At 48.2% G+C, this 72,089-nt stretch overlaps 2 protein-coding genes across 2 annotated transcripts; both read left to right on the top strand.

The window, feature by feature from the left end:
- Positions 1-32,327: 32,327 nt before the first annotated feature.
- On the top strand, positions 32,328-52,069 carry LOC141212376 (uncharacterized). Its single transcript, XM_073664926.1, has 7 exons — positions 32,328-32,444; positions 44,833-44,960; positions 45,280-45,459; positions 45,998-46,121; positions 49,995-50,092; positions 50,172-50,250; positions 51,798-52,069. Exons 1-7 carry the CDS (start codon positions 32,363-32,365, stop codon positions 51,944-51,946), a joined length of 840 nt encoding a protein of 279 aa, XP_073521027.1. The 5' UTR covers positions 32,328-32,362; the 3' UTR covers positions 51,947-52,069.
- LOC141212373 (uncharacterized) lies at positions 52,018-58,242 on the top strand. Its single transcript, XM_073664925.1, has 2 exons — positions 52,018-52,134; positions 56,317-58,242. The coding sequence occupies exons 1-2, from the start codon at positions 52,068-52,070 to the stop codon at positions 57,771-57,773; spliced, it is 1,524 nt and encodes a 507-aa protein (XP_073521026.1). The 5' UTR covers positions 52,018-52,067; the 3' UTR covers positions 57,774-58,242.
- The last annotated feature ends 13,847 nt before the right edge of the window (positions 58,243-72,089 follow it).

The raw sequence follows: 72,089 nt of genomic DNA, 5'->3' as shown, positions 1-72,089 counted from the left end.
CTGAATGGTCACCATACAGGCACATGCCCGCTGTATGTTGTGTGTGCACAGCTGAATGGTCACCATACAGGCACATGCCCGCTGTATGTTGTGTGTGCACAGCTGAATGGTCACCATACAGGCACATGCCCGCTGTATGTTGTGTGTGCACAGCTGAATGGTCACCATACCGGCACATGCCCGCTGTATGTTGTGTGTGCACAGCTGAATGGTCACCATACAGGCACATGCCCGCTGTATGTTGCGTGTGCACAGCTGAATGGTCACCATACCGGCACATGCCCGCTGTATGTTGCGTGCGCACAGCTGAATGGTCACCATACAGGCACATGCCCGCTGTATGTTGCGTGCGCACAGCTGAATGGTCACCATACCGGCACATGCCCGCTGTATGTTGTGTGTGCACAGCTGAATGGTCACCATACAGGCACATGCCCGCTGTATGTTGCATGCGCACAGCTGAATGGTCACCATACAGGCACATGCCCGCTGTATGTTGCGTGTGCACAGCTGAATGGTCACCATACAGGCACATGCCCGCTGTATGTTGCGTGTGCACAGCTGAATGGTCACCATACAGGCACATGCCCGCTGTATGTTGTGTGCGCACAGCTGAATGGTCACCATACAGGCACATGCCCGCTGTATGTTGTGTGCGCACAGCTGAATGGTCACCATACCGGCACATGCCCGCTGTATGTTGTGTGTGCACAGCTGAATGGTCACCATACAGGCACATGCCCGCTGTATGTTGTGTGCGCACAGCTGAATGGTCACCATACAGGCACATGCCCGCTGTATGTTGTGTGTGCACAGCTGAATGGTCACCATACAGGCACATGCCCGCTGTATGTTGCGTGCGCACAGCTGAATGGTCACCATACAGGCACATGCCCGCTGTATGTTGCGTGCGCACAGCTGAATGGTCACCATACAGGTACATGCCCGCTGTATGTTGTGTGCGCACAGCTGAATGGTCACCATACAGGCACATGCCCGCTGTATGTTGCGTGTGCACAGCTGAATGGTCACCATACAGGCACATGCCCACTGTATGTTGTGTGTGCACAGCTGAATGGTCACCATACAGGCACATGCCCGCTGTATGTTGTGTGCGCACAGCTGAATGGTCACCATACAGGCACATGCCCGCTGTATGTTGTGTGCGAACAGCTGAATGGTCACCATACAGGCACATGCCCGCTGTATGTTGCGTGCGCACAGCTGAATGGTCACCATACAGGTACATGCCCGCTGTATGCTGCGTGCGCACAGCTGAATGGTCACCATACAGGCACATGCCCGCTGTATGTTGCGTGTGCACAGCTGAATGGTCACCATACAGGCACATGCCCGCTGTATGTTGCGTGTGCACAGCTGAATGGTCACCATACAGGCACATGCCCGCTGTATGTTGTGTGCGCACAGCTGAATGGCCACCATACAGGCACATGCCCGCTGTATGTTGCGTGTGCACAGCTGAATGGTCACCATACAGGCACATGCCCGCTGTATGTTGCGTGTGCACAGCTGAATGGTCACCATACAGGCACATGCCCGCTGTATGTTGTGTGCGCACAGCTGAATGGTCACCATACAAGCACATGCCCGCTGTATGTTGCGTGCGCACAGCTGAATGGTCACCATACAGGCACATGCCCGCTGTATGTTGCGTGTGCACAGCTGAATGGTCACCATACAGGCACATGCCCGCTGTATGTTGCGTGTCAACAGCTGAATGGTCACCATACAGGCACATGCCCACTGTATGTTGCGTGTGCACAGCTGAATGGTCACCATACAGGCACATGCCCGCTGTATGTTGCGTGTGCTCAGCTGAATGGTCACCATACAGGCACATGCCCGCTGTATGTTGCGTGTGAAGTGGTCTCCACTCCTGAGCCAACTCCACACACGTGGACCCTGCTGTGGACGTACTGGTACTGTATGTTCATCTGTGCCAAGGGATTCATATATTTCTAATTGATTTTATGTATGTGCCCGGGGACAGGAACACCCTGGCACCGGCTGTTTTAAAAAAGGCACGGAACAAATGCATTCATATTAAAGCCATTTTTACATGCAGAAAAAGTTGCAATTTGTACAAAATTATATTACTATGCAACATTTGACCCACTGGATGTCAGCTCTTTCTGGCCACTAAGAGGGTAAGAGGGAGAACTTTTTTTCTGGTGGATTGGAAGGGATTTGGCCCAGAGGAGAGAACTTGGGAACCCAGGGAGAACATCCACGCCCCGCTTCTCCTTGAAAAATTCCTTTCTAGCCTTAAAAAGGGGGGGCGTAAAGGGGGGGATACTGTAACATCGGGGTCTCTGCCTTCTTCCAGGCAGACGCCGTCCCTCTCACCTCCTCGCTCCCCGCTCTCCTTCCTAGCCTGCTGTCGGCGCGCGCAGCCCTGTAGCTTCGGCGTCTCTGCCTCCTGCCGGGCAGAGACGCCGTCCCTCTCACCACGCTCCCCGCTCTGCTTCTCAGCCTGCCCTTAAAGGGGCCGTGCGCACCGTCCTAAGAAGTCCCCGGCCAATAGCCGAGGGTCCTCCCATATATAGAGCACCTCCTCCAAAATGGAGGTGCCCGAGCAAAGTTGTAGCAGTTTCTGATCTCTGCTTCAGCCCTTAGGTCCCGCTGCTTGCCTGACTCCTCGTCCTGTCTGCCAGCCTGTTATCTGCCCGTTACCTGCCGAGCCTGTCAACCTGCTCACCTGGAGCGCTCACTTGTTACCTGCCTGTTACCTGCCCTGTCTGCCAGTCCGCTCACCTGGGAGCATCCGCCTGTTTCCTGCCCTGTCTGCCAGTCCGCTCACCTGGGAGCATCTGCCTGTTACCTGCCCTGTCTGCCAGTCCGCTCACCTGGGAGCATCCGCCTGTTTCCTGCCCTGTCTGCCAGTCCGCTCACCTGGGAGCATCCGCCTGTTACCTGCCCAGTCTGTCAGTCCACTCACCTGGGAGCATCCGTCTGTTACCTGCAGAGTCCGTCAGCCCGCTCACCTGGGAGCGCTCACCTGTTACCTGCCTGTTTCCTGCCTTGTCGGTCTGCCCACTCACCTGGGAGCGCCCGCCTGTTTCCTGCCAGCCTGCCTGGAGGCTCTGCCGTCACTTGCTATGGCCACCTGCCTGGTAAAACTAGAGACTACCACCTGTCAGCCACCAGAGACTTCTGCCTGCTTGCCGTGTCCATCCGACATACCGGTCAGTCCCAGCCATCTGACCCGTTGGAGCCACCTGCTCTCTTACAAGGTCGTCCCCAGAGTAGCACCTGGTCCCTCAGCCCGGATCCTCCCTGGTCACGGTGTCGTTAGCCGCCGTGCGACCAGGGTCGGATCGGGTTGATACTTAGTCACGCCCCTCTGGGTCCCTCCTTGCACCTCGGCACAGAGGTTCCACCACCCGAATCCGTAACACCAGTAACCGGCTTCTTATACACATCATAGTGTCTAATGCACAGCGGAGACCCCCAGCCCCAAATGGACATGTGCAAGTATGTCTACATTACCCCTATGGATGATCATATGTCCACAACAAAAAGCATCCGTGCAATAGAAGAATGAAGTGTCTGCATCTATAATGTGTATATTATGTATAATTACTATAAAAGAGGAAAAAACACAATTCAGTGAATGGATACAAGGTCTGAAGGAAGATTCATATCACTGGGGAATCTGGAGTCCAATTCCAGAATCCACAAGGCTTCTCGGGGGTGTACTTTTTATACCAATCTCCCCCCTTAGCTGGTCTGGTGACATATTCAATACCCACAACTGTAAAGGGATTAATCCCTATTGTGTTGTATGAGATGTTGTGATGCTGCAGATGTATTACGTGTTGTGGGGCCAAGAACGTCCCTAACGTGTCCCCCAATGCGGTGACGTAAGGGTCTGACCGTGCCCCCCACATATTGCAGCAGACAAGCTTCACATTGTATGGTGTCAATGACGTGTGGAGCTACAACTAATGAGATGTCGGATATTATAGGGTTTATTATGGTTAGTAGATGCAGACATTTTTGCTTTGTGCACAGACTTGCACAAACCACATTTATTTCTCCCACATTCAATGAAACCTTTGGTGTTTGTCCTCCACGTGTCAGTTGTCTTTCTTGTTGCTGGATCCTTGTCGGTGTATAACATAGGTAAATGTTTTCTGGTAATATTCACTATATTATAGGAATCTTCTCTGCAGCCAGTATTGAATGTAACTCTAGACTGATGGATGTTTCCTTCTTTGTGCGTTTTCGGTAATGTATGAAATATTGGACATTGTGGGTGATTTTCCTTTAATCGTTCTATTTGTTTGGGATTAAGTACAGCCGATACCAAACCCTCCTCCAAAAGACAATGTAAGGGGGTATTGTATGAATTAGTAGGATCTCCATCTAGAGTGCGGCATATATTAGTATCGTCGTCCATGTTCATAACCTCCGGCTCATATAACCCACTATTAGAGATGAGCGAATGTTTCAATATTCGGTTCGGATTACATTTGCCAAATCTGCAATATTCACAGATTTATTCGTTGAATATTCTCTGAAAATTACCGAACGCCATAGGATTCAATGGGGGGCAAAAACAAACGCATATACAACACCTCCAAACGGGCCTAAAAGCTTCCAAAACACAACAAATTAGGGGTAGACACCAAGAAAGTGCCATCAATTGTCCCAGAGTACAAGTACTATAATTATTATTATTACAGCAACATTTATTCCGTGGCACTTTACATGTGAAAAGGGGTCACCGACTGGTAAAAGAGGATAGAGGACCCTGCCTGCGAGGGCACACAAACAATCTAAAAGGGATTGGTGAGGATACAGTAGGACGGGGGTACAGCTAGTCGTGCAGCGGTATGGTGGAGCGGTGGTTACTGCAGATTGTACGCATGTCAGAAGAAGTGGGTCTTCAGCTTGCTTTTCAAGGTTTCCAAGTTGGCGACAGTCTGATGTGTTGGGGTACAGAGTTACACAGTGAGATGCACGGCACAAATCTGCTGAGAGCCTAAATCACGGTAAGCTTCCAAGAGCTCACAACTGAGCAGATTAACCCCTGCACCGATTAATATGAAGGTGAAAGGCTTCTAATGAGTGCAGGAGTGGGAGGAACCAGACGCTGCGGTCTTCTGGCTCCTCTCCGTCACGGTAAACCCGTGACACCTTGAAAGCTTCAACACAATGTTCACAAGGTAGACAGCCACTACAGCCAAACCAGCAAATGGAGTCCCAACCAATAATGTTCACATTTAAAAAAATTAGGGCCTGACACCACCATTTCCATGGCCAACAGATTGGAGATGGTGGAGTTCAATCTCTTAGCTTTGTCATGTGTAGGAGGAAACAATCTTTTACGTGACCACAACTAAGGGACCGAGGGTTGGCTGCCGTGCTGAGAGAGGGTGGAGTACGGTGAACCGGACAAACTGCAGGACCGTGAGTGAGGTACAGGCGGAGATGCTACGATGGATTGATAAAGTTGTGGTCTGCTTATTCTGTTAGATCGGTCAAAACCAGCAGGCATGTCTACTTCCGTTACAGCTGACGGGCTCTCACTCAGCCTGACTGGGGCGGGTAAAGAACCAGAGATTCTGCGGTGGGAGACCTGCGTGACAATACTTTGCACGGTAACAGAAGAGGAGGAGGAAGCAGCAGATGTGGTTAATGGGGTGGATGATGGTTGTTGAGGCCGGCATTTTATCGCAGTGAGATTGCCAGAGTAACGCATGTTGATTGGGCATGTGAAGGTTCATGCATGTACTAGTAAAATTATTGCACTTTTTCACTCTACCGAGTTTTTTCTTGCAAAGTTGCCAGATAATGGGAGTTGGCTCATCCCTTGCAGTGTCAAAAAAGGCCCAGGCAAGGCTACCCTTGCCACCCCTGCGAGCTGCAGACCCGCGAATGGTTCTGGTCACTGCCACAGTTGTGGGAAAGGATGCAGTGCTCTTCACAGTTGCATCACTCCGTGTCTGCGCCGGAGGAAGCAACGTAACCTCCTCTTCTTCCTCCACCTCCTCAGATGAGCTACTCAGCTGCATGCCTCTGGGTTCACACCAAGTGGGATACACAACCTCATCATCATCTAATGTGTTATCCCTCCTCCTCTTTTTGCCCTGACAGCACAGTACAGTCCGCGTGACCCTAGGGTATCTGAGTCTCATCAGGATCACCTCCACCCTTCCCCCCCGGGAGTAAACGTCTGGTGATGAGGGTCAGGAAGTTGCTCGGACCCAAGTTGTTTTTTTTCCCTGTATGGAGAACAATATTTGCCCCAAAGAATTTTAAGCTGAGATGTAGCCTGCTTTATATACCAATTTTGAGTTTATCTTGTCTGAGTACCCCTGTGTGGAGTACAACATCTGCAACCAAAAATTTATTTCACTAGGATATAACTATTGTAATGGAGACCAAAACCTCTTGCACTACAGCCAACCCAACAGATGGAGACCCAATCAGGATTCTCCACATTTCCAAAAATTATTGGCAGATACCAGCGAAGTGGCATCAATTTCACTAGAGTAAAAATTGTATAATGGAGACCGAAACCTATTCCATTACAGCCAACCCAATAGATAGAGACCCAATCAGGAGTGTTCACATTTCTCTAAATTAGGGTCTAACACCAAGGAAATGGCATCAATTTCACGAGAGTAGAAGTAGCATAATGGGGACCGACAACTCTCCCACTACAACCAACCGATGGAGAGACCCAATCAGGATTCTCCAGATTTCCAAAAATGTGAACATGCCGTGTTATCGCTTTTATGAATAACACTTATAAGGCTAATAATAAAATATTACATTATCAAAGATATATAGGTAGTGTGAGGCAGTGACCGGGATCATATACGAGGGACATTATATATCCCCCAGAATGTGTACAGAGACCTATTAAATCCATTGGAGTGCATTGCAGTCACACACACAGCTGCGGCTGCAATGCAGGAATGAAGGTGAGCAATCACCTGGTCAGACTACCTGGCTAAGGCAGATTAAGTAAAACCCAGCAGGGCCTTCATTTCTTGGAGGAGGTCACAGGAGGCAGTGGGGCGGCCTCCTCCCTCCAACCCGGGTTTTCCAGTGGCTCTTGCCACAGGTCCTTTAAAATCCCTGCACTAAGGATTAGTGTTGTTCTATGTTGGAACCTGCTAGGAGCATAGCAGGGAAGCTCAGCAGGACTGAGGGTGGCTGAACCCCTGCCTGGGAAAGCTCTGCACCTGTCAGGCTCTGAGCGGCCCGGCCGTTGTCCCCAGTAACCGTTGTTTATGGACTCATGTTAACCCGGCTGCGAACCGGAGGACTTTCTGTTTACCCGTGAGTTGCTGAATAAAAGCTATTATGTTGGACTTGCTTGGGTCACTGCCTCAGTTACTGCACGGTGTGAACACCGCCGCCTTACAGTAGATTCAATTGTCTAAAATAATAATCAAAGCAAAGTATAAATATTTACCATAACAATTCCTCCCTTTTAATTATTTACAGACAGTTTATCCATCAGCTACTTCCCCGTGCTATGGGAGCCTGGAGGGGATGAGTCCCGTTCACCGTCAGATATCTTGTTTGTAAATCTCGTCATATATGTTTTCTGGAGGAGCACTGTGATATTTTGCAGATGTGATAACTGACGGTCTATGATGTCTGATCTTGTGCATCTCTCTGCATAGCATCGTCATAACAAATGTACCAGTTCTAGCAGTTACATACACTAGTAATACCAACATTTATGTAATGAAAAGGGTAAATGAATATACTCTTATTCCCTATCCCCATTTCCACTATATGAGGTCTACCATTCGGTCTGGGGCGATTGTCTGCAGCTTGTTTATATAGGGAATGTTTGAGGACAGAATTTATATCTAGGTCACCATGCAGAAGTATGAAGGTGGCAGGTGTAAGGCGTGCTAAGGTGCAGGTTCCCTGTGCACCTGGGAGAAGCCATTTATAGGCCTGATGACCACATACTAGATATAAATCATTGGCAATATGCAGGGTATGATGTCAGTGAGTCTCCCAAGACAACGTATACGAGTCAAAAGTCCTTGCATCGGAGGTTTGCCATCATGAAGTTCGGTTGTTTTGGAAACCAACCTCATTTCTTTGGCAAGTATTCAAATGGGTCAAGTTGTTGACAAGTCTGTGCAGGATCTGTAAACCACATTTCGCTATTGTATCGCTATACTGGTATGTATGGCCCCCCTCATCCCTCTTCCCGGTATGCTTGGAACCATTGATCCCCAACACGCTGCACACAAAAAAATAAACAATTATACTCACCTCCTCTCTCCTCCAGCGCTGCGTCCTGCTCTGTTGCTGACAGGTATCTCACTGTGTGAGGCGCGCATGGCGTAACTGCCAAGCGCCCTCACACTGAGATGCTGTGCCGGAATAGTCACTGCGCCCCACGCCGGGACTGTGCGTGGGGAGCAGCGACCATTCACTATCAACGGCGCACACACTGTACCCGCAGCATAGCTCCTGCTGCCAATTTGTGGTCTGTGTGCCGCTATTAAAGACCATACAAATTCATATTCACTACAACCCATGGGAATATTTTTTTTACTGTGCATACAGCTGAATTTCACCCACCAAAAAAATGACAAAGTGGGCTACTATAGCTTGCACTGTCACATTAGCAAATGAAAAAAAAAGTTTTGTTGTGCTCTGCACTGAGAATCTCTGCAGAGTCTGCATACAGCTGAATTTCAACCCCACAAAATCAAAAGGTGGGCTGCAATGGCTTGCTTGCTTTATCACATTAGCAAGTGAAAAAATAGATTGAAGGGATACTGGTGCATATAGCACAATACAAGCCGTGCACAACGCTGTTCTGTGGCACGGGCCCTGCTGATTCTGTCTGAATCTCAGTAATTGCACAATAAAAATAAAAATGTGCTGCAAGGTCGATTTCACAGGTACACAGCAGAGGACTTATCTACACTATCTGACTTCCAAACAAGCGCCCATCTATCTAGGTAATATCTCTCATTTGGAGCAGCGTCTATCACCGGCAGTGTGACATGCATAAAATGGCGCTGGGGGAACATGACCGCTCTTTATATAGAGGACATGTGATTTCAGCAGCCAATGGCAGAAGCCCTTGTGTCTAGACAGTGTGGATGCTTCCTTCGCTCTGATTGGCTAGCCGCGCTTTCCTCACTTAAAGTTACAGGAAAAAAAAAATTACAAGCGCGCCGCTGATCTGACCTGTTCTGAGCTCTCCCCAGCCCCTCCACTCATCTAGCACGTCCCCCTGCTCATCGTACACCGGCACTATGCTAGATAAACTGTTAAAAACGCTGTAGTTGCCCCGCAATCACGTTCCCGAACTTCTTTGCCGAACGTTGCCGATTTTCCCGAATTTAAGTAAAAATGTTCGCCTTTCCGATCACGAATCCGAATGTGCCACATTTGTGCCAAATTTAACTTTTGAGATCGGATTTCGAACATATTCACTCATCACTTTAAGTGCTTCTGGTAAGTCAGACTAAAAGTGCCCATACCCTTTAGGTCCCCTCCACCGGATACACTTAAACACGTACACCCATTAAAATCTATGGGGCTGAGCACATGTCCGTGTGACCCACCTGTGGACATGTCAGTTTTTTTTCGGCAGCACAGACGTCAATACGTGCTGCACACAGATGACAAAGTGTGACATCCATGTGCCGTCCGTGTGACACATACTGGAATAGAGTGCAGAATAGAAATGACAAATGTTTAGCTGTTAGATGTACAAAGATCGAGATAGATGAAAGATATCGGTGAGATATATAATTAGTGCCGTGTGTGTAGTTTACTGTACTTATATTTAGCTAAAAAATAAATGAAAAAAGCAACGTGGGGTCCCCCTTATTTTTGATAACCAGCAAAGGTAAAGCAGACAGCTGCTGGCTGATATTATCAGGCTGGGAAGGTCCTCAGTTGTTGAGCCCTTTCCAGCCTAAAAATACCAGCCCTCAGCTGCCTCAGAATTTGTGCATCTAATGTTATTAATAAAGACTTCCCCACACTATAGTTCACCAATTTATTGAACAAAAAAAAATCCTATGCAGGTCCGCAGGAATCCATCGAATCCGATATAGTCCAGAAATGGAAACCTGAAAAACATAAAACTAGAGAAATAAATATAAGAGACAGTCCCTCGCTCACCAATTTATTACCAAACATTTTCCCACAGAGCTCGGATGTCGTCCACGCTCCCCTAAACTGGCTCTGGCGTCTGTGAATAGACATAAAGTGAGTGAATGGTCACGTGCCTCTGATGTCGCGGGACACGCTGGGTAGAGCGTGCCCTGGTGACGTTGGCGGTGGCGCCGGCCGTAAAGCCCAATGGCTGAAATTGGCAGCGGCATGGGGGGGATTAACCGGAGGAGACCCTAGGGATTTGGTGTCTGACTCCGCCCACCTCCCTATATAAAAGTGCACTTATGCTCAGAACACTGCTCAAGGAGTCTGCCATAATGTCAGACATGGAGCAGCAGCAGCTGACACCACAGCCACAGTCGCTACCAACCTCATCACCACCTCCATCTGCTGCTCGCCGGTCCAGAGGGTCCAGCGGTAAAAGCAGCAGCTGTCCCAGTCAGAGAAGTAAAGCTTCTCAGAACTCCACGGTCTCCAGGAAGGGTGCATCGCGTATCCTGAAACAGTCTTCAATTCCGGTATCCGCAAAGGCGGGGTGACTGATCATCGTGAATGTCACTATATATATTTGCTAATGGGCCTCCTGTTGTGTGTTTAATCACCAGGAGGAGCCCAGGAAAGTTACCGACGAGAAGCGGAACAAGGAATGTGCAATATGCAAATGACTGACAGAAGGAGCTCTGCTCGGACTGCATTCAGAGAACCATTTGTGAGGGTACACCGGATTTTGCTGCTAGTCTCAGGTCTGTCATCAGATCAGAGGTAGATGGTTCCCTTAAAACAATTTTAAGGAAAAGATGGAAGGTCATATCCGATTCTTCTTCTGGTTCTGATTCTTCCGTGTTGTTAGAGGGACAGTGTTGTAGTGAAGCTTCATCCTCATCCTCCTCAGACAGTGACGGGGGGAGACCATGCTTTCCTATAGAAGACACCAATAAATTGATAAAAGTCATCAGAACCACTGTGGGGTTAAAGGAGGATAAATCCGTAAAGTCCATAGAAGACATTATGTTTCGAGTGTTAGAAGAGAAGGAAAAATGCACCTTTCCGGTAAATGCCAAGGTCCAGGCACTTATTAATAGAGAATGGAGGAAGCCGGAGAAAGTAGGGGCCTTGCCTTCATCCTCAAAAAGGAAATATCCCTTTGAGTTTAAGGACTCTGAAAATTGCGACAAGGTGCCAAAAATTGATGGTGCTGTATCTAGGTCATCTAAGAGATCAGCACTCCCCTTTGAGGACTCAGTGGTGCTTAGAGACCCCTTGGATAAGTAGGCAGATACTTTCCTAAAACATACTTGGGAATCAGCAGCAGGTGGCCTAAAACCAGCTATTGCAGGAACATGTACTGCCTGTTCCCTGATAGTCTGGTTGCAGCAGTTGGAATAAGACAAAAAACCTCAAGAGACAAAATTCTAGCCAACCTGCCCATTACATGGTGCGACAGCCTTCCAGGCAGATATTTCTGCAGATTCTGTTAATCTCGCAGCTAGGTCACCCGTTCTGTCAAACGCGGCGAGGCGAGCTGTGTTGCCCAAGGGATGTCCTGGAGACTTACAATCAAAGTCTAGGCTGTCTTCCATACCTTGTGGTGGTCAATTTCTCTTTGGGAAGAAGTTGGAAGACGTCCTTGAGAAGGCGAGCGACAAAAAAGGAAGATTCCCTGGGTTTTCAGCAAACGCCAGGAGAACCTATTTTCAGAAGGGGAAATTTAATAGAGGTCGCCCCTCAGGGGAGAAAAGGAAATGGGATTTCAAGAACAGAAAAGAGTCCGAATATATGTTCGGTGGTACCTCCTCCACCTCCAAAAAGCCTACACAATGACGCCAGGCCACATTTTGTCCAGGCCTGGAAAAACATCTCCTCCAGTTCCTGGGTCCTCAACATATTAAGGGATGGACTGAAGAATCAATTCCTTCAACAACCACGGCAAATATTTGCGGTGACCCCGTTAAGGAAGTTCCCGGACGAACAGCTGGTTCTGGAATCAGAGATCCTTACCCTTTTGGAGAAGCAAGTGGTATGCGAAGCTACGGTCAGTCAGAAAGGAAGGGGATTTTATTCCCCTCTCTTTCTAATAAAAAAAACCGGACGGTTCTTTCAGGACTATTATAAATTTAAAAGGCCTCAACCGTTTCATAAACAACCATACAATCAAGATGGAATCGGTAAATTCAGCAATAAAGCTTCTGTTTCAAAATTGTTTTATGGCAGTGATAGATCTGAAAGACGCGTATAATCACGTCCCCATTCACCCAAATGACCAACAGTATCTAAGGGTTGCGCTTTACATCCAAGGAAGGTGCAGGAACTTCCAGTACCGAGCTCTCCTCTTTGGGTTGTCGATTGCCCCAAGGGTGTTCACCAAACTAATAGCCGAAGTAACGGCCTTTCTTCGCATTTAAAACACAGTCATAATACCAGATCTGGACGACTTCCTTATAGTAGGGAATTCAGAGAGCCATTGTGTTTCTCAGCTGAAAGAAGTCATGATGACCTTGCAGAACCTGGTCTGGATGGTGAACACCCAAAAATCAAGACTAGAACCCACTGGACCCCTAAAGTTAAATTTGACCTGTCCGTCCACCACAAGAGGGAGTTTCTTGTATGTAAGGAGAGATGTACCTTTCCTTCTAAATACCCTTTTAAAATTTTTATGCTGACAAGATTTCCCACTGAAGTGCTCTTGTGTGAAATTGAGCCCACTTGACTGCCAGAACGCACAATGTTAGAGTACCTAGCAGGGACAGTGCTTTCATCAAGGACATATCTGGGGTCGGTATAGCTGCCAAGTCCAACTTTGTGACTTTGTCTATCTTGCTGTCGGGTAGAAGACAAGTCTGACACTCGGAGTTTAGAAAAAACCCTAGAAAGGTCTGGACCCTTGTTGGACACAACAGTGCAAAACATCACGATCGATGCGAGCAATTCAGGGTGGGGGGCACACCTGGGAAACCACATAATTCAGGGCTCTTGGTCAGTCCTAGAGGAAAAAGGGTCGTCAAACTTAAAAGAGCTATGGGCAGTGAGGAACGCTTTGAGGGCTTCCTCCCTTTACTCCGGGGCAGTCATGTTCGGGAAATGTCGGACAACAGAACCACCGTGGCTTACATAAACCACCAGGGGAGAACAAGATCTCATTCCCTTCTGGAAGCAGCAAGCAGACCTTTTCAAGTAGCGGAGCAAAATCTCCCATCTCTTTCAGCACTACACATACAGTGCTGGCCAAAAGTATTGGCACCCCTGCAATTCTGTCAGATAATACTCAGTTTCTTCCTGAAAATGATTGCAATCACAAATTCTTTGGTATTATTCTCTTCATTTAATTTGCTTGCAAGGAAAAAACACAAAAGAGAATGAAGCAAAAATCAAATCATTGATCATTTCACACAAAACTCCAAAAATGAGCCAGACAGTGGCCGGCACTGTACGTGGCATAGAAAATACAAGAGCAGACTTCCTAAGCCACAACAATTTAAGACAGGGGGAATGGGCCCTGAACCCTAGTATTCCGGCAGATAGTACAGCTATGGGGTCAGCCAGAAATAGATTTATTCGCCGACAAAAACAACATAAAGGTGGAGAAATTCTGCTCACTAGATCCAAGGGGAAACCCATTGGTGATAGACACCCTCCAAATCTCCTGGGGTTTCAAGTTGGCCTACGCCTTCCATCCAATTGCTAAGATACCTCTTGTAGTGAGGAAGATCAGGAAGGATCGAGCAAGAGTGATTCTCATTGCCCCCTTTTGGCCGAAGAGACCATGGTTCTCCCTCCTGAGAATGATGTCCCTATCAGACCCATGGATCCTTATGGAAATCCCGGACCTTCTGGCACAGGGACCAATATTCCACTCTCAAGTAAAGGGTTTCCACCTTGCAGCGTGGAATTTGAGAGGGCAATATTGAGGGGTAGAGGTTTTTCGTCAGTATTAGTTTCTACTCTGTTGAGGAGTAGGAAGCCCATAACCACCAAAATCTATGGTAGAACATGGAGGAAATTTTTAGATTTCCTAGGGAAGCCGTTAAGCCAAAAACCTCCAATTAATTCCATCCTGGAGTTCTTACAAAAGGGGTTTGAGTTGGGTCTAGCTACCAGTATGCTCAAAGTCTAGGTTTCAGCCCTAGGAGCGTTGTATAACTGCAAACTCGTAGCCAATAAATGGATTGCAAGGTTCATTCAATCTTATGATAGATCTAGGCCGGTCTCAATACCCAAAGTTCCCCCATGGAACCTGAATTTGGTCCTTGAAGCTCTGAGGAACCTTTTGAACCAATCCAGGAGATATCTGCAAAATACATTACTCTCAAAACAATTCTTTTGGTGGCTTTAACATCTTCCCGTAGAGTAAGCGATTTACAAGCCCGATCCATAAATTCTCCATATACACAAATATTTCACGATAGAGGAGTATTGAGGCCTGACCCAGCTTACCTCCCTAAGGTAGTGCTCAAATTTCATAGATCTCAGGAAATTGTTCTGCCCTCCTTTTGTGATAACCCAAAGACCCTAGGGGATCAAAAGTTTCATAACCTTGATGTTAGAAGGGCCCTATTACAATATATACATGTAACTAGCCAGTGGAGGTGCGGCCAATCCCTGTTTGTAGCTTTCCAGGGGAGTAGGAAGGGTTACGGGGTGACCAAAGGGACTATAGCCAGATGGATTAGGGAGGCCACTTCCTTAGCCTATTCGGCCAGTGACACCCCGATCCCTGACGGCATCAAGGCTCACTCCACCAGAGCCATCGCTACCTCTTGGGCGGAGAAGACAGAGGTATCGATAGATCAAATCTGTAAGGCCGCTACCTGATCGTCACCATCTACCTTCTTCAAACACTATCGGTTGGCTCTATCCTACCTTACTGACTTAACCTTTGGTAGAAGGGTGCTGCAAGCGGTGGTCCCTCCCTAATAATAAAATAATAATTTTTATAGCGCCAACATATTCCGCAGCAGTTTACAATTTTAGGGGGGGGGGGGGGTTTTGAACAGACAAAAAGACATTACCAAATAAGCGTAACTCAGATATTAACAGTAGTGAGGGACCTGCTTGCAAGCTTACAGTCTATGAGGAAATAGAGGGGGGGGGGGACACAAAATGTAAAACGTACAAATGTATAATACAGCCATAATATGCTAAATAGGGTAAGTACAAAGCACTACATGAACTGGTCGCCATCCAGTATGTGTACAGTACAGACAGAGGCTATTCAGGCATGGATGGGATGAACATGAGTTTGAAGAGAATTTTGATATGGGCCAAACTGGGACAGTTAGACAAGTGTGTTAAGGCGATACGCCAGCCTAACGAAATGGGTTTTTAGGGCACGCTTAAAGCTGTGGGTATTGGGAATTAATCGAATTGTCCTGGGTAGTGCATTCCAAAGAATTGGCGCAGCACGTGAGAAATCTTGGAGATGGGAGTGGGAGGTTCGGATTAAGGAGGATTTTAGCTTGAATTCATTAGCAGAACGGAGGGCACGTGTAGGGTGGTAGACTGAGATGAGGGAGGAGATGTAGAGTGATGCTGAATCGTGGAGAGCTTTGTGGGTAAGAGTGATAAGTTTATATTGAACTCTGAATTGGAGGGGCAACCAGTGCAATGACTGGCACAGGGAAGAGGCATCGGTGTAGCGGTTGGCGAGGAATATGATCCTGGCTGCTGCATTCAGGATGGATTGGAAAGAAGGAGACCGATTAGTAAAGAGTTGCAATAGTTCAGACGAGAATGAATAAGAGCTACAGTAAGAGTTTTTTCTAAGTCAAAGGGAAGAAAAGTTCTGATTCTAGAGATGTCTTTGAGGTGTAGATGACACGAGAGCGCGAGTGATTTTATGTGAGGAGTGAAGGAAAGATCTGAATAGAGTATGACCCCAAGACAGCGGGCTTGTTGCTGGAGAGTAATGGTGGAGCCACAAACGGGAATGGCGTTTTTTTCACCAAAATTCTCTCAGGTGTGCCATCATGGGTGAAGGGAAAACACCAAGGTTACTTACCGGTAGCCGGTTTTTCCAGAACCCATGACAGCATCCATATATTCCCCTCCTTCTTTCTTTCTCACCATATGGTTGTGCACGTTTGTTGGGTGTTATATAATGTGGTGTTGGATTTTGTGTATAACTCTTTCTATGAAGGTCCTCTCAATGCACTGTAACCAACTGATTCGGGGGAGAGGAGCCGCCCCTTTTATTTCAGATGGTTTCCTGTCCTTGTTGGGCGGATCCTCTCTCTCTCTCGTGTGCCGTCATGGGTTCTGGTAAAACTGACTACCGGTAAGTAACCTTGGTGTTTCTTCTTCAGCTGCCCCTGATTCCAGGGTAAGTTTTCACATCCGCAGCTCGTCTCCACACACATCCCTTTTCTTCGGTCTTCTGCAGCACATGCCGACACTGCCCGTAAAAATAAGGGTCATTATAATGCCGCCTGAATAAAAATAGCTGCCCCTGCTGTGCCCTAAATAATCCTGTGCTGTGCCCCTGAATAAATAATGAATCCATACACAAAAGATAATATCCACACTGTCCCTCTTATGATACATGATCTCCTCTTCTATAAAATATTGCCTCCACACTGCCCTCCCTTATATACTATATCCACCACACCGTCCCTCCCCCATAAACTATGACTGCCACGCTGTCCTTGCTCATGAATAATAACTGTCAAACCATCACCCTTTAACAACTATGACCTATGCACTGTCCATCCTACACACTACACCTACGTTATGTCCTACAGCCTCCACACTGTCCCCATCTGCAGTGTCCCTCCCCACAATGCCCCCTCTCCATACTGTGCCCCCTCTTCACACTATACTCCCTCCATACTGTGCCTACATAATGTCCCTCCGCATATACTGCCTCCCATACTGTGCCCCATCTCCACACTGTACTCCCTCCATACTGTGCCTACACAATGTCCCTCCGTATACACTGCCTCCCATACTGTGCCCCATCTCCACACTGTACTCCCTCCATACTGTGCCTACATAATGTCCCTCCTCATATACTGCCTCCCATACTGTGCCCCATCTCCACACTGTACTCCCTCCATACTGTGCCTACACAATGTCCCTCCGTATACACTGCCTCCCATACTGTGCCCCATATCCACACTGTACTCCCTCCATACTGTGCCTACACAATGTCCCTCCGTATAAACTGCATCCCATACTGTGCCCCATCTCCACACTGTACTCCCTCCATACTGTGGCTACACAATGTCCCTCCGTATACACTGCCTCCCATACTGTGCCCCATCTCCACACTGTACCCCCTCCATACTGTGCCTACACAATGTCCCTCCGTATACACTGCCTCCCATACTGTGCCCCATCTCCACACTGTACTCCCTCCATACTGTGCCTACACAATGTCCCTCCGTATACACTGTTTCCCATACTGTGCCCCATCTCCACTGTACTCCCTCCATACTGTGCCTACACAATGTCCCTCCGTATACACTGTTTCCCATACTGTGCCCCATCTCCACACTGTACCCCCTCCATACTGTGCCTACACAATGTCCCTCCGTATACACTGCCTCCCATACTGTGCCCCCTCTCCACACTGTACTCCCTCCATACTGTGCCTACACAATGTCCCTCCGTATACACTGCCTCCCATACTGTGCCCCCTCTCCACACTGTACTCCCTCCATACTGTGCCTACACAATGTCCCTCCGTATACACTGCCTCCCATACTGTGCCCCCTCTCCACACTGTACTCCCTCCATACTGTGCCTACACAATGTCCCTCCGTATACACTGCCTCCCATACTGTGCCCCATCTCCACACTGTACTCCCTCCATACTGTGCCTACACAATGTCCCTCCGTATACACTGCCTCCCATACTGTGCCCCCTCTCCACACTGTACTCCCTCCATACTGTGCCTACACAATGTCCCTCCGTATACATTGCCTCCCATACTGTGCCCCATCTCCACACTGTACTCCCTCCATACTGTGCCTACACAATGTCCCTCCGTATACACTGCCTCCCATACTGTGCCCCATCTCCACACTGTACTCCCTCCATACTGTGCCTACATAATGTCCCTCCGCATATACTGCCTCCCATACTGTGCCCCATCTCCACACTGTACTCCCTCCATACTGTGCCTACACAATGTCCCTCCGTATACACTGCCTCCCATACTATGCCCCATCTCCACACTGTACTCCCTCCATACTGTGCCTACATAATGTCCCTCCGCATATACTGCCTCCCATACTGTGCCCCATCTCCACACTGTACTCCCTCCATACTGTGCCTACACAATGTCCCTCCGTATACACTGCCTCCCATACTGTGCCCCATCTCCACACTGTACTCCCTCCATACTGTGGCTACACAATGTCCCTCCGTATACACTGCCTCCCATACTGTGTCCCATCTCCACACTGTACTCCCTCCATACTGTGCCTACACAATGTCCCTCCGCATACACTGCCTCCCATACTGTGCCCCATCTCCACACTGCACTCCCTCCATACTGTGCCTACATAATGTCCCTCCGCATATACTGCCTCCCATACTGTGCCCCCTCTTCACACTGTACTCCCTCCATACTGTGCCTACACAATGTCCCTCCGTATACACTGCCTCCCATACTGTGCCCCATCTCCACACTGTACTCCCTCCATACTGTGCCTACACAATGTCCCTCCGTATACACTGCCTCCCATACTGTGTCCCATCTCCACACTGTACTCCCTCCATACTGTGCCTACACAATGTCCCTCCGCATACACTGCCTCCCATACTGTGCCCCATCTCCACACTGCACTCCCTCCATACTGTGCCTACATAATGTCCCTCCGCATATACTGCCTCCCATACTGTGCCCCCTCTTCACACTGTACTCCCTCCATACTGTGCCTACACAATGTCCCTCCGTATACACTGCCTCCCATACTGTGCCCCATCTCCACACTGTACTCCCTCCATACTGTGCCTACACAATGTCCCTCCGTATACACTGCCTCCCATACTGTGCCCCATCTCCACACTGTACTCCCTCCATACTGTGCCTACACAATGTCCCTCCGTATACACTGCCTCCCATACTGTGCCCCCTCTCCACACTGTACTCCCTCCATACTGTGCCTACACTGTTATGTTCTGCTACCAGAGCTAAGGAAAGAGAGGAAATCTGTCCCTACGATAGAACTCAGCTGAATCCCTACGATTTAACAGGGAACCGGATCCTGCGATCAGACCTGCTAAAGTCCTAAGCTAGTCTGTACGGAGACCTATAGATGTGGGGAAGGAATCCCTACAAGTACTAAGGACTGGGAGGAAAATGGGACACCTCCTAATAGAAATAGTAGCAGACAGACAAACAAACAAAATATATAGAACACTGAGGTCCGTAGACCAAGGAAACTAACAGAGTTAGATACAGAGCACAGGCTAGCTAGAAAGTAGTTATACAATGAAGTCCAGCAAAGCCAGAAGGGCGGAGCAGGATTAAATAGGCCAACGAGGTCATGTGACCAGCAAAGGAAAAAACCTAAGAGCAAGGTTCTAACAGTACCCCCCTTCTAAGAGGATCCTCCCGATCCCCTAGGACCAGGCTTATCAGGAAATCTCCTGTGAAACGCTCTGATAAGTCTGGACGCGGAAACATCATCTGACCTCACCCAAGAGTTATCCTCGGGTCCGAAACCTTTCCAGGCCACCAGATACTGCAAACTACCTCTATACCGTCTAGAGTTAAGGATGCGAGAAATTTCATATTCCCCGTCCTCCACCACCGGAGGAACAGAGGCAGAGGCGTCACCATCCGACACAACAGCTTTTTTTAACAGAGAGACATGAAATACCGGATTAATTCTCCAGGAGGTAGGAACCTCCAACCTAACAGCAGATTGGTTGACAACCTGAAGCACCTTAAAGGGCCCTACAAACTTGGGACCCAATTTCTTAGAAGGAATCCTCAACCGCAGATTCCTAGAGGACAACCAAACCATGTCACCAACAGCGAACAAAACCTCCTGTCGTTTCCTATCAAAGTAGTCTTTAGATTTTCTGTTGGCCTCCTGAAGATTACCACGCACATCCGTCCAAACTCTCTCCAAATCACCGGAAAAATTCTCCTCCTCAGGCACGGCAGATCCCAACTTGGAGAACGACCCAAACGACGGATGTCTCCCAGAACAACAAAAAAAAGGCGAACAACCAGCAGAAGAAGATGTATGATTGTTCAGAGCAAATTTAGCAAGTGGCAGAAACTCAGACCACCCCTCTTGATTGTCTGCCACAAAACAACGCAAGAACTGCTCAACATCCTGGTTTTTCCTTTCTGTCTGGCCATTAGATTCAGGATGATATCCGGACGAGAACGACAAATGAATTCCCAACCTGTCACAAAAGGCACGCCAAAAACGAGCCACGAACTGAGGACCCCTATCAGAAACAATGTCAGTAGGAACGCCATGAAGTCTGACAATTTCCTTGACAAAGGCCTTAGCGAGAGTTTTAGCGCAGGGCAGTTTGACGAAGGGAACCAAGTGACACATCTTGCTAAAACGGTCCACGACCACCCAGATGACAGTAAAACCCTCAGAGGGGGGAAGGTCAGTTATAAAGTCCATAGCCAAATGTGTCCAAGGAGCACTGGGAACCTCCAAAGGACAAAGCAACCCCGCAGCAGGAGTATGTGAGGACTTAGATCTAGCACATATAGTACATTGACGCACCCACTTAATGACTTCCTTCTGCCATCCAGGCCACCAAAAACTGCGACCCACCAGTCTCTTGGTCTCAGAGATTCCGGGATGACCTGCCAACCGAGATTCGTGACACTCAACAAACAAATCTCTCCTAAAGGTCCCAGGCACAAACAACCTCCCATGAGGAGTGTTAGATGGGGCATTCTCCTGTGCTTTAAGAATCTCATCTTCCAAAACGGAGTCCAAAGCAGCTATCACAACACCTTCTTGTAAAATGTTCTCCTCTTTCTCAGCACCGACTATGGGAGAAAAACTGCGAGACAAGGCATCCGCCTTAACATTCTTAGTACCAGGGATGTAAGTAACGGAGAAATTAAACCGCGAGAAAAACAGTGCCCACCTAGCCTGACGGGCATTCAGGCGCTTGGCAGCATCAAGATATATCAGATTTTTATGATCCGTAAGAACCTGAACGGGAAATTCCGCACCTTCCAAGAAGTGGCGCCAGTGTTCAAATGCGAGTTTAATAGCCAATAATTCCCGATTACCAATATCGTAATTCAGTTCAGTCTCCGAAAATTTTTTTGAAAAAAAGGCACAGGGATGTAATCCATCCCCGTTATCCTGAGACAATACTGCGCCAACCCCCACCGAAGAAGCATCAACCTCAACCAAAAACGGCTTAGTCACATCAGGCTGCATAAGGATGGGAGCAGAGGTGAACCTCTCCTTTAGAAACACAAAAGCTTCAATGGCCTCAGAAGACCACTGAACCGCATCAGCACCTTTCCTGGTGAGATCGGTCAGAGGTTTGACAATACTAGAAATTTTTTTTATGAATTTTCTGTAATAATTGGCGAAACCTAAAAACCTCTGTATCGATTTCAAACCAATAGGCCTAGGCCATTCCTGTACAGCTTGAACTTTAACCGGGTCCATCTCAAAACCTTCGCTGGAGATAATGTAACCCAAAAAACTAATTCTCTGTACAGCGAACTCACATTTCTCCAGCTTAGCAAAAAGCGAATTGTCCATTAACAATTGTAATACCTCACGTACGCTTCGCCAATGAGACTCCAGATCCGGCGAATAAATCAAAATGTCATCCAAATACACAACCACATTTTTGCCGATCAAAGGTCTAAGGATGTCATTAATAAGATTCTGAAAAAATGCAGGAGCATTAGTAAGACCAAAAGGCATAACCAGATTCTCAAAATGACCCACAGGAGTGTTAAAAGCAGTCTTCCATTCGTCACCCTCCTTCATGCGCAACAGATTGTATGCCCCCTTAAGGTCAATTTTAGAGAACCACTTGGCCCCCATTAACTGGTTAAACAGATCAGGAATCAATGGCAGTGGGTAAGGATTGCGTACAGTAATTTTGTTAATCTCACGAAAATCCAGACAAGGACGTAAACCGCCGTCCTTTTTTTTTACAAAAAAAAAATCCAACCGCCACAGGAGACTTAGAGGGCCTAATGTGACCGGCGGCCAAACTTGTCTGTATGTATTCATCCAAAGCCTTCCTCTCAGGAATAGTAAGGTTAAATAAACGACTTTTAGGAAGAGTCGCTCCAGGGACAAATTCAATAGAACAATCATAGTCTCTATGGGGAGGCAAAACCTGCGATTCCTTCTCAGAAAAAACTCTCCAAAAATCCTGAATAGGAACAGGCAATTCTCCCCTATCCAAAGCTGCAATACGCCCGTTACAACACTTGTCATAACATTTATGGCTCCAGGATTTAATTTCACTGGTAGACCAATCCAGTACAGGATTGTGAAGTTTTAACCAGGGCAATCCCAATATTACTGGAGAAGGCAAGTTATTCAAAACTACCAAATCCAATTTCTCATGGTGAACACCATTAATAGTGAGAGGAAATTCACAGACCTTGAGAGTAATATTCTTCAAAGGGGAACCATCCACAGAAACCACAGCAATGGGGGATGATAAAGGTTCGGGTTTTAAATTGAGTCTTTCCAAGAATCCCCCATCAATTACATTCAGAGTAGACCCACAATCAACAAACACCCGAAATTCCATTAATTTTTCCTGAGCAATCGTGGAAGCAGCTAAAAATACACCCTTGGAATTTAAACAGGCAATACGGGCATGACTGACCATTTTTTTTTCTTTCTTCATACGAAGCTCACAGCCTTTAATCAAATGACCAGATTTTCCGCAATAGAAACACAAGCCTTCAGAAAATCGACGGTCTTTTTCTTGAGAGCGAGGTGCCACCGATCCAATCTCCATCGATTCACCACTGTTAGTACACACATTCTCATAACCAGAAACTGACATAGCAGAGGATTTGCTCTCATTAACCCTTGCACGCAGTCTCCTATCCACCCGTATAGCTAATTGCATAGCCTGTTGCAAATCTTCAGGTGTAGGATAAGCAATTAGCAGGTCTTTAACCCTTTCATTGAGCCCAGCAAGAAATAGACTTTTCAGAGCAGAATCGTTCCACCCTGTTTGAGTAGACCAACGACGGAAATGAGTACAATATTTTTCCACATTACCTGATCCCTGTCTCAAACGTCTTAACTCAGTCTCAGCTGATGCGACACGGTCAGGATCATCATATAATAGTCCCAAAGCAGAAAAAAAACTATCCACTGATCTGAAGCATGTATCACTAGGTTGCAAAGAAAAGGCCCACTCCTGAGGCTCTTTGAGCAAAAGTGACATTATGAACCCTATGCGCTGGGATTCATCCCCAGAGGACTTGGGTCTCAAACGAAAATACAATAAGCAAGCATTTTTAAATGAAAAAAATTCTCGGTGTTCACCAAAAAATAAATCCGGCAAACATACCTTAGGCTCCAAGAAATGTGCTCCAGGACAGTTACTCACGTGCTGACGGAGCTCGGCCACCTCCAGAGAGAGTCCCTGCAGGCGATGAGCCAAATCCTGAACCGACACCATGATGGAACAGAAAAATCTTTCCTTAGAGAATTTGCAGGCTGGACTTACTGTTATGTTCTGCTACCAGAGCTAAGGAAAGAGAGGAAATCTGTCCCTACGATAGAACTCAGCTGAATCCCTACGATGTAACAGGGAACCTGATCCTGCGATCAGACCTGCTAAAGTCCTAAGCTAGTCTGTACGGAGACCTATAGATGTGGGGAAGGAATCCCTACAAGTACTAAGGACTGGGAGGAAAATGGGACACCTCCTAATAGAAATAGTAGCAGACAGACAAACAAAATATATAGAACACTGAGGTCCGTAGACCAAGCAAACTAACAGAGTTAGATACAGAGCACAGGCTAGCTAGAAAGTAGTTATACAATGAAGTCCAGCAAAGCCAGAATGGCGGAGCAGGATTAAATAGGCCAACGAGGTCATGTGACCAGCAAAGGAAAAAACCTAAGAGCAAGGTTCTAACATACACAGTGTCCCTCCATATACACTGCCTCCCATACTGTACCCCCTCTCCACACTGTACTCCCTCCATACTGTGCCTACACAATGTCCCTCGGTATACACTGCCTCCCATACTGTGCCCCATCTCCACACTGTACCCGCTCCATACTGTGCCTACACAATGTCCCTCCGTGTACACTGCCTCCCATACTGTGCCCCATCTCCACACTGTACTCCCTCCATACTGTGCCTACACAATGTCCCTCCGTATACACTGCCTCCCATACTGTGCCCCATCTCCACACTGTACTCCCTCCATACTGTGCCTACACAATGTCCCTCCGCATATACTGCCTCCCATACTGTGACCCTCTCCACACTGTACTTCCTCCATACTGTGCCTACACAATGTCCCTCCGTATACACTGCCTCCCATACTGTGCCCCATCTCCACACTGTACTCCCTCCATACTGTGCCTACACAATGTCCCTCGGTATACACTGCCTCCCATACTGTGCCCCATCTCCACACTGTACTCCCTCCATACTGTGCCTACACAATGTCCCTCTGTATACATTGCCTCCCATACTGTGCCCCCTCTCCACACTGTACTCCCTCCATACTGTGCCTACACAATGTCCCTCTGTATACATTGCCTCCCATACTGTGCCCCCTCTCCACACTGTACTCCCTCCATACTGTGCCTACACAATGTCCCTCCGCATATACTGCCTCCCATACTGTGCCCTATCTCCACACTGTACTCCCTCCATATTGTGCCTAATGTCCCTCCGCATATACTGCCTCCCATACTGTGCCCCATCTCTACACTGTACTCCCTCCATACTGTGCCTACACAATGTCCCTCCGTATACACTGCCTCCCATACTGTGCCCCATCTCCACACTGTACTCCCTCCATACTGTGCCTACACAATGTCCCTCCGCATACACTGCCTCCCATACTGTGCCCCCTCTCCACACTGTACTCCCTCCATACTGTGCCTACACAATGTCCCTCCGTATACACTGCCTCCCATACTGTGCCCCATCTCCACACTGTACTCCCTCCATACTGTGCCTACACAATGTCCCTCCGTATACACCGCCTCACATACTGTGCCCTTACTGAACCTTCAGCTCCACTAAGGAGCACTTACTTTCCCCTACTTTGTGGCGCTCTATCACACAGCCAGCACCCCATGTACCTCCCATCTACAGCCAGCACCCCATGTGCCTCCCAAATACAGCCAGCACCCCATGTGCCTCCCAAATACAGCCAGCGCCCCATGTACCTCCCAAATACAGCCAGCGCCCCATGTACCTCCTATGCAGCCAACACCCCATGTACCTCCCAAATACATCCAGCACCCTATGTACCTCCCAAACATAGCCAGCACCCCATGTACCTCCCAAATACATCCAGTACCCCATGTACCACCCAAATACAGCCAGCACCCCATGTACCTCCCAACTACAGCCAGTACCCCATGTACCACCCAAATACAGCCAGTACCCCATGTACCTCCCAAATACAGCCAGTACCCCATGTACCACCCAACTACAGCCAGCACCCCATGTACCTCCCAACTACAGCCAGCACCCCATGTACCTCCCACATGCAACCAGCACCCCATGTACCCCCTATGCAGCCAGCACCCCGTGTACCTCCCAAATACAGCTAACACCCCATGTACCTCTGAAATACAGCCAGCATCCCGTGTACCTCCCAAATACATCCAGCACCCCATGTACCTCCCAAATACAGCCAGCACCCCATGTACCTCCCAAATACAGCCAGCACCCCATGTACCTCCCATATACAGCCAGCACCCCATGTACCTCCCATATACAGCCAGCACCCCATGTACCTCCCATATACAGCCAGCACCCCATGTACCTCCCATATACAGCCAGCACCCCATGTACCTCCCATATACAGCCAGCACCCCATGTACCTCCCAAATACAGCCAGCACCCCATGTACCTCCCATATACAGCCAGCACCCCATGTACCTCCCAAATACAGCCAGCACCCCATGTACCTCCCAAATACAGCCAGCACCCCATGTACCTCCCAAATACAGCCAGCACCCCATGTACCTCCCAAATACAGCCAGCACCCCATGTACCTCCCAAATACAGCCAGCACCCCATGTACCTCCCATATACAGCCAGCACCCCATGTACCTCCCATATACAGCCAGCACCCCATGTACCTCCCAAATACAGCCAGCACCCCATGTACCTCCCAAATACAGCCAGCACCCCATGTACCTCCCAAATACAGCCAGCACCCCATGTACCTCCCAAATACAGCCAACACCCCATGTACCTCCCATATACAGCCAGCATCCCATGTACCTCCAAATACAGCCAGCACCCCATGTACCTCCCATATACAGCCAGCACCCCATGTACCTCCCAAATACAGCCAGCACCCCATGTACCTCCCAAATACAGCCAGCACCCCATGTACCTCCCAAATACAGCCAGCACCCCATGTACCTCCCAAATACAGCCAACACCCCATGTACCTCCCATATACAGCCAGCACCCCCATATCCCTCCCACATGCCGCCATTACTGCCCGTGTGCACAGCCCCTTATACAGCCGCACAGTATGTCCTCCAGAGAGATAGATATAGTGAGCAATCGCCTTAGAAGCCCCCTGATTAGTGCCGGCCCCCCTGTGTGACGCCCCCTCAGTAAAACCAGTATGGAGCGGCTGTAGGACTCGTCCTTATAGACCGCGCTGTGTGCACAGGAGCCTCAGAGCAGGAACTCCATATCCTCACCTCTGCAGTGACACTGCTTCACCACCACACTAGTGATGTGTAGCTCCTGAACCTCTTTATAGTGAATGATATGAGTCGTCTCCTGGCAGGGAGCCAATTGAAATGTAAACGGCTCTTTGCCAGTTCACGTTCCCCAGTCAGTCCCCTCTGGCCCCTCCCTCCCGGCCCCGCCCTCCCGGCAGTAGTCACTCTGATCCTGAGGATGCCTGCTCCTCCTGCTGCCGCACATAGCGCTGACTCACAGCCCCGCCCCTCCCTCCCCTCTGGCCCCGCCCCTCCCGGCCCCGCCCTCCCGGCAGTAGTCACTCTGATCCTGAGGATGCCTGCTCCTCCTGCTGCCGCACATAGCGCTGACTCACAGCCCCGCCCCTCCCTCCCTTCTGGCCCCGCCCCTCCCGGCCCCTCCCTCCCGGCAGTAGTCACTCTGATCCTGAGGATGCCTGCTCCTCCTGCTGCCGCACATAGCGCTGACTCACAGCCCCGCCCCTCCCTCCCTTCTGGCCCCGCCCCTCCCGGCCCCTCCCTCCCGGCAGTAGTCACTGTGATCCTGAGGATGCTGCTCCTCCTGCTGCCGCACATAGCGCTGACTCACAGCCCCGCCCCTCCCTCCCCTCTGGCCCCGCCCCTCCCGGCCCCTCCCTCCCGGCAGTAGTCACTCTGATCCTGAGGATGCCTGCTCCTCCTGCTGCCGCACATAGCACTGACTCACAGCCCCGCCCCTCCCTCCCCTCTGGCCCCGCCCCTCCCGGCCCCTCCCTCCCGGCAGTAGTCACTCTGATCCTGAGGATGCCTGCTCCTCCTGCTGCTGCACATAGCACTGACTCACAGCCCCGCCCCTCCCTCCTCTGGCCCCGCCCCTCCCGGCCCCTCCCTCCCGGCAGTAGTCACTCTGATCCTGAGGATGCCTGCTCCTCCTGCTGCCGCACATAGCACTGACTCACAGCCCCGCCCCTCCCTCCTCTCTGGCCCCGCCCCTCCCGGCCCCTCCCTCCCGGCAGTAGTCACTCTGATCCTGAGGATGCCTGCTCCTCCTGCTGCCGCACATAGCACTGACTCACAGCCCCGCCCCTCCCTCCCCTCTGGCCCCGCCCCTCCCGGCCCCGCCCTCCCGGCAGTAGTCACTCTGATCCTGAGGATGCCTGCTCCTCCTGCTGCCGCACATAGCACTGACTCACAGCCCCGCCCCTCCCTCCCCTCTGGCCCCGCCCCTCCCGGCCCCGCCCTCCCGGCAGTAGTCACTCTGATCCTGAGAATGCCTGCTCCTCCTGCTGCCGCACATAGCACTGACTCACAGCCCCGCCCCTCCCTCCCTTCTGGCCCCGCCCCTCCCGGCCCCTCCCTCCCGGCAGTAGTCACTCTGATCCTGAGGATGCCTGCTCCTCCTGCTGCCGCACATAGCGCTGACTCACAGCCCCGCCCCTCCCTCCCTTCTGGCCCCGCCCCTCCCGGCCCCTCCCTCCCGGCAGTAGTCACTGTGATCCTGAGGATGCTGCTCCTCCTGCTGCCGCACATAGCGCTGACTCACAGCCCCGCCCCTCCCTCCCCTCTGGCCCCGCCCCTCCCGGCCCCTCCCTCCCGGCAGTAGTCACTCTGATCCTGAGGATGCCTGCTCCTCCTGCTGCTGCACATAGCACTGACTCACAGCCCCGCCCCTCCCTCCTCTGGCCCCGCCCCTCCCGGCCCCTCCCTCCCGGCAGTAGTCACTCTGATCCTGAGGATGCCTGCTCCTCCTGCTGCCGCACATAGCACTGACTCACAGCCCCGCCCCTCCCTCCTCTCTGGCCCCGCCCCTCCCGGCCCCTCCCTCCCGGCAGTAGTCACTCTGATCCTGAGGATGCCTGCTCCTCCTGCTGCCGCACATAGCACTGACTCACAGCCCCGCCCCTCCCTCCTCTCTGGCCCCGCCCCTCCCGGCCCCTCCCTCCCGGCAGTAGTCACTCTGATCCTGAGGATGCCTGCTCCTCCTGCTGCTGCACATAGCACTGACTCACAGCCCCGCCCCTCCCTCCCTCTGGCCCCGCCCCTCCCTCCCGGCAGTAGTCACTCTGATCCTGAGAATGCTGCTCCTCCTGCTGCCGCACATAGCACTGACTCACAGCCCCGCCCCTCCCTCCCCTCTGGCCCCGCCCCTCCCGGCCCCTCCCTCCCGGCAGTAGTCACTCTGATCCTGAGGATGCCTGCTCCTCCTGCTGCCGCACATAGCACTGACTCACAGCCCCGCCCCTCCCTCCTCTCTGGCCCCGCCCCTCCCGGCCCCTCCCTCCCGGCAGTAGTCACTCTGATCCTGAGGATGCCTGCTCCTCCTGCTGCTGCACATAGCACTGACTCACAGCCCCGCCCCTCCCTCCCTCTGGCCCCGCCCCTCCCTCCCGGCAGTAGTCACTCTGATCCTGAGGATGCCTGCTCCTCCTGCTGCCGCACATAGCACTGACTCACAGCCCCGCCCCTCCCTCCTCTCTGGCCCCGCCCCTCCCTCCCCCCCCTCCCGGCAGTAGTCACTCTGATCCTGAGAATGCCTGCTCCTCCTGCTGCCGCACATAGCACTGACTCACAGCCCCGCCCCTCCCTCCCCTCTGGCCCCGCCCCTCCCCCTCTGGCCACGCCCCTCCCCCTCTGGCCCCGCCCCTCCTCTCTGCAGACACACCATGGCTGGATGGAGCATCACTGGATCGCAGGCTCGGGTGCTGCATGGTCCATGCGCTCAGTCAGCGAGCGCTGCCCGACAACATGGTCGCATCCTGAATAGGGCTCCGGCACAGGACGACTTCCATGGAAACCCGTGTAAACAGTTCCATAGGGTTTTATGGAATCCCAGCAGGATTGAAGCAGAATTTTTAAAATAAGTCTATGGAGAATAAACCTATTGTACAAAGTTCTCTTCAATTAATGGCACTAATGCCCATGTGATCCAACCCCTTTAATGACATTATATTAGTGATGGCAAAAGACATTGCTCCTTGATGGGACCCCAAAAAAACAGATAATAACAGAGGAAATAAACGGCGTCAGTCCATCCAAGCTCTGGCACTGAGTTTATCCAATGGGCCCTGCAGACAATTCTAGGCGGCGTTCACACTGTGTGGATTTGCAGCGCAGTTTCCCTGCAGATCATCAGCCTGGACGTTCCACGGCATTTACAGAAGCCGACAGCGGCCATGGTCTCTACCCAAAACACATTCTCACTTCCTGGAAAACTTCAGAATCTGCCATGAGGTGTGAAATGGTCTTCAGCAGCAGCGTGTGAATATGTGCCGAATATCCGAGCTGTGGAATTCATTGCAGTCAATGGACGGGTGAATCCGCCTGGATGCAGATGCCACAGTTCACACTGCAGACGGCCCACAGCCAACCTGCCCAGTGTGAACGCAGCTTTACAATGTGGCGCTGATCATTACTAGCTTGTTGCTATTTTGCATCTTCATTTTGTGTTTGTTAAAGTTTTTACAGCAAATAATATAAAATCCGGTTATTCTGGAAACTATTCTGTTTTATGTCAGAAATTGGCAGATGTGGAGATTCTACTAAAAGGCTAAAACATCCCAGAATATGGCGTCAAACGTAAAGCCAAAGGGAACAGGAAATGAGGAGCCGGCGCCCCAAAAATCACACTTTACCCATCACTACTGAGAGCGGAGGACCTGTGGTGACGTCACTGTCATGTGATCAGGGGGCGGAGCTCAGGAAAGGTAGAGACTAAATCCATGTGGGCTAAAGGACCTGACGTCATACCCATAAGACTTGATGATGTCACCGGAAGGGGCGGGGCTCTGCTCTCAATTGCTCTCTGCTGCTGAGGCTGTGGTGATTACACCGAGGAGCTGAGGTGATTTGGGGGCGCAGATAAGTGGATGTTCCTGTATGGGGGCTGCACAGGGAGCGGGGGGGATTCTGTAGGTGTGAGACTGTGTGGGTGAGGAGGGGGTCCTGTTACTTGCGTGGAGTCTCCCCCGTGACCGTCTCCCGCTGGCGCTGTAGTTACCACGGTGACCGTCCCCCACTGGCGCTGTAGTTACCACGGTGACCGTCCTCCACCGGCGGTGTAGTTACCACGGTGACCGTCCTCCGCTGGCGCTGTAGTTACCATGGTGACCGTCCTCCTACGAGGCTGATAATGAGTGGTCAGATCGGCGGAGGAGGTCGCGGTGGAGTTTGTGGCTTTTCCTCCAGATTCTTCCTGATAAATGTCGGATATTTGGGGCAGAATTCAGTGATTGTCGTTATATCGTCCCCTGTGATCTCCATCTTCTCCTTTATCATGAAGACGCCGGCAGGACGAGATCCCTCCAGCTGATCCAGTGTTCATCCCTCCTTCTCCTGAATGACCCCCCGAGGATGGACGAGGACGAGACCACCAGAAGATTATTACACTTCACCCTGGAGATCATCTCCCTGCTGAGCGGAGAGGTAACTCCTCTACATTTCTATCAGCTTTATTGTGTTATGTAACAAGTCCGACATCGGGAAGAGGAAATCCAGGAGAGGAAGAGAAGGATTCTTTACTGTAAGAGCAGTGATTGTGTGCAGCTCTCTGCCAGGAGGAGTTGTCATGGGGATTCCCTATAAGAGCTGTAGAGGGGCCTGGATGTCTGTCCTGAGTGTAATAATAATCCAGGTTATGGCCCCAGATTACTAGAGACGGTTATTGATCCCAGGATTTCTACTGATTGTCAGATCTGGAGTCGGGAAGGAATTCTTCTCCCTAAGTGTCTCTCTCCATACACAGGATTACACAATAGTGAGGAAGACACCGGGGGAGGGTGTGACTCCCATCATCCATCACCAGGAGTCAGGAGGGCGGAGCCCGGACCCCATCACAGAGCCTCCCCCGCACCCCCCGATACATGAGAGGAAGAAGAAGATCCTAGAGCTCAGCAACAAGATGATTGAGCTGCTGAGCGGAGAGGTGACTGCTGGGACATTATACAGGACAGCACTGGAGGATTCTGGGTGAGGACTGGAGAGGTGACTGCTGGGACATTATACAGGACAGCACTGGAGGATTCTGGGTGATGACCGGAGAGGTGACTGCTGAGACATTATACAGGACAGCACTGGAGGATTCTGGGTGATGAGCGGAGAGGTGACTGCTGGGACATTATACAGGACAGCACTGGAGGATTCTGGGTGATGAGCGGAGAGGTGACTGCTGGAACATTATACAGGACAGCACTGGAGGATTCTGGGTGATGACCCGAGAGGTGACTGCTGGTACATTATACAGGACAGCACTGGAGGATTCTGGGTGATGACCTGAGAGGTGACTGCTGGGACATTATACAGGACAGCACTGGAGGATTCTGGGTGATGACGGTGTCGTTGTTGTCAGGTTCCTATAAGGTGTCAGGACGTCGCTGTCTATCTCTCCATGGAGGAGTGGGAGTATCTAGAAGGACACCAGGATCGGTACCAGGAGGTGATGATGGAGGAGCTCCGGCCTCTTACACCAGGTTCGCTGTAGATGACGTGTAATGATGAATCTCCCATTTTCGGCTTTTCTCCTCTTTTTTTGCCTTGTACATGTGACTCTTGTGCTGCTGTTCTCGCTCCCTCCCTGTCTCGTCTTCTCCACTCCCCTCCCCCATCGCTCACACAGGAGAGTGATTGTCCGCAGCGTTTGATTTTACATTCTGTGGATAAATCAGCAGATTTCCGATTGTGTTTGGAGGACAATGAAGCCTCATAAGTAGACAGCAGAAGAAATATTAGGAAGATTCATCGCTTCTTGACATAATGGCCGATCAGTAATGAGGGTTATGAAGGGTCGTTCCTCCCGAGCTTGTTGGGGTCTCAGGCCTCCTGTTCTGGTGACTGATGGGGTCCTCTGTCCCCTGATCCGACGTCCCACACTGGGCGGTGCAGTTACACTGGTGACATCCCCCCCCCGGTATCAGTATGGTACAATATAAGAGAGGGCCCTGCTCACAGTCTACATGTTAGGGGGGAATAGAAGGAGTTTCTTATCGGACACGACCAGAATAAGATGTTACACGTCTCTGAGGTCTCAGATTTGTAGTGATTTACATTTATTGTGCATTGTTCCTTACAGGGAACCTGTCTGGTTGGATATCGCCAGTAACATGCACATATGGGGTTAATCTGCTGGTTAATAGCATTAGGGAGGTGCCCGGCCGCTGTACTGAGTGTGCGGCACCCGGATGCCGCCGGCTTTCAGTCATGCAGGCGCCAACGCAGCTACTGTCACCGTACGCTGCACTGAGCGGCGTCTGTAACTGCGCCCGGAACTGAGACTGACAGCCGGCTCAGCAGTGCATCAGTACAGAGCGACCGTCACTCTGTGTCACCACGAGAGAGAGGATCCGCCCATCAAGGACAGGAAACCTACAGGTTAAAAAGGGCGGCACCTCTCTCCCGCTTCAGTTTAGATTTCCTGTCCTTGATGGGAGACCTATCAGGTACATGCAGGCTGAAGATCGGTCTCTTGCCCAGATGGATAGACAGGGTGCCCAGAGCGGTGAAGTTCCTGCCCTAGTCGGTCCTGTTCTTTCTGGAGACGCCACGGCAGGGCTCATTGGGGCATCTCCGTGTGCGTTGCGGTCAGCGTGATATCCCCTCGGTGAAGCTGGATGGTCCGTGACGTGTGGGACCGCATGCAGGCAACCCACCCCCCGCTACACTATTTAAGAGATCTGCACGTTCCCCGCCGGCGAGGCTCTGTGACGTATTTCCGGTGCGCCGACCTCCACCGGAAGTGGGCGCAGCTCGCACGCGGCCAGGAAGTACGGGCCGCATGCGAGCAGAGTGGAGACGCCGGAATATTGTTCACCGGAACAGGATGGGCGTCCCACCGGTACTTCTGGGAGTAGTGTTCTGCCCACCCCGGGTGGGGGGGGGGAGGCCCCCCCCTTTCCACACAGGTACCTGTATGGCCAGTATAGAAAAGGACCTGGTTACATACGGAGGTGCTTCCCAGCCCCTTGTTTTTTCGTTGGCAATTGGAGATACACAGGAGCTATCACCTCAGCAATAACAACTGCTGCAGGAGCAGCCCTCTGGGGAGCCCTCACAACAGGCGGTGCAACGTCCGGGTCGAGTCGTTCAACTAGGAAATTCACCGCAAAAAGCAGGAAGGAAGGTCCTGTCGTTCGGCGGGATCCTCCGCCGGTTAAGAAGGATTCCTCTGCTTCTACGGTACCGCATATGCCAGGGTGTAAGTGGAATCTTCGTGAAAATTCTACTAATTTTTTCTTCTACTTCTCTGTCTATAAAATGTTTTCAGAGCCAGAAATGTCCATTTAAATCAAAGCATAAGGAATGTGCCCTATGCAGCAGCCCGCTCCCTGATGCATATATTAAGGAGTTGTGCCAGCCTTGTATTGACAAGGTGATGACGGAAGAAACCCTAGGGTTTTCTTTGGGTCTAAAAACTCTAATTAAAGAAGTAGGCAAGGCTTTGCGAGGGAATTTTGAGGCCAGACATTCTCCTCAGGACCCTCGACCAGGCTCAAACTCCGATATCTCAGATATTTCTTCCTCTTCCCTCTCTTCCTCTGATAACGAATCTGAGAGACAATGTTTTCCTCTAAATGAGGTGGATGCCTTGGTGAAAGCTGTCCGTTCTACCATGGGCATTGTGGACACTAGACCAGAGAAGTCTTTAGAGGATGTAATGTTTGGAGGATTAGGTCAAAAAAAGAAAAGATGCTTCCCCATCAATACAAAAATTAAGGATCTCATTGATAGAGAGTGGCAAAAGCCAGACAGGAAGGGCAGCATCCCTCCCTCTTTCAAAAGGAGGTATCCATTTGATGATACCGCATGCTCCTCCTGGTAAAAGGCACCAAGGCTTGATGTTGCCATTGCTAAGGCATAAAAAAAAGCTTTCCCTCCCCTTCGACGACATGGGAGCTTTAAGAGACCACCTGGACAGACAAGCAGATACCTTTTTTAAAGGTACTTGGGAGACAGCTACAGGAGCCCTGAAACCAGCTGTGGCTGCCACCTGCACTTCCAGAGCCCTGATGGTCTGGCTGGAACAGCTAGACAACCAACTAAAGGAGGGTGTCTCCAGGAAGGAGATTATTTCTTCTCTCCCCCTAGTCCAGGGTGCAGCGGCCTTTCTTGCTGATGCATCTGCGGACTCAGTTAGACTAGCAGTGAAATCGTCAGCTCTTTCAAATGCTGCTCGGCAAGCCCTTTGGCTTAAGTGCTGGCCTGGAGATGTACAAACAAAATCTTGACTTTGTACAATTCCTTGTGAGGGTGAATATCTTTTCGGCCAAACCATGGATGATCTGTTGGAGAAAGCTGGAGATTCTAAGAGGGCTTTCCGTCTGTACCTCTACCCTCTTTTAAGAAATCTTTTCGGAAAAAGAAGTTTGTCCGAAGAAGATTCGTTAGAGAACAAGAGAAATTCGAGGAAAGAGGTCGCAAAGGTAGAGGCCTACTCTTTGGTTCTTCCTCCAGAGATGAACAGAAACCAGGGGAATCACAATTGGCCCAGGTGGGAGTGAGATTGTCGTTGTTTTCTCCGGCTTGGGAACGTATTTCACATAGCAATTGGATTTTGAGCCTGATTAGATTTGGTCTTAAATTCCAATTTCAAGCCATTCGTAATTATTCCCTCTAGTTCCTCCCCAGAGCGGCAAACTGCCCTCATATCGGAAATTCAAGACCTAACCAAGAAAAACTTCCTGATTGAGGTTCCGAAAACAGAAGAGGGACACGGATTCTACTCCACTCTCTTCTTGGTCCCCAAACCAGATGGGTGTTTCAGGACAATTATAAATTTAAAATGCTTAAATAGGTTTCTTAAAATAGACACCTTTAAGATGGAATCATTAAAAACAATAATAGAATTGCTTTTTCCCCACTGCTATATGGTAGTCCTAGACCTTAAAGACGCTTATTACTATGTTCCCATTCATAAGGATTATCAAAATTATTTAAGATTGGCCATCAAAATAAAAGGGGTAGTAAAACACTTCCAGTATACCGCTCTTCCCTTTGGGTTGGCTATAGCCCCGAGAGTGTTTGCCAAACTGGTGGCAGAAGTTATGGCCCATATAAGAGAAAAGGATATCTTAATAATCCCTTACCTCGATGATTTCCTGATAGTGGGGAATTCCTTTGTACAATGTGAGGCCCATCTTCAGGTAACAATTTCTGTCCTACAAGGCCTAGGTTGGTTTCTAAATCTGGAAAAATCTAGGTTGACCCCTCAAAAAGCCCAACAGTTCCTGGGGGTCATTTTAGATTCAGAAAGACAGTTATGCCATTTATCAGATGAGAAGATTGCAAAAATCCAGGGACTAGTGAGACATTGTATGGATAGACCCTCTATGACACTCCGTAAAGCCATGTCATTATTAAGTACCCTGGCCTCAAGTTTTACTATGGTGCGTTGGTCCCAATTTCACTCAAGGGCTCTTCAATGGGATGTATTATATAATGACTCAATTCTAGATGGATATCTAGACCAGGAGTTTACTTTGGCCCCTCGTTCCTTACAATCCCTTCGTTGGTGGTTGGTATACACTAATCTTTCTAAGGGAGTCCCTTGGGAAAGTAAACCTACTGCAGTTTTGACTACAGATGCAAGTGCTACAGGTTGGGGAGCTCATTTTGGAAATAACTTAATTCAGGGAACCTGGTCAGAAAATGAGGTACAGTTTTCCTCGAATGTTAAGGAGCTTTTGGCGGTTGATTATGAGCTCAATGGGTTCCTTGTATATTTACAGGACCAGGATGTCCGTATACTCTCGGACAATCAAGTCTCAGTAGCATATATAAATCATCAAGGGGGAACCCGTTCAAAAGACTTAATGAGCGTAGCAGACAGACTTCTTCAGAAGGCAGAAGATCATTTTCTCTCCCTTTCTGTGGTTCATCTAAAAGGAAAAGAAAACATCAGAGCATATTTTCTCAGCCGCAATTCCCTAAAAGAAGGAGAATGGTCCTTGAACCCTCAAATATTCTCCAAGATTGTGGCAATGTGGGGTCTTCCAGCAGTGGACTTTTTCGCGACGAAATCCAATCGGAAGGTGGCAACGTTTTGTTCTCTAAACCCCAGAGAAAAGCCCCTGGCAGTGGACGCCTTCATGATTCCCTGGGCGTTTCCTTTGGCGTATATATTCCATCCTATGGTCCTGTTTCCGTCAGTCCTAAGGAAGATCAGGGCAGACAGAGCCAGAATGAGACTCATTTGCCCCTTTTGGCCCAAGAGGCCATGGTTCGCTTGTCTCCGCAGAATGTCAGTATCAGACACCTGGGTCCTTCCGGAAATTCCGGACCTTCTTACTCAGGGTCCGGTTTCCCATCCTCCAGCCTCAAATCTCCATTTAATGGCATGGAATTTGAGAGGGCACTGTTAACCAGCAAACTGTTTTCCACGAATTTAGTAAACACTCTCCTATCTAGCAGAAAGCCCGCATCTATGCTATAACTTGGAGAAAGTTCCTGTCCTTTGCAGAATTCAAACTAGAGGATGGGATCCCTATTGGGAAGATAATCAAGTTTCTACAGCGGGGTTTAGAACAGGGCCTAACCACTAGTACTTTGAAGGTACAAGTTTCGGCTTTAGGAGCCTTATTTGCTTTTGATATAGCAGCTAATTATTGGGTAGCACGGTTTATAAAAGCCTCTTTCAGATGTAGACCTATTATTAAATCCAGACCCTCTCCCTGGGATTTAAACCTGGTCTTAAATGCCTTGACTAACCCCCCCCCCCCCTTCAAACCTCTAGATTCAGCCACCCATAAGATTATTCTTCTTAAAACAGCCCTGTTAGTGGCCCTAACTTCGGCCAGAAGAGTAAGTGACATACAAGCCTTTTCTATATCCCCACCATTTACTCAAATTATGGATGATAGAATTGTACTAAAGCCTGACCCAGCTTTTCTTCCAAAAGTAGTCTCACGTTTTCATAGAACTCAAGAGGTAAATCTTCCAACTTTTTGTTTTCCCCCTAAAAATCAGAAAGAGGAGAAACTACATACATTAGATGTTAGAAGGTGCGTGCTTAAATATCTGGAGGTTTCACAGAGTTTTAGGAAAGATAGTTCCCTATTTATATGCCATCGGGGGGCTAGGAAGGGTTGTAAAGCTTCAAAATCTACAATTGCGAGGTGGATTAGAGAGGCCATCACCCTCGCCTACTCCTCGGGGGATAAGGAAGTACCGGAAGGGTTGAGGGCACACTCCACCAGAGCAGTAGCAACTTCCTGGGCCGAGAAGATGGGGGTTTCCATCGAAGACATATGTAAGGCTGCCACCTGGTCTTCTCCCTCCACCTTCTATAGGCATTATAGATTGGATTTAGGTGACTCTTCTGATCTCACCTTCGGGAGAAGGGTGCTTCAAGCTGTGGTCCCTCCCTAATCTCCTTTCGTCTCTGTAATTCTCTCGTGGTGCTGTCATGGAAGTACGAATAAAGCCTTAGTTACTTACCGGTAACGGGATTTTTGGGAGCCCATGACAGCACCCTTATATTCCCTCCCTACACTGGTGTTTTTTTTGCACTCCCATAGAGTTATTTTCCTTTTTTGCACCTTCGGGGGAAGTTAAAGTAATTGGCTTAAAATGAATTTGTTTTGTTGTAATTAACCTTGGCGGTCCTCTCATGCTCTGTTAGCTAAACTGAAGCGGGAGAGAGGTGCTGCCCTTTTTAACCTGTAGGTTTCCTGTCCTTGATGGGCGGATCCTCTCTCATGGTGCTGTCGTGGGCTCCGAATATTCGCGGTACCGGTAAGTAACTAAGGCTTTCCTCTGTACTATTCCCCGTCCGACTTCCCCTTCTGGGAAGATTTTGAGACAAGCTACTCTGCTGACTCCTGTGGACCGTAGGCCCCGAACATTAAGGGAAAGTCGTTTTAGAGTTCCTGACTAACGTTCCTCTGCTGCTGGTCGGACCGGGTTTCTGTGCCCCCTGGACCTCCAGCTACTGCTCTGTCACATCCCTCCCTCAGAACTAACTGACAGGAAAAAACGTTACTCCGCCCTGGCCTAATCTCCTCCCCTTTTGACTGGGCCAATCACCAATCCTCCTTCGGTTGCTGGGCAGACTTCCCCGTTACTCCCCTGCTGCAGTCACTAAACCTCCTGGTAACTACCCCGGCTCCTCCTGCTCTGCAGCTATTGCTGAACACATTAACTGTTTCTATCCTAAACTATTACGTTCACCCCTACACTGTACCCAATTCCTAATAATAATAATTTTTATTTATATAGCGCCAACATATTCCGCAGCACTTTACAATTAAGCGGGGACATGTACAGACAATAAATTCAATACAAGGTAAGACAGTTTAAACAGTTACATTAGGAGCGAGGGTCCGGCCGCTCGCACGCTTACAATCTACAAGGGAATGGGGGGACACAGTAGGTGCAAAGTGCTTGTTATTTCAGGTCTGACAATTATAATAAATAGGGATTTTCATATAAAGCTGCATGATCCGGTCATCAGCCCGTATGTATAAGTGCAATAATCAAGTATCGAATGCAGTTATCTTGTGCATGGAGGGTGTGGAGACAGATGAAGAGTAGGGAACAGATTCTGAATAATATTTAGAAGGAAGGGACAGGGGAAAGTTGGTTTACTGAGTAGTTGTGGTGGTCGGCTTGTTTAAAGAGATGGGTTTTTAAAGCGCGCTTGAAGACATGGGGGCTAGGCATCAGTCGGATCGCCTGGGTTAGAGCATTCCAGAGAACTGGCGCAGCACGAGAGAAGTCTTGGAGACGGAGGTGCGAGGTTCGGATTATGAGGGATGTTAGGCTTAGGTCATTTGTAGAACGGAGGGCACGTGTAGGGCGATAGACAGAGATGAGAGAGGAGATAGAAGGCGGTGCAGAACTGTGGAGAGCTTTGTGGGTAAGAGCAATGAGTTTATATTGGACCCTGTAGCGAATGGGTAACCAGTGTAATGACTGGCACAAGATGGAGGCATCGGTGAAGCGGCTGGACAGAAATACATCCCTGGCTGTCGTATTCAGGATGGATTGGAGAGGAGAAGGTTTTGTAAGAGGGAAACTGATCAGAAGAGAGTTGCAGTAGTCCAGACGAGAGTGAATAAGAGCGACAGTAAGAGTTTTAGCAGTTTCAAAGGTGAGAAAAGGTCGGATTCTGGAGATGTTTTTAAGATGCAGGTGACAAGAGCGGGTGAGTGATCGGATATAGGCAGTAAAGGAAAGGTTAGTATCGAATATGACCCCAAGGCAGCGACCGTCCTGCTTGGGAGTTATGGTTGAACCCTCCAAGGTAATTTCGATGTTAGGTAGAGTTGGGTTAGCAGAGGGGAGAAACAAAAGAAGTTCAGTTTTGGAGAGATTCAGTTTAAGATAGAGGGAGGACATGATGTTAGAGACAGCAGACATACAATCCTTGGTATTTTCTATTAGGGTAGGGGTGATGTCAGGGGAAGAAGTGTATAATTTGTCGTCAACATAGAGATGATACTGAAACCCAAATCTGCTGATTGTTTGTCCAATAGGGGCAGTGTATAAAGAGAAGAGGAGGGGGCCTAGGACTGAGCCCTGCGGGACCCCGATAGTAAGGGAACGAGGAGAGGAAGAGGAGCCGGCAAAAGATACAGTGAAGGAGCAGTCAGAGATGTAGGAGAACCAGGAGAGAATGGTTTCCTTGAGGCCTATAGAGCGGAGCATAGTAAGGATTTGCTGGTGATCCACAGTGTCAAATGCAGCAGAGAGATCCAGGAGAATCAGCAGGGAGCAGTGACCTTTGGATTTAGCTGTTCGTAGATCATTAGAGACTTTAGTGAGGTTAGTTTCAGTGGAGTGTAAAGAGCGGAAACCAGATTGTAGAGGGTCGAGGAGAGAGTTACCTGAGAGATAGCGGATTAGACGGGAGTGGACCAGGCGTTCCAGGAGTTTAGAGATGTAAGGAAGGTTAGAGACAGGTCTGTAGTTAGCAGTGCAGTTCTGGACCAGGGATGGCTTTTTAAGTAAAGGGGTTATGATGGCATGTTTAAATGAGGGAAAGATACCTGAAGAAAGAGAGAGGTTAAATATTTTAGTCAGGTGAGTGGTGACCACCGGTGAGAGAGACTGCAGATGTGAAGGAATGGGGTCACTGTTGCAGGTTGTAGGTCGAGAAGAAATGAGAAGCTGGGTAACCTCTTCCTCTGTAACAGGTTCAAAGATGACTAGTGAGCTTGAAGTGCGGCAGGAAAGGGAATCCAGGCACTGAGGAGATTGGGCTGAGATGTCCTGATGGATGTGGTTGATTTTTTCTAGGAAATATGTGGCCAGATCCTCACCGCTGAGGTTGGTGATGGGGGCCTATGCATTAGGTTTCAGGAGAGAGTTTAAGGTTTCAACCAGTCATTTTGAATTGTTGGACAGTGAAGTGATGAGGGTGGTGAAGTAGGATTGTTTGGCCAGATGAAGGGCAGAGTTATAGGTTTTGAGCATGAATTTATAGTGGATGAAGTCCTCTGCTAAAAGAGATTTTCTCCACTGACGCTCCACACACCTTGAGCAACGCTGAAAAAAACGTATTTCCATTGAGTGCCAGGGCTGCCGTTGTCTGTGTCGGGTCTTTCTGCATGTAGAAGGTGCTGCTTCATCTAGGGCGCTCTTCAGTGCATTATTGTAGTGTGACAATGCGAAGTCTGGACAGGAGAGGGAGGAGATGGGGGCTGAAGACGTGTGGAGATTGTCCATAAGCTGCTGGGTAATAATGGTACGTGTATTCCTATAAGTGTGGTAAGTGGGGGTGTCCCGGGTGAGGAGACAGTTCTTGACAGAGAAGAAAACAAGGTTGTGGTCCGAGAGCGGGAGAGGGGAGTTAGTAAAGTCATGCAGCGAGCATAGACGGGAGAAAACCAGGTCCAGAGTATTCCCATCTTCATGTGTAGGAGAATTAGTAACCTGTGAGAGGCCGAATGAGGGGGTTAGAGAAAGTAGATGAGAGGCAGATTGGGAGAGGGGATCATTGATGGGAATATTAATGTCTCCCATGATGAGGGTGGGGATGTCACAGGATAGAAAGTGAGGAAGCCAGGTGGCAAAGTGATCCAGGAACTGATGGGAGGAGCCTGGGGGGGCGATACACAGTACTGTTTCACTCGTACCCTTACCTGAGGCTCGGTGACAGTGTCATGTCGGATCACAGATGCATGGCCAGGCAGTACTGAGAATACGTCTGTATTCTGCTGCATCAAATTCCGAGCCTCCCATCGCTGCTGTTTAGTGAGAGCATCACTTATCTTATCCTCACACCCGACCTCGTCCCTGGCTAGTGTCAGAGGGTTCCCAGACGGTACGACAGGCGTCTCCTCCATAATCAAACATTCCCGGACTTTCCAGGCTTTTAGCAGGTTCACATGATACAGTTGTTCCGGTTTTCTCTTTCCGAGCTGGTACACTTGGTAATTCACCTCCCCCACCTTTTCCCGGACTTCATTTGGCCCTTGCCACTTGATCTCCTTGGGTAGCCCAAGGCGGCAGAACATGGCAAACAGCTCGCAGGGGATACGTATTGCCTCCGGGTAACGGGTGGCATAATCTACTACCACCAAAATATGTTGGTGGCCACGGGCAGATTTTACTATAGGCCCCACCAGATTCATCGCAATCCGCTGAAAAGGTACCTCCATAATGGGTAGAGGTACCAATGGAGTCTGGAAATTTGCAGTGGGTGTGGTAAGTTGACACTAGGGACACGACTCACAATACCTCTGTACCTCGGCATAAATCCCGGGACAAAAGCATCACTGCAAAATACGTTCTCGTGGTTTTTTTTTCATCCCTAGGTGTCCACCCAGCGTGTGTGTGTGTGTGTGTGTGTGTGAGCGTGAGCCATCTCTAGCAGCGCCCGGCGGTACGACTGCCAGCTGTTCCACCACTTCATCCCGGATTTTATCAACTCTATATAATAGATGATGGTTGACAGCCATGCGCGGGAAAACCGCCTCTGCACCCGGTTGCTGAGGCACCCCATTTATTTCTACCACCCTTTCTCATGCGCAGGCTAGAGTGGGATCCTGCAGCTGAGTTGTCCCAAAAGTACCAGGGGACACTTACAGCTCTGAGATCGATGGGGTCTCCTCAACCTCTCCTGCCAATACCTCTAGGTTAACCTATCTGGGTTACACTAGGTCGGCGACCCCCTACGGCAGGTATCCATGACTCAGAATCTTTGGGTTCCATGCCGGGACATTTACCCTGGGAGGGTTAATTTTGTTCTCCCACAGGGACCAGTATAGGGGCAAGTATCTTCCCAAAACAGTTCCATCAGGAAGGGTCTTCACCACTCCCACCACATGTTTCATCTACCCACACGGGATGGAAAAAGTAACCTCTGCTGTCGGGTACTCTCTGAGGTCACCATGTATGCAAACAACCCCGACTTTCCATCCACTGGGGTTCTCCTTGGCAACCAGTGACCCATGGACCAGAGTCACTAGGCTCCCTGAGCCCAAGAGAGCCTCCTTCTGGTACCCTTTGACGAGTACCTGGCACAATTGGGGTTCGCTGCCCGCAGCGTCTGCAGTCACGGTGCAGACTGTCTGGGCATACATCGAGACTCTGCGTGTGAACCCACAGTCCATGGATTCAACAGTCAGAGGGCAGTTGTCAGCCACATGTCCTGGCCCTTGGCGCTGCCAGCACCTGATAGTGGAGGCACCATTAGTCTTTGAGACCTTTTTAGGGGACACTGGTCTGCCTCCCTCACTCCAGGGTACCCCCTCATTATGGGCTCGGTACTGACTGTCCCCAGCAGAGGGACGTGACCCTTTCACCGGCTCCTGGGCTTGCAGGGTCCTTCGTGATAGTCGCAGTGGGGCAGAGTCCCGTATGAAGTCCTGAGTGGCCGTGTACCGCCCGATCAGGCTAACCACCTGGTCTAAAGTGCCTGGGTCCCCTTGCCGCACCCAACTCTGTATAGCTGCTGGCAGAGTTCTCTAGCCGATCGACCACCACCTTCTCCACCATCTGGGCCAGAGTCAAAGTCTCAGGCTGGAGCCACCTTTTAACTAGCTGCAGCAAGTCATATGCCTGAGACCTGGCGGTCCCGGCCTCCACAAAGGTCCATGAAAACACCCGTTGGGTTCTCAAATATGTATTAATTCCCAGTAGGGCAAGGATCTCACCTTTCAGCTTCCCATAGTCCTGGTCATCATCGCAACTGAGGCCAAAGTAGGCCTTCTGCGCGTCGCCTATCAGAAACTGAGCCACCACGTCAGCCCACTGGGAAGTTGGCAGGTTCTCCCAATCCGTGGTGTGCATGTAGATGGTGAGGAAGGCTTCTACATCATCCTCCGGACTAGGCTTCCTCAAGACTGAACGGACCTTGTCCCGGGCCTCACGAGTTTCCGGAGTCGGTGCTGGTGGCTTCTCTCGCAGAGCCGCAATCTGTTGCACGATCAAGTCATTAGTGCTCTGCTGGTGCTGCTCCTGCTGTTGCCTCTGGAGATGTTGGTGCTGCTGGGTGAGTACTAACTGCCTTAGTAGCCCCTCCATATCAGCAGGCTTGAGCTGTAGCTTTGCAGACTTGATCACAGACATGCAGCTTTTGGGGTATGCCTCAGTTCACACTGCCCGAATTCTCCACCATATTGTAATGGGGCAGTGACCCAAGGAAAGTTCAACTTTAAATATCTTTATTTGCACAATGTCCTCCGGATCGCAGCCTGGTGATCCAAACAGTCCGTGTAAACCTGCCGCCGTTTCACTCGGTGCGCCAGTTACGTTGCCTTCACCAGCCTTTGTTGTACCTTCACCCAGGCTTGCATTGTACAGCGCCTCCTGCTCTGCAGCTTAGCAAACAAACCACTGACACACCCAAACCTTTGCTGAAGGTTTTTTAATGGATTCTGATGTTGTCCTCTGTTTTCATCTTCTCCTTTTATTGTAAAGACGCCCTCCAGCTGATCCAGTGTTCATCCCTCCTTCTCCTGAATGACCCCCGGAGGATGGACGAGGACGAGACCACCAGAAGATTATTACACTTCACCCTGGAGATCGTCTCCCTGCTGAGCGGAGAGGTAACTCCTCTACATTTCTATCAGCTTTATTGTGTTATGTAACAAGTCCGACATCGGGAAGAGGAAATCCAGAGGAGGAAGAGAAGGATTCTTTACTGTAAGAGCAGTGATTGTGTGCAGCTCTCTGCCAGGAGGAGTTGTCATGGGGATTCCCTATAAGAGCTGTAGAGGGGCCTGGATGTCTGTCCTGAGTGTAATAATATTCCAGGTTATGGCCCCAGATTACTGGAGATGGTTATTGATCCCGGGATTTCTACTGATTGTCAGATCTGGAGTCGGGAAGGAATTCTTCTCCCTAAGTGTCTCTCTCCATACACAGGATTACACAATAGTGAGGAAGACACCGGGGGAGGGTGTGACTCCCATCATCCATCTCCAGGAGTCAGGAGGGCGGAGCCCGGACCCCATCACAGAGCCTCCCCCGCACCCCCCGATACATGAGAGGAAGAAGAAGATCCTAGAGCTCAGCAACAAGATGATTGAGCTGCTGAGCAGAGAGGTGACTGCTGGGACATTATACAGGACAGCACTGGAGGATTCTGGGTGATGACCGGAGAGCTGACGCTGGGACATTATACAGGACAGCACTGGAGGATTCTGGGTGATGACTGGAGGTGACTGCTGGTACATTATGCAGGACAGCACTGGAGGATTCTGGGTGATGACCAGAGAGGTGATTGCTGGGACATTATACAGGACGGCACTGGAAGATTCTGGGTGATGACTGGAGAGGTGACTGCTGGGACATTATACAGGACAGCACTGGAGGATTCTGGGTGATGAGCGGAGAGGTGACTGTTGGGACATTATACAGGACAGCACTGGAGGATTCTGGGTGATGAGCGGAGAGGTGACTGCTGGGACATTATACAGAACAGCACTGGAGGATTCTGGGTGATGACTGGAGAGGTGACTGCTGGGACATTATACAGGACAGCACTGGAGGATTCTGGGTGATGACCGGAGAGGTGACTGCTGGGACATTATACAGGATAGCACTGGAGGATTCTGGGTGATGACGGTGTCGTTGTTGTCAGGTTCCTATAAGGAGTCAGGACGTCGGTGTCTATCTCTCCATGGAGGAGTGGGAGTATCTACAAGGACACCAGGATCGGTACCACGAGGTGATGATGGAGGAGCTCCGGCCTCTGACATCACCAGGTGAGAGGAGACTCTTGTTGGCTCCGGTGGATGTGATGACGTCTCTCGGCCTCCTCCTATAATAGATGATTTTTCTCCAGACTTGCTCTGGTTTTCTCTACATTTTCTCACAGCTTTCATTCCCTGATTCTTCTCTTCTGATCTGTGAGTCGCGGTTTCTCCGCTGTCGTCTTCATCAGTCTTGAGTCTTCGTCCTCGGCGGCTTCTTTCTGAAACTTTCACCTTCCTTAGAGCATCGGTCACATTTTGTCTGCAGATGTCCTAACTCTTCTGTCCGTTCTCTCCTATGATTTCTTTCGGTACTGCAGTCTGATCGTTACTCAGCAGAGTCGGGGTTAATTTACTGATGATTTTCCATCTAATCTGCTGTCGCTTGTCCATACCTCTGAACTCTGTGTGGCATTGACCTGGTCTCTAATCTGAGCTGCTGTTAACCTGCGATTTCTGAGGCTGGTGACTCGGATAAACTTATCCTCAGAAGCAGAGGTGACTCTTGGTCTTCCTTTCCTGGGGCGGTCCTCATGTGAACCAGTTTCTTTGTAGCGCTTGATGATTTTTGCAACTGCACTTGGGGACACTTTCAAAGTTTGCCCAATTTTTCGCACTGACTGACCTTCATTTCTTAAAGTAATGATGGCCACTCGTTTTTCTTTACTCAGCTGCTTTTTTCTTGCTATAATACAAATTCTAACAGTCTATTCAGTAGGACTATCAGCTGTGTATCCACCAGACTTCTGCACAACACAACTGATGGTCCTAACCCCATTTATAAGGCGAGAAATCCCACTTATTAAACATGACAGGGCACACCTGTGAAGTGAAAACCATTTCCTTTGACTACCTCTTGAAGCTCATCAAGAGAATGCCAAGAGTGTGCAAAGCAGTCATCAAAGCAAAAGGTGGCTACTTTCAAGAACCTAGAATATAAGACATATTTTCAGTTGTTTCACACTTTTTTGTTAAGTATATAATTCCACATGTGTTAATTCATAGTTTTGATGCCTTCAGTGTGAATGTACAATCTTCATAGTCATGAAAATACAGAAAAATCTTTAAATGAGGTGTGTCCAAATTTTTGGTCTCTACTGTATGTATATATATGTGTGTATGTATATATATATATACACATACATACATACACACGCACACACACGCACACACACACACACACACACACACACACAGTTAGGTCCATATATATTTGGACAGAGACAACGTTTTTCTAATTTTAGTTCTAGAAATTACCACAATGAATTTTAAACAAAACAATTCAGATGCAGTTGAAGTTCAGACTTTCAGCTTTCATTTGAGGGTATCCACATTAAAATTGGATGAAGGGTTTAGGAGTTTCAGCTCCTTAACATGTGCCACCCTGTTTTTAAAGGGACCAAAAGTAATTGGACAGATGAAATAATTGTAAATTCAAATGTTCATTTCTAGTAATTGGTTGAAAACCTTTTGTTGGCAATGACTGCCTGAAGTCTTGAACTCATGGACATCACCAGACGCTGTGTTTACTACTTTTTGATGCTCTGCCAGCCCTTCACTGCGGTGGTTTTCAGTTGCTGTTTGTTTGTGGGCCTTTCTGTCTGAAGTTTAGTCTTTAACAAGTGAAATGCATGATCAATTGGGTTGAGATCAGGTGACTGACTTGGCCATTCAAGAATATTCCACTTCTTTGCTTTAATAAACTCCTGGGTTGCTTTGGCTTTATGTTTTGGGTCATTGTCCATCTGTAGTATGAAACGACGACCAATCAGTTTGGCTGCTTTTGGCTGGATCTGAGCACACAGTATGGCTCTGAATACATCAGGATTCATTCGGCTGCTTCTGTCCTGTGTCACATCATCAATAAACACTAGTGACCCAGTGCCACTGGCAGCCATGCATGCCCAAGCCATCACACTGCCTCCACCGTGTTTTACAGATGATGTGCTATGCTTGGGATCATGAGCTGTACCACGCCTTCGCCATACTTTTCTCTTTCCATCATTCTGGTAGAGGTTGATCTTGGTTTCATCTGTCCAAAGAATGTTCTTCCAGAACTGTGCTGGCTTTTTTAGATGTTTTTTTAGCAAAGTCCAGTCTAGCCTTTTTATTCTTGATGCTTATGAGTGGCTTGCACCGTGCAGTGAACCCTCTGTAGTTACTTTCATGCAGTCTTCTCTTTATGGTAGATTTGGATATTGATACGCCTACCTCCTGGAGAGTGTTGGTCACTTGGTTGGCTGTTGTGAAGGGGTTTCTCTTCACCATGGAGATTATTCTGCGATCATCCACCACTGTTGTCTTCCGTGGGCGCCCAGGTGTTTTTGCATTGATGAGTTCACCAGTGCTTTCTTTCTTTCTCAGGATCTACCAAACTGTAGATTTTGTCACTCCTAATATTGTTGCAATTTCTCAGATGGGTTTTTTCTGTTTTTGCAGCTTAAGGATGGCTTGTTTTACCTGCATGAAGAGCTCCTTTGGCCGCATGTTTACTTCACAGCAAAACCTTCCAAATGCAAGCACCACACCTCAAATCAACTCCAGGCCTTTTATCTGCTTAATTGAGAATGACATAACGAAAGGATTGCCCACACCTGTCCATGAAATAGCCTTGGAGTCAATTGTCCAATTACTTTTGGTCCCTTTAAAAACAGGGTGGCACATGTTAAGGAGCTGAAACTCCTAAATCCTTCATCCAATTTTAATGTGGATAACCTCAAATGAAAGCTGAAAGTCTGAACTTCAACTGCATCTGAATTGTTATGTTTAAAATTCATTGTGGTAATGTCTAGAACCAAAATTAGAAAAATGTTGTCTCTGTCCAAATACATATGGACCTAACCGTATATCTATCTATCTATCTATCTATCTATCTATCTATCTATCTATCTATCTATCTATACACACACACACACAAACATTTGTTCTAATTTTGGGAGACAAAGCAAAAATAATGGGGACTTCAGTCTGAGATCCGGGTCTGGTGGTAATAAGTGTGAGTCTCCCTTACAGGGTTGTTTGTTCAGAAGAATATGTATTATGGAGCTTTTCTGTGGAGTCTGACCAGACAATCTCTCCTTGGCTCCCCGTGTGCATCAGTAATCGCCCATGACCCCGGTGCCGGCTCTCTAGTTGTCCTTTCTACACATTGATAGGCACTAACCGCTGCGTACCGGGTGCTCCCCACAACACCGTCCTTCCGGGTGCAGTGACTTCGTACGTCAGCCGTACATGTGCCCTTTTTTCCTCCTTTAGAGACAAAGGCAGAACTTGCTGCTTATTTTAGTGTTTATACCGAGGCGGATGTTGAGAGTTATCTCTATTTAAAGAAGAAGAAATACACGGTAACCCGTCTTTTAATAGAACGGAAGGTTCTCTCCTCTGAGTGATCCCAGAGGATCCTGTCCAGGAGGGAGGCCGTGTCCTCATGGTGACATCATGAGCTCTCAAAAACAATCACTGGTAAATGGTCACCATCCTTCCCACAATCTCCATACAGTGAATTAGGAGAGAATAAACCGATGGATGGAAATGTGGAGCTTTCTCCAGCTCCTCTGTGGTTCCATCCCTGGTGGAGACGAAACTTGGAGAAGTTGTGTTTCTTAGTACGGCTCCTTCATTGACTGACGAGGGTCTTCTCTGTCCCTCTCCTCAGGGTCCTCATCCTCCGAGTGCAGAGCAGAGAGCATTAGGCTTTGGCCTTGCTGATTATCACTTCATACTTGAGGCCCACAATGTGCTGGGTCCTTGGTATCGGGGGTGAGGAGCACAACAATGTAATTTATTCCCTGATACATAAACATAGAATTACCAGTTCTGAGAGACAAGTCTCATATATAGACAGATACACGACAGGTCATGTATTCAGTCTCTGTGTCTCCACAGATGGATCCAGGAGGAGAAATCCACCGGAGAGATGTCCCCGTCCTCTGTATCCCCAGGACTGTCCAGAGGAGAATCACAACATCCCGGAGAGTCATCAGGTAGATGACACTGAAGTCCCCACAACATCTGACCATGAAGTGATTGGACCTGAGCTCATCTTACATTTTTTCTTTTTAGGATGAAGATCTGATTGATATTAAGGTTGAGGTTATACATGGAGCACAAGAGGCGACCGCAATATGGGCCGATCAGCAGGGTGAGGAGGGGAGACTGTCATGTCGGTTCTGTGGCCATCTACTACTACTCCCATCATCTCATGATCACATGATACAATCTACAGTGGCATGTAAAAGTTTGGGCACCCCTGGTCAAAATTACTGTTATTGTGACCAGTTAAGCAAGTTGAAGATGAAATGATCTCTAAAAGACCTAAAGTTAAAGATGACACATTTCCTTTGTATTACCCTTGGACATTTGTGTGCTCAGATAACTTTGACCAATGATTCAGACCTTACTTAGCCTGTTAGGGTAAGGGCTCATTCACTATCATCGTTAGGAAAGGCCAGTGTTATAAAAACCCTGCCTACTCTAACAATGTGCCAAATAAACAGCAGCCATGGCTTCTTCTAATCCGCTGTCTAGCACTCTGAAAATGGTGGAGGCCCACAAAGCAGGAGAAGGCTATGAGCAAAGCGTTTTCAAGTTGCCCTTTCCTCGGTTCAAATTGTAATAAAGAAATGGCAGTTAACAGAAACAGTGGAGGTCAAGATAAGGTCTGGAAGACCAAGCAAATTTTCAGTAGGATTGCTAGAGAGGCAAATCAGAACCCCCGCCTGACTGCAAAAGACCTTCAGAAAGATTTAGCAGACTCTGGAGTTGTGGTACATTGTTGTACTCTTCAGAGACACCTGCAAAAATATGGCCTTCATGGAAGAGTCATCAGAAGAAAACCTCTCCTGCGACCTCAACATGAAATTCAGCGTCAGAAGTATGCAAAAGTACATCTAAGAAGGTCTGATGCGTTTTGGAAACAAGTCTTGGGGACCGATGAGGTTAAAATAGAGCAATGATCAAAGTTGTGTGGAGAAAAAAGGGCACAGAATTTTAGGAAAAGAACATCTCGCCAACCATTAAGCATGGTGGTGGATCAATCATGCTTTGGGGTTGTGTTGCAGCCAATGGCACAGGGAACGGGTAGAGGGAAGAATGGATTCCATGAAATTTCAGCAAATTCTTGATGCAAACATAGCACCATCTGCAAAAAAGCTGGAGGTGAAAAGAGGATGGCAAATGATAATGGTACTAAACACACGTCAAAAGGCACAAGCTGAAGGTTTTACAATGGCCCTCATAGTCCCCTGATTTGAACATCATTGAAAATCTGTGGCTAGACCTCAGAATAGCAGACAATGCAAGACGACCCAAGAATCTCACATAACGAAGAATTCTCCAAAGAAGAATGAATGAAAATCCCTGAAACAAAAATTGAAAGACTATTGACAAAAAGCATTTACAAACTGTGATACTTTCAAAAGGGGTCGCTACTAGGTACTAACCTTGCCGGGTGCCAAAACTTTTGCATTTGCCCATTTTCCCTTATTGAATTTTTTTTTAAATGTAAAAGATGAAAATATATATAATTTATTGTTTTGCCTAAAATACAAAGGAAATGTCATCTGTAACTTTAGGCCGTTTAGAGATTATTTCATCTTCAACTTAACTGTTCACAATAACAGTAATTTTGACCATTGGTGCCCAAACTTTTACATGTCACTGTATTCTGTCACTGTGTGTTTCCTACAGATGGACTCATGGAAAGAAATCCACCAGAGAGATGTTCCCGTCCTCTGTATCCCCAGGACTGTCCAGAGGAGAATCACAACATCCCGGAGAGTCATCAGGTAGACGGTGCTGAGCCCTGTACCGGATCTGTATATGGGGGACATTTCTGATCGAGGTCATAGATGTCACAGATTTTGGTGGTTTCTTGTATTGTGCTGATTGTTACATCTGATATATCAGGAGGAAGATCCGACTAAGAATAAAGTGAAGGACGAGACAGAAGAAGAAGCGATGACGAGGAGGGATCAGCCGTGTGTGAGTGACGGGAAGGAGGAGATTCCTGTAGATGTTTCCACAGGTGTGTAATAATGACCGGCGTGTGATGATGATGACTGGCGTGTGATGATGATGATTGGCTTGTGACTATGATTAGCGGCGTGTGATGATGATGACTGGCGTATGACGATGATGATTGGCATGTGACTATGATTAGTGACGTGTGATGATGATGACTGGCGTATGAGGATGATGATTGGCATGTGACTATGATTAGCGGCGTGTGATGATGATGACTGGCTTATGACGATGATGATTGGCATGTGACTATGATTAGCGGCGTGTGATGATGATGACTGGCGTATGATGATGATGACTGGCATGTGACTATGATTAGTGGCGTGTGATGATGATGACTGGCGTATGACGATGATGATTGGCATGTGACTCTGATTAGCGGCGTGTGATGATGATGACTGGCGTATGACGATGATGATTGGCATGTGACTCTGATTAGCGGCGTGTGATGATGATGACTGGCGTATGACGATGATGATTGGCATGTGACTATGATTAGCGGCGTGTGATGATGATGACTGGCGTGTGACGATGATGATTGGCATGTGACTATGATTAGCGGCGCCTGACGATGACCGGTGTGTGATATTGTATGAAGTCTCCGGTGCAGTGAAGCTTTATCCGCCGTCCACATCACAGCAGAAGCGTCCGGTGATGGCGCGGCTGCTCTTGTACAGAGTCCGGTTGCGCACCGATGAATAACTGGGCCGCATTCACACCTCTTCTTAATGATTTAATAAGCACATTTTTAATTTTCCTAATTGTGTTTCTTAATATTACTTCCATCTTTTACTTTCATATTATTCTTACACAAGTCTCATGCTGCCATATAAATGACTGAGCTTGCGATTCGGACAGAACCCCAGGGGAAGATTCCGTATAATGAGGCGCTGTGGACGCCGTCTGGCCTATGATCCAGTGATGTCCATCTTTTTCAGCGTGCATAAAAGCGCAGTCGACCGGAGGCTAGACGGAGTCCGGTGTAACTCTGCTGCCTCATTATTCTGAATGGATCCCTCGGGGGTGTCATCTGAATCATGTATTTTGTAGATTTAGATGGAAACCCCGATGTACAGTGGGTACGGAAAGTATTCTTACCACTTTAAATTTTTCACTCTTTGTTTCATTGCAGCTATTCGGTAAGTTCTAAAAAGTTCATTTTTTTTCTCATTAAAGTCCACTCTGCACCCCATCTTGACTGAAAAAAAACAAATGTAGACATTTTTGCAAATCTATTAAAAAAGAAAAACTGAAATATCACATGGTCATAAGTATTCAGACCCTTTGCTTAGTATTGAGTAGAAGCACCTTTTGAGCTAGTACAGCCATGAGTCTTCTTGGGAATGATGCAACAAGTTTTTCACACCTGGATTTAGGGATCCTTTGCCATTCTTCCTTGCAGATCCTCTCCAGTTCCGTCAGGATGAATGGTAAACGTTGGTGGACAGACATTTTCAGGTCTCTCCAGAGATGCTCAATTGGGTTTAGGTCAGGGCTCTGGCTGGGCCAGTCAAGAATGGTCACAGAGTTGTTCTGAAGCCACTCCTTTGTCATTTTAGCTGTGTGCTTAGGGTTATTGTCTTGTTGGAAGGTGAACCTCCGGCCAAGTCTGAGGTCCAGAGCCCTCTGGAAGAGGTTTTCATTCAGGATATCTCTGTACTTGGCTGCATTCATGTTTCCTTCAATTGCAACCAGTCATCCTGTCCCTGCAGCTGAAAAATACCCCCATAGCATGATGCTGCCTCCACCATGTTTCACTGTAGGGATTGTATTGGGCAGGTCATGAGCAGTGCCAGGTTTTCTCCACACATACCGCTTAGAATTATCACCAAAAAGTTCTATCTTCGTCTCATCAGACCAGAGAATCTTATTTCTCATAGTCTGTGAGTCCTTCATGTGTTTTGAGCAAACTCTATGCGGGCTTTCATATGTCTTGCACTGAGGAGAGGCTTCCATCTGGCCACTCTGCCATAAAGGCCCGACTGGTGGAGGGCTGCAGTGATCGTTGACTTTGTGGAACTTTCTCCCATCTCCCTACTGCATCTCTGGAGCTCAGCCACAGTGATCTTGGGGGTTTTCTTTACCTCTCCTACCAAGGTTCTTCTCCCACGATTGCTCAGTTTGGCTGGACGGCCAGGTCTAGGAAGACTTCTGGTGGTCCCAAACTAATTCCATTTAAGGATTATGAAGGCCACTGTGCTGTTAGGAACCTTGAATAATGCAGAAATACTTTTGTAACCTTGGCCAGATCTGTGCCTTGCCACAATTCTGTCTCTGAGCTCCTTGGGCAGTTCCTTTGAGCTGATGATTCTCATTTGGTCTGACATGCACTGTGAGCGGTGAGGTCTTATATAGACAGGTGTGCGCCTTTCCAAATCAAGTCCTATGAGTTTCATTAGACACAGCTGGACTCCAATGAAGGAGTAGAACCATCTCAAGGAGGATCACAAGGAAATGGACAGCATGTGACTTAAATATGAGTGTCTGAGCAAAGGGTCTGAATACTTATGAGCATGTGATATTTCAGTTTTTCTTTTTTAATAAATTTGCAAAATTGTCTGCATTTCTGCTTTTTTTCAGTCAAGATGGGGTGTAGAGTGTACTTTAATGAGAAAAATAAATGAACTTTTTAGAATTTACCAAATGGCTGCAATGAAACAAAGAGTGAAAAATTTAAAGGGGTCTGAATACTTCCCGTACCCACTGTAAGTGTTCAGCGTACTTCACAGGATAAATATGCTCCAAAATGTTCTGTACCCCAAAATGCCACCAAGAGCTTCTACTCAACCCACAAAAAACAAGTCCCCACTCAGGTTCATCATCTGTAAACAGTAATATAGGGGGTGTCCATATTACTGGTAGCACAAAGGCTCTGGAAAAGTAATGTGGCTCCCATTTAAAGAAATCCAGTGACATCTGCGCTCCCAAATGCAAATGCCCCCTCCTCCTGAGCCCCACCGTGTGCAGTTAGCATCCACATGTTTGGCATTACTGTAGCATGGAGAGCCAATTTATTTCTCCAGAAAGCACTAGCTGGGAATCATGTACTGGGCGCTACAACGTAAGGGCACTACAATGTACCGGACACTACAATGTACTGGCCACTATAAGGGAATATTTGCATTTTCACTTCGCAACATCCATTACTGCTCGTTTCTGGAAAGCACCCATGGAGTCAAATTCATCACTACACCTGTAGATACATCTCCATAGGGGTGTAATTTCCAAACTGGTGTCACTTGAGGGGGGATTCTGCTCTTCTGCCACTTAGGGGCTCTGTATATGGAGTCTGGAAACTGTTCTACTAAAGTTTGTTCTCCAAGAGTCAAATAGCGCTCCTTCCTCCCCAAATCTCGCCATGTGGCTAAGCAGTACAGTACAGACACATATGGGGTATTGCCCCGTTCAGCAGAAATTGTGTAAAATTATGTGGTCATTTTTACCCATTTTCACTTTTGAAAATGTAAAATCTGGGGCTAAAATATTATAGTGGTAAAAATGTAATTTTTTTTTTCTTCACCGTTCAATTGTATAACATTTTGTGAATCACAATTACCTTGTATTCATTGGGAAAGTGCGCGGTGGATGCTGGGTGTGACGCGCGGGGTAACCCCACCCACAGCCCGGCATCCACCGCGGGGATCGCATCACCGAGTCACGCCTCACTTGACATGACATCAGGGGAAGCAAGAGCCGGCTGCAGCCGGGGGTCGCGTGATGCCAGTGAGTGGCCAGCGATAGCGCCGCTCACAGGCAATAAAGACAAAGCTAGGTAATTAGAAAAAATCTTCTCTCAACGGGTTAATTACATTGGGGGCATTTTTAATAGTAGTGGACAACTTCTTTAATTACGTGGACACTTTTCTATACTAAGGCCGAGATATGAAGCTTGAGAGAGTGAAATGGCACTGGAGGTACATTAAGGGAACCTGCCATCAGTAATTACCACTTAAAGAACTGTTTGCTGTCTAATCTCTGCCACCCCTGACTTGTGCCAATGTCACCAGTTTATAAGTGTCATTCACTTTACCCGTCATTGTGTTAATGTTATGGCATGTAGTTGTCCTCCTTATTCCCGGTACTTTCACTGACGAGGGTCTTCATTGTGAGCTCCAGAAAATACATTCAGAAATCTCTTTTGTGTTGAAGAAAAAACTCACATCTAATTTATCATTCCTCCTTATAGGAAATCCTTGTGAGAATAACGGTTCATCACTAAATTGTAAAAAAGAAGATATCAGGAAGCACTCTAATGGAGGAAACCTCATCACCCTTCCTGCTCCTCCTGGACTTCACAGCACTTCACTTTCTTATAATCCTCCTGATCATGAGGAATCATCTCATGAACAATCTCACATTGATACCACAATTCCAGGTGACACAGATACAAGATTTCAGTGTGACAAGAAATTTACAAAAAGTTCAGATTTTTTAACACACAGAAAACACACAGGTAAAAAGCCATACTCCTGTTCAGAATGTGGGAAATGCTTTACATATAAATCACAATTTGTTAGACATGAGAGAATTCACACAGGAGAAAAGCCATTTTCATGTTCGGAATGTGGGAAGTCCTTTAAACTTAAAGGGGATCTTATTACACATCAGAGAATTCATACAGGAGAGAAGCCATTTTCATGTTCGGAATGTGGGAAATGTTGTAGAAGTAAATCAGACCTTGTTAGACATCAAAGAATTCACACAGGAGAAAAACCTTTTTCATGTTTACAATGTAGAAGATGCTTTCCAGATAAATCACAGCTTGTTACACATCAGAGAATTCACACAGGAGAAAAGCCGTATTCATGTTCAGAATGTGGAAAGTTGTTCACGAATAACTGGAGTCTTATTAACCATCAGAGAATTCATACAGGAGAGAAGCCATATTCATGTTCAGAATGTGGGAAGTCCTTTACAGAGAAAAGGAGTCTTATTCCACATCAGCGAATTCACACAGGAGAGAAGCCATATTCGTGTTCAGAATGTGGGAAATGCTTTACAAATAAAGGGGATCTTATTACACATCAGAGAATTCACACAGGAGAAAAAACATTTTTGTGTTCACTATGTGGGAAGACCTTCACAGCTAAAGGGCATCTTAGTAGACATCAGAGCATTCATACTGGAAAGTCGCCATATTCATGCTCAGAATGTGGGAAGTGTTTTAGTTCTAAATCAGATCTTGTTAAACATCACAGAACTCACACCGGAGAAAAGCCGTATTCATGTCCCGAATGTGGGAAATGCTTTACAGAGAAATCAACACTTGTGACACACGAGAAAATTCACACAGGAGAGCAGCCGTATTCATGTTCAGAATGTGGGAAATCTTTTATATGTAAATCAAATCTTTCGACTCATAAGAGAATTCATACAGGAGAAAAGCCATTTTCTTGTTCAGAATGTGGGAAATATTTTAAAAGTAAATCAGAGTTGGTTTTACATCAAAGAAATCACACCGGGGAGAAACCGTTTTCATGTTTACAATGTGGAAAATGCTTTACAGGTAAATCACAACTTCATAAACATCAGAGAATTCACACAGGAGAGAAGCCGTATTCATGTTCAGAATGTGGGAAATCTTTTATACATAAATATCAACTTGTAAAACATGAGAGAAGTCATACGGGAAAGAAAGTGTAATTATGTTCACTGTGTTTTATAAAGTTTAATAAGCATTGTTCAGCATAAATGAGTACACCCCCTTTGATGAGTAAGATTTTATTTAATAGCTCACTGAACACAAGATCAATTTCTACAATTTTGCCAACACTGAATTTCATAGAACATTTTTTTGTAATCAAAACATGAAAGTAAGGGTAATAATATAACTCTCATTACAAAATCTTCAGTTTTACTCAAATTAGTTGATGCAAAAATGAGTACACCCCACATCAAAGGCTACTACATCTATTATTTTGTATGGCCTCCATAATTTTAAAAGACGTCCCCAAGTTTTCTAGGCCTGGAATGAACAAGTTAGTGACAATACAACATCTATCTTTTATCTCTTTTTCGATAACGAGCTCTTAGAGCCTGGATGCTGGATGGAGCGATGACAACTTGTCTCTTCAGAATCCCCCATAGGTGTTTGGTTGGGTTCAGATCAGGAGACACTTGGCCACTGAATCACTGTCACCCTGTTCTTCAGAAATGCAGCAGTGGCCTACCAAGGGAACAGAGTGATGGCAGCATCTTCTCTGTCACTATAGAGCAGAACATCTGTGAATTCAAGATACCATCAATGAAATGTAGCTCCTCATGCAGCCGCACATAAGGACACGGCCACCACCAGGTCTCACTGTAGACCCCATGCATTCTCATTGTATTCCTCACCTCTTCAATGTTATAAAGTTTTGAAGCCATCAGTTCCAAAAAACCCTTTATCTTGGTCTGATCACTCCAGAGTATAAAGTCCCAGGAGGCTTCATATGTTTCCGCATGTGTCCTGGCAGATTGTAGGGCGGCTTTTTTGTGCATGGGATTTAGGAGAGGCTTTCTATGTGGACAACACCCATGTCTGCCATTCCTCTATAGAAAACATTGTCTGCTTTCAGCTCATCTCTCAGTGCTTGGATGAGAAATCACAGTTGGGAAGGAATGGACGGGACAAAGAAAGTTACTGATAATCCAGCACTTGTTTTCCAGTGTGAATAAAACCAAAAACTTTTATTGAACAAATCAAATTAAAATCATAGAAACATTAAAAAACAGATAGGAGCAAAACATCTCTGCGTTTCTACCTGGTATTTGTGTTCAGTTCTTCTTCATGACATAATAAATCACCAGTAACCGGCTTCTTATACACATCATAGGGTCTAATGCACAGCGGAGACCCCCAGCCCCAAATGGACATGTGCAAGTATGTCTACATTACCCCTATGGATGATCATATGTCCACAACAAAAAGCATCCGTGCAATAGAAGAATGAAGTGTCTGCATCTATAATGTGTATATTATGTATAATTACTATAAAAGAGGAAAAAACACAATTCAGTAAATGGATACAAGGTCTGAAGGAAGCTTCATATCACTGGGGAATCTGGAGTCCAATTCCAGAATCCACAAGGCTTCTCTGGGGTGTACTTTTTATACCAATCTCCCCCCTTAGCTGGTCTGGTGACATATTCAATACCCACAACTGTAAAGTGATTAATCCCTATTGTGTTGTATGAGATGTTGTGATGCTGCAGATGTATTACGTGTTGTGGGGCCAAGAACGTCCCTAACGTGTCCCCCAATGCGGTGACGTAAGGGTCTGACCGTGCCCCCCACATATTGCAGCAGACAAGCTTCACATTGTATGGTGTCAATGACGTGTGGAGCTACAACTAATGAGATGTCGGATATTATAGGGTTTATTATGGTTAGTAGATGCAGACATTTTTGCTTTGTGCACAGACTTGCACAAACCACATTTATTTCTCCCACATTCAATGAAACCTTTGGTGTTTGTCCTCCACGTGTCAGTTGTCTTTCTTGTTGCTGGATCCTTGTCGGTGTATAACATAGGTAAATGTTTTCTGGTAATATTCACTATATTATAGGAATCTTCTCTGCAGCCAGTATTGAATGTAACTCTAGACTGATGGATGTTTCCTTCTTTGTGGGTTTTCGGTAATGTATGAAATATTGGACATTGTGGGTGATTTTCCTTTAATCGTTCTGTTTGGCATTAAGTACAGCCGATACCAAACCCTCCTCCAAAAGACAATGTAAGGGGGTATTGTATGAATTAGTAGGATCTCCATCTAGAGTGCGGCATATATTAGTATCGTCATCCATGTTCATAACCTCCGGCTCATACAACCCACTATCCAGAGCTGTGATCGAGCCCCCTTTATCTGCAGCTCTAATGACTTTATTAGGGCTGTGCTCAGGGCTGTATCTGGCATTCATGCTGCCCTAGGCACTTTAAGTGGTCACGCCCCCTACTGGTAATTCATACTAGAAGTGCTCATACCCTTTAGGCCCCCTTCACACGTACCGGAGACACACACGTACACCCATTATAATCTATAGGCTGCGCACATGGTCACACGGACCGGACATGTCCGTTTTTTGCCGGCAGCTCGGACGTCAGTACGCCCTGCACACAGATGACATAAAGTGTGACATCCGCACACACGTCTGTGTGACACGTGCCGGAAGAGAGTGCAGAATAGAAATGACAGATATTTAGGTGTTAGATGTGCAAAGATCGAGATAGATGATAGATATCCGTGAGATATATAATTACTGCCCTGTGTGTGGAGTTTACTGTACTTGTGTTTAGCTAATAAATTAAAAAGCGATGTGGAGTCCTCCCTATTTTTGATAACCAGTAAAGGTAAAGCAGACAGCTGTGAGCGGATATTATCAGGGTGGGAAGGTCCTCGGTTACTGGGCCCTTCCCAGCCTAAAAATACCAGCCCTCAGCCGCCTCAGAAATGGCGCACCAATTCAGGTGCTTTGCACGGCTCTTGACGATTGCCCTGGTGCGGTGGCGATCGGGGTAATGGTGGTTAGGGTTGATGACAGCTGTGATTTGTCAAAAAACACAGCTGTCTTCAAGCCCTCAGGTTAGTAATGGAGAGGGAAAGGAAAGAGATCCCGGCACTCACCTGTAGTCAATCAATCATTTATTCCACATCCGCAAATCTGCAAAACGTTTCAGCTCCTCCAGAGCTTTTGTCAATTGTGGGCAATCACATAGAAATACAACATTTATATAGAAAGAAAACAAGGAAATGACATCACAATGAAATAAAAAATGAAGAAAACTACAAACATTCATATAATCATATTAGTCTCATTATATAAAATACCGTATTTTTCGGACCATAAGACGCACTTTTTTCCTCCAAAATTTTGGAGGAAAATGGGGGGTGCGTCTTATAGTCCGAATGTTGGGGGGTGTGTATATTTATGTGGGGTGTGGGGGGAGCAGTATCGGTGGAGGAGTGGGCACAGGAGGCAGCAGCCGCCCGCTGCAGCCTACACTGTCCCCGCTGCTAAAGAAAATGAATATTCACTGCTCCCCACGACCATGAGCGTGGGTAGCACTGAATATTCATGCTCCATAATAGCGGTATACAGTGTAGCCGCGCTGCGGCTGCTGCCGGCTATCTCCTGTACCCGCTGTTAAAGGGCATGAATATTCAACCTCTCTCCATGCCCATGGGCGTGGGGAGGGGGTGAATATTCATGCCCTTTAATGAGCATCGCGGCTCCACTGTGTGCCGGCTATGAAGGAGAGTGAAGTCACTGCTCCTCGCGCACACAGACCCGGCGTGGGGAGCAGTGACTTCCGGCAGCTGATCTCTCCTTGTGAGCCGCGCATGGCAGTGACGTCATGCTCGGCTCACATGGAGAGATCAGTGCAGGCAGACAGGACGCAGCGCTGGAGGAGAGAGAAGAGAGGTGAGTAGGAGTGTTTATTTATTTTTTATGTGCAGCTTGATGGGGATTAGGGGGACCATGCATACTAGGACAGGGATTAGGGGTGCCAATCATACCAGAACAGGGATGAGGGGTGCCAATCATACCAGAACAGGGATGAGGGGTGCCATGCATATCAGGACAGGAATTAGGGGTGCCATGCATACCAAGACAGGGATGAGGGGTGCCATGCGTACCAGGATAGGGATTAGGGGTGCCTGCATACCAGGACAGGGATGAGGGGTGCCATGCATACCAGGACATGGATGAGGGGTGCCTTGCATACCAGGACATGGATGAGGGGTGCCTTGCATACCAGGACTAGGATGAGGGGTGCCATGCATACCAGGACAGGGATTAGGGGTGCCATGTATACCAGTACAGGGATGAGAGGTGCCATGTATACAAGGACAGGGATGAGGGGTGCCATGCATACCAGGACAGGGATTAGGTGTGCCATGCATACCAGGATAGGGATGAGGGGTGCCATGCATACCAGGACAGGGATGAGGGGTGCCATGCATACCAGGACAGGGATTAGGGGTGCCATGCATACCAGGATAGGGATCAGGGGTGCCATGCATACCAGGACAGGGATGAGAAGTGCCATGCATACCAGGACAGGGATTAGGGGTGCCATGCATACCAGGATAGGGATTATGGGTGCCATGCATACCAGGACAGGGATGAGGGGTGCCATGCATACCAGGATAGGGATTAGGGGTGCAATGCATACTAGGATTTGGGATGAGTGGTGCCATGCATACCAGGATAGGGATTAGGGGTGCCATGCATACCAGGACAGGGATTAGGGGTGCCATGCATACCAGGACAGGGATGAGGGGTGCCATGCATACCAGGATAGGGATTAGGGGTGCAATGCATACTAGGATTAGGAATGAGTGGTGCCATGCATACCAGGATAAGGATGAGGGAGCCATGCATATCAGGATAGGTATGAAGGGTGCCATGCATACCAGGATGGGGATGGAGACCACATATAAAAGGAAGGGGGACGGCATATATACCAGGATGGGGGATATTGGCAGAATTGGGGGACATTACCCCTATACCAGTGTCAGCAGAAGACCCCCTCCCCCTTAAAAGTGCATCATGACCACATTTTTTGCTTAAATTTTTATTTTTTTATTTTCCTCCTCTAAAGCCTAGGTGCGTCTTATGGTCTGAAAAATACAGTATACACTGCTCAAAAAAATAAAGAGAGCACTTAAACAACAGAATATAACTCCAAGTCAATCAAACTTCTGTGAAATCAAACTGTCCACTTAGGAAGCAACACTGATTGACAATCAATTTCACATGCTGTTGTGCAAATGGAATAGACAATAGATGGAAATTATTGGCAATTATCAAGACACCCTCAATAAAGGAGTGGATCTGCAGGTGGGGACCACAGACCACATCTCAGTACCAATGCTTTCTGGCTGATGTTTTGGTCACTTTTGAATGTTGGTTGTGCTTTCACACTCGTGGTAGCAGGAGACGGACTCTACAACCCACAGAAGTTTCTCAGGTAATGCAGCTCATCCAGAATGGCACATCAGTGCGAGCTGTGGCAAGAAGGTTTGCTGTGTCTGTCAGATTAGTGTCCAGAGGCTGGAGGCGCTACCAGGAGACAGGCCAGTACACCAGGAGACGTGGAGGGGGCCATAGGAGGGCAACAACCCAGCAGCAGGACCGCTACCTCCTCGTTTGTGCAAGTAGGAACAGGAGGAGCACTGCCAGAGCCCTGCAAAATGACCTCCAGCAGGCCACAAATGTGCATGTGTCTGCTGCACAAAAGGTTAGAAACCGACTCCATGAGGGTGGTATGAGGGCCCGACGTCCACAGATGGGGGTTGTGCTCACAGCCCAACACCGTGCAGGACGCTTGGCATTTGTCACAGAACAACAGGATTGGCTAAGTCGCCACTGGCGCCCTGTGCTCTTCACAGATGAAAGCAGGTTAAAACTGAGCACATGTGACAGAGTCTGGAGACGCCGCAGAGAGCGATCTGCTGCCTGCAACATCCTTCTGCATGACCGGTTTGGCAGTGGGTCAGTAATGGGGTGGGGTGGCATTTCTTTGGAGGGCCGCACAACCCTCCATGTGCTCGCCAGAGGTAGCCTGACTGCCATTAGGTATCAAGATGAGATCCTCAGACCCCGTGTGAGACCATATGCTGGTGTGTTTGGCCCTGGGTTCCTCCTAATGCAGGACAATGCCAGACCTCATGTGGCTGGAGTGTGTCAGCAGTTCCTGCAAGATGAAGGCATTGAAGCTATGGACTGGCCGCCCATTCCCCAGACCTGAATCCGATTGAGCACATCTGGGACATCATGTCTCGCGCCATCCACCAACGTCACGTTGCACCACAGACTGTCCAGGAGTTGGCGGATGCTTTAGTCCAGGTCTGGGAGGAGATCCCACAGGAGACCATCCGCAACCTCATCAGGAGCATGCCCAGGCATTGTAGGGAAGTCATACAGGCACGTGGAGGCCACACACAATACTCAGCCTCATCAGGAGCATGCCCAGGCGTTGTAGGGAGCTCATACAGGCACCTGGAGGCCACACACAATACTCAGCCTCATCAGGAGTATGCCCAGACATTGTAGGGAGGTCATACAGGCACGTGGAGGCCACACACAATACTCAGCCTCATCAGGAGCATGCCCAGGCATTGTAGGGAGGTCATACAGGCACGTGGAGACCACACACAATACTCAACCTCATCAGGAGCATGCCCAGGCATTGTAGGGAGGTCATACAGGCACGTGGAGGCCACATACAATACTGAGCCTCATCAGGAGCATGCCCAGGCGTTGTAGGGAGGTCATACAGACACGTGAAGGTCATACACAATACTGAGCCTCATCAGGAGCATGCCCAGGCGTTGTAGGGAGGTCATACAGGCACGTGGAGGCCACACACAATACTCAGCCTCATCAGGAGCATGCCCAGGCATTGTAGGGAGGTCATACAGGCACGTGGAGGCCACACACAATACTCAGCCTCATCAGGAGCATGCCCAGGTGTTGTAGGGAGGTCATACAGGCACGTGGAGGCCACACACAATACTCAGCCTCATCAGGAGCATGCCCAGGCATTGTAGGGAGGTCATACAGGCACGTGGAGGTCATACACAATACTCAGCCTCATCAGGAGCATGCACAGGCATTGTAAGGAGGTCATACAGGCACGTGGAGGCCACACACAATACTGAGCCTCATCAGGAGCATGCCCAGGCGTTGTAGGGAGGTCATACAGGCACGTGGAGGCCACACAGAATACTCGGCCTCATCAGGAGCATGCCCAGGCGTTGTAGGGAGGTCATACAGGCACGTGGAGGCCACACACAATACTCAGCCTCATCAGGAGCATGCCCAGGCGTTGTAGGGAGGTCATACAGGCACGTGGAGGCCACACACAATACTCAGCCTCATCAGGAGCATGCCCGGGCGTTGTAGGGAGGTCATACAGGCACGTGGAGGCCACACAGAATACTCGGCCTCATCAGGAGCATGCCCAGGCGTTGTAGGGAGGTCATACAGGCACGTGGAGGCCACACAGAATACTCGGCCTCATCAGGAGCATGCCCAGGCGTTGTAGGGAGGTCATACAGGCACGTGGAGGCCACACACAATACTCAGCCTCATCAGGAGCATGCCCAGGCGTTGTAGGGAGGTCATACAGGCACGTGGAGGCCACACACAATACTCAGCCTCATCAGGAGCATGCCCAGGCATTGTAGGGAGGACATACAGGCACGTGGAGGCCACACACAATACTCAGCCTCATCAGGAGCATGCCCAGGCGTTGTAGGGAGGTCATATAGGCACGTGGAGGCCACACACAATACTCAGCCTCATCAGGAGCATGCCCAGGCGTTGTAGGGAGGTCATACAGGCACGTGGAGGCCACACACAATACTCAGCCTCATCAGGAGCATGCCCAGGCATTGTAGGGAGGACATACAGGCACGTGGAGGCCACACACAATACTCAGCCTCATCAGGAGCATGCCCAGGCGTTGTAGGGAGGTCATACAGGCACGTGGAGGCCACACACAATACTCAGCCTCATCAGGAGCATGCCCAGGCGTTGTAGGGAGGTCATATAGGCACGTGGAGGCCACACACAATACTCAGCCTCATCAGGAGCATGCCCAGGCGTTGTAGGGAGGTCATACAGGCACGTGGAGGCCACACACAATAGTCAGCCTCATCAGGAGCATGCCCAGGTGTTGTAGGGAGGTCATACAGGCACGTGGAGGCCACACACAATACTCAGCCTCATCAGGAGCATGCCCGGGCGTTGTAGGGAGATCATACAGGCACATGGAGGCCACACACAATACTGACCCTCATTGTGACTTGTTTTAAGGACATTACATCAAACTTGGATCAGCCTGTAGTGTGTTTTTCCACTTTAATTTTGGGGGTGACTCCAAATCCAGGCCTCCGTTGGTTAATAAATGTGATTTCCATTGATGATTTTTGTGTGATTTTGTTGTCAGCACATTCAGCTTTCTACAGAACAAAGTATTCAATGAGAATATTTCATTCATTCAGATCTAGGATGGGTTATTTCAGTGTTCCCTTTATTTTTTGAGCAGTGTAGATGAAAAAACGTCCATAACAAAATATATTAACTATCAAATAAAATATTTAATTTTACACCAATACACATTGCCACACATATATATATATAGGCGTATATAGGAAATGCAAAAAAAACCATAATAAGTTTTATTTATATAGCGCCAACATATTCCGCAGCACTTTACAATTAAGCGGGGACATGTACAGACAATAAATTCAATACAAGGTAAGACAGTTTAAACAGTTACATTAGGAGCGAGGGTCCGGCCGCTCGCACGCTTACAATCTACAAGGGAATGGGGGGACACAGTAGGTGAAAAGTGCTTGTTATTTCAGGTCTGACAATTATAATAAATAGGGACTTTCATATAAAGCTGCATGATCCGGTCATCAGCCCGTATGTATAAGTGCAATAATCAAGTATCGAGTGCAGTTATCTTGTGCATGGAGGGTGAGGAGACAGATGAAGAGTAGGGAACAGATTCTAAATAATATTTAGAAGGAGGGAACAGGGGAAAGTTGGTTTACTGAGTTGTTGAGGTGGTCGGCTTGTTTAAAGAGATGGGTTTTTAAAGCGCTCTTGAAGACATGGGGGCTAGGCATCAGTCGGATCGTCTGGGGTAGAGCATTCCAGAGAACTGGCGCACCACGAGAGAAGTCTTGGAGACGGAGGTGCGAGGTTCGGATTATGGGGGATGTTAAGTCCTTTGTAGAACGGAGGGCACGTGTAGGACGATAGACAGAGATGAGAGAGGAGATATAAGGCGGTGCAGAACTGTGGAGAGCTTTGTGGGTGAGAGCGATGAGTTTATATTGGACCCTGTAGCGAATGGACAACCAGTGTAATGACTCGCACAAGATGGAGGCATCGGTGAAGCGGCTGGACAGAAATACGACCCTGGCTGCCGCATTCAGGATGGATTGGAGAGGAGAAAGTTTGGTAAGAGGGAGACCAATCAGAAGAGAGTTGCAGTAGTCCAGACGAGAGTGAATAAGAGCGACAGTAAGAGTTTTAGCAGTTTCAAAGGTGAGAAAAGGTCGGATTCTGGAGATGTTTTTAAGATGCAGGTGACAAGAGCGAGTGAGTGATCGGATATAGGGAGTAAAGGAAAGGTTAGTGTCGAATATGACTCCAAGGCAGCGGCCGTGCTGCTGGGAGTTATGGTTGAACCATCCAAGGTAATTTCAATGTCAGGTAGAGTTGGGTTAGTAGAGGGGAGAAACACAAGAAGTTCAGTTTTGGAGAGATTCAGTTTAAGATAGAGGGAGGACATGATGTTAGAGACAGCGGACAGACAGTCCTTGGTATTTTGTATTAGGTTAGCGGTGATGTCAGGTGAAGAAGTGTATAGTTGGGTGTCGTCAGCATAGAGATGATACTGGAACCCAAATCTGCTGATGGTTTGTCCAATAGGGGCTGTGTATAGAGAGAAGAGGAGGGGGCCTAGGACTGAGCCCTGCGGGACCTCGATAGTAAGGGGACGAGGAGAGGAAGAGGAGCCGGCAAAAGATACAGTGAAGGAGAGGTAAGGAGGAGAACCAGGAGAGAACGGTTTCCTTGAGGCCGATAGACCGGAGCATAGTGAGGAGGAACTGGTGATCCACAGTGTCAAATGCAGCCGAGAGATCCAGGAGAATCAGCAGGGAGCAGTGACCTTTGGATTTAGCTGTTCGTAGATCATTAGAGTCTTTAGTGAGGGCAGTTTCAGTGAAGTGTAAGGAGCGGAAACCAGATTGTAGAGGGTCGAAGAGAGAGTTATCTGAGAGATAGCGGATTAGACGGGAGTGGACCAAGCATTCCAGGAGTTTAGAGATGAAAGGAAGGTTAGAGACAGGTCTGTAGTTAGCAGTGCAGTTCTGGTCCAGGGATGGCTTTTTAAGTAAAGGGGTTATGATGGCATGTTTAAATGAGGAGGGAAAGATACCTGAAGAAAGAGAGAGGTTAAATATTTTAGTCAGGTGAGTGGTGACCACCGGTGAGAGAGACTGCAGGAGATGTGAAGGAATGGGGTCACTGTTGCAGGTTGTAGGTCGAGAAGAAGTGAGAAGCTGGGTAACTTCTTCTTCTGTAACAGGCTCAAAGATGGCTAGTGAGCTTGAAGTGCGGCAGGGAAGGGGATCCAGGCACTGAGGAGATTGGGCTGAGATGTCCTGATGGATGTGGTTGATTTTTTTCTAGGAAATAAGTGGCCAGTTCCTCCCCGCTGAGGTTGGTGGTGGGACCTGTGCATTAGGTTTCCGGAGGGAGTGTAAGGTTTCAAAAAGTCATTTTGGATTGTTGGACAGTAAAGTGATGATGGTGGTGAAGTAGGATTGTTTGGCCAGATGAAAGGCAGAGTTATAGGTTTTGAGCATGAATTTATAGTGGATGAAGTCCTCTGCTAAAAGAGATTTTCTCCACTGACGCTCAGCACACCTTGAGCAACACTGAAGAAAACGTGTTTGCATTGTGTGCCAGGGCTGCCGTTGTCTGTGTCGGGTCTTTCTGCGTGTAGAAGGTGCTGCTTCATCTAGGGCGCTCTTCAGTGTATTATTGTAGTGTGACAATGTCAAGTCTGGACAGTAGAGGCAGGAGATGGGGGCTAAAGATGTGTGGAGATTGTCCATAAGCTGCTGCGTATTAATGGTACGTGTATTCCTATAAGTGAGGTAAGTGGGGGTGTCCCGGGTGAGGAGACAGTTCTTGACAGAGAAGAAAAGAAGGTTGTGGTCCGAGAGCGGGAGAGGGGAGTTAGTAAAGTCATGCAGCGAGCAGAGACGGGAGAAAACCAGGTCCAGAGTATTCGCGTCTTCATGTGTAGGAGAGTTAGTAACCTGTGAGAGGCCGAATGAGGAGGTTAGAGAAAGTAGATGAAAGGCAGATTGGGAGAGGAGATCATTGATGGGGATGTTAAAGTCTCCCATGATGATGGTGGGGATGTCACAGGATAGAAAGTGAGGAAGCCAGTTGGCAAAGTGATCCAGGAACTGGCGGCAGGAGCCTGGAGGGCGATATACAACTGCCACTCACAGGGAGAAGGGTTTGAAGAGTCTGATGGTGTGGACTTCAAAGGAAGGAAACATAAGTGAGGGAACCGGGGTGGGTGGTGACCTGGAAAGCACATTGTGGTGAAAGGAGCAAACCAACACCTCCACCCTGTCTATTCTCAGGTCTGGCCATATGTGAAAATTTCAGGCCATCAAATGAGAGAGCAGCAGCTGCGGTGGTGTCTGAATGCTGGATCCAGGTTTCTGTAATAGCCAGAAGGTTAAGGGAATTAGAGAGGAAAAAATCGTGAGTGTAAGTTAGTTTGTTACACACAGACCGTGCGTTCCAGAGAGCACAATGGAAAGCAATAGGAGAGGGCATGCACTGAATGTTAATAAGATTAGCAGGATTTCTATATGCAGCTGGAGGAGAGTGGTGCATGCTAGTGCAGGGAGGCCCAGGATTGGGGGAGATGTCACCAGCAACTCGGAGAAGGAGAAAAAAAAGAGAAAGAGCAGGTGGTGCAATAATTTGTATGAACGTTTTGAGTGCTGTATGGAGGTAGTGGATGGTTTGGAGGGGGTGAGAAATATCAGTAGAGCCTCAGAGTTATACATAAGGGAGGGGAGAAGGGAGGGGTGGATATGGAGAGAGTGCACAGAATGTGTTAAAGGGCGGGCGAGATGTGAGAAAGCAGAAGTTAAAACAAGTAAGATAATAATCATCGTACCATTTAACTATACGCACCAAAGTCTAAAAAACATATATCATAATTCACCCACAACACATTCTAATTCTCCTCTGTATATCATAAATGGGAAGGAAAAATTATTGACCTAATTTATATATTGTTTATTTTACATTTTTCGCAATCTCCACTTTTAAATCTGTATCTGCTGCCTGCAGTCTATCAGCAGTCAACAAGATTAAATCCAGGGAACACTTATTAATCTGCTCGAATTGATCGCAGAAAGTCCCATCCTCTGAAAACAGAGTGGGGCGCAGATGGACTCGCAGTCCTCGCGATAGGCGTTTTTCTCCACAGTATTCCATTACAGTTGCAGCATGAAGTTCATAGGAGACTCACCTTTTGGATTCTTTTCCCAGTCACGTCTCCTGAATTCACTTGTGGATATTTTGAGAAAGTCCGAAGATATCGTTGTCTGAGAGAAAATACCAGGTGATAGAACAAGTGAGTGCTCCTAGGAGAGGAGGCGGTATTAAGAGAAGGTTATTAAGGAGGGAAGCCTTCTGGATATTGACTGTAAATCGTCTGTCTCCTAAAGGCCTGAATCTAGAGTATAATGTGAGTCCGTCAGTAGAGCTGGGGGACAAATGTGCCCTTTCTCTTCTTTCTTCTTGCAGACAGTACAGACACGGTGGTCTCGCTGGAGCGCAGATACCGCATTGTGCACTAACACATCTATGGTTATAGAAATGATCGGGGTCAGGAATGAAGATGAGATTTGATGAAGGTTTTTTATGGATAGAGCAACATTGGATTCCGGGGAAGAAGCTTTCACATTACTATTTGTGGCTTCAGTTCTTATGTTGTGATAATGTCGGTATACTCATTGTTTTTTCAGTATGTAGACAGTGATCAGGTCATAGAAGGGTTATGGATTTAGAATTGCTTTCATTTCTCATTGGGTGAATATTTTAATATCTGAACGGACGACTAAATTATCAGCATTAGAACATTTTAATAAAAAATTTTAAAATTAAAAAAATAGAAAAAAAATAATAAATAAAATATGAAAAATTCGCCAGACCCTCATCACAAGATGGCGCCGAGAACTCTGCACAACAACATGGAGAGGAGGAGATGGCGCGGGAGGATGCTGAGGCTGAGTCGCACCCGGGAGAACCTGAGCCTACGTAAAGACAGGTATCTGTACAACTCCGCTCTGCTATACAAGACACAGACGTATCTCTTAGGCCGGGGTCCCACTAGCGTACGGTATGCGATGCGAGACCCCCCGATGCGATATGCTAATGACACTCGCTGCTGCTCTGCTGCGAGCGGGAGCCGAATGTCAGTGCTCCATGCTCTGATCCTCTCGCACGGCTGCGGAGGGGACGGGGAAATCACTATCTCCATCTCCTCTGGTGCTGGCATTGGCGGGAATCGCACTGCACTCGGGTGGTATCTGAGTGCAGTGCGATGTTTCACACGCACCCGTAGATTATATAGATGCGTGCGATCCTAATCCACCATGCTGCGATTTTTTTCCAGCCCGATCGCAATCCGATCGGAGCTGGAAAAAAAAACAGCACTGAGCAGAGAAACATAGGACTAAATGGGTACAATGGAGTCTGATGTTTTATCTGATTGCATTCATCCGATTTAATCACAAGTGAGAGCGAGCCCTGACTGGGGAAACAGATGAACTTACTATAGATGTGGACCTGATGCAGGGCCGGCTCCAGGTTTTTCTGGGCCCCGGGCGAAAGAGTCTCAGTGGGCCCCTTTAACACATACCACGATTCATGATGCAGAGATACGGCGGAGAAATATATATATATATAGTACAATGCAAAGATTTCACTTCATGAGTGATATCTATTGTAAATTCCACAATAGCTCAGAAACCGGTGAATCGCTCCACACAGAATAGTGGCCCCCATATAAGGCTCCATACGGAATACTGGCCCCCATATAACGCTTCATACGGAATACTGGCCCCCATATAACGCTTCATACGGAATACTGGCCCCCATATAAGGCCCCATACGGAATACTTGCCCCCATATAAGACCCCATACGGAATACTGGCCCCCATATAAGACCCCATACGGAATACTGGCCCCCATATAAGGCCCCATACGGAATACTGGCCCCCATATAAGGCCCCATACGGAATACTGGCCCCCATATAAGGCCCCATACGGAATACTGGCCCCCATATAAGGCCCCATACGGAATACTGGCCCCCATATAAGACCCCATACGGAATACTGCCCCC

Source organism: Phyllobates terribilis, unplaced genomic scaffold (genome assembly GCF_046119375.1).
Source record: "Phyllobates terribilis strain yellow unplaced genomic scaffold, ASM4611937v1 Scaffold_171__1_contigs__length_4068163, whole genome shotgun sequence".
Lineage (NCBI taxonomy): Eukaryota > Metazoa > Chordata > Amphibia > Anura > Dendrobatidae > Phyllobates > Phyllobates terribilis.
This window is presented reverse-complemented; position numbering and strand designations above follow the sequence as displayed.

Coding starts and splice junctions, on each gene's coding strand:
- LOC141212376 (XM_073664926.1), top strand. CDS start 32,363: ATGGAGGAGTGGGAGTATCTAGAAGGACACCAGGATCGGTACCAGGAG. Junction 32,445..44,832: donor GCTCCGGCCTCTTACACCAG/GTTCGCTGTAGA, acceptor TTTATTGTAAAG/ACGCCCTCCAGCTGATCCAG. Junction 45,460..45,997: donor TTGAGCTGCTGAGCAGAGAG/GTGACTGCTGGG, acceptor CGTTGTTGTCAG/GTTCCTATAAGGAGTCAGGA.
- LOC141212373 (XM_073664925.1), top strand. CDS start 52,068: ATGACGAGGAGGGATCAGCCGTGTGTGAGTGACGGGAAGGAGGAGATT. Junction 52,135..56,316: donor TCCTGTAGATGTTTCCACAG/GTGTGTAATAAT, acceptor TCCTCCTTATAG/GAAATCCTTGTGAGAATAAC.